General features: G+C 40.5%; 5 protein-coding genes across 6 annotated transcripts in view; 2 read left to right on the plus strand and 3 right to left on the minus strand.

The window, feature by feature from the left end:
* Positions 1-3716, minus strand: part of HLTF (helicase like transcription factor) — a 26394-nt gene extending 22678 nt beyond the window's left edge. The window contains exons 1-4 of the mRNA XM_075716118.1: positions 3697-3716; positions 2139-2349; positions 1391-1557; positions 802-935 (exon numbers count right to left, since the gene is read on the minus strand). Of these exons, the coding sequence (XP_075572233.1) occupies positions 802-935; positions 1391-1557; positions 2139-2349; positions 3697-3716 (532 nt within the window). The remainder of the gene's footprint in view (positions 1-801; positions 936-1390; positions 1558-2138; positions 2350-3696) is intronic.
* A 10118-nt stretch (positions 3717-13834) lies between these two features.
* On the plus strand, positions 13835-17412 carry LOC104026314 (tubulin alpha-3 chain). Its single transcript, XM_009490538.2, has 5 exons — positions 13835-13858; positions 14400-14622; positions 15134-15282; positions 16190-16870; positions 17107-17412. The coding sequence occupies exons 1-5, from the start codon at positions 13835-13837 to the stop codon at positions 17410-17412; spliced, it is 1383 nt and encodes a 460-aa protein (XP_009488813.1).
* Positions 17413-18820: 1408 nt separating this feature from the next.
* HPS3 (HPS3 biogenesis of lysosomal organelles complex 2 subunit 1) lies at positions 18821-38746 on the plus strand. Of its 2 annotated transcripts, XM_075716614.1 has the most exons (17): positions 18821-19043; positions 19953-20447; positions 21763-21934; positions 24174-24259; positions 25435-25627; positions 25890-25971; positions 28201-28355; positions 29785-29893; positions 30095-30276; positions 30619-30796; positions 31189-31419; positions 33143-33328; positions 34513-34701; positions 35242-35349; positions 35726-35932; positions 37266-37356; positions 38510-38746. In XM_075716614.1, exons 1-17 carry the CDS (start codon positions 18821-18823, stop codon positions 38635-38637), a joined length of 3015 nt encoding a protein of 1004 aa, XP_075572729.1. In that variant the 3' UTR covers positions 38638-38746. The 2 variants fall into 2 exon arrangements, with proteins under 2 accessions (XP_075572729.1, XP_075572731.1); XM_075716616.1 differs by lacking the exon at positions 19953-20447.
* Positions 38747-41507: 2761 nt separating this feature from the next.
* CP (ceruloplasmin) lies at positions 41508-59720 on the minus strand. Its single transcript, XM_009489914.2, is given in 20 exon segments — positions 41508-41558; positions 41560-41719; positions 41721-41929; positions 42399-42538; positions 43156-43372; positions 44151-44257; positions 44852-44980; positions 45449-45588; positions 46831-47038; positions 47410-47622; positions 49511-49661; positions 50212-50423; positions 50549-50689; positions 51283-51422; positions 52368-52533; positions 53781-54035; positions 54631-54804; positions 55320-55532; positions 56672-56916; positions 59566-59720. Coding segments are annotated over 20 exon segments (3426 nt in total).
* A 5563-nt stretch (positions 59721-65283) lies between these two features.
* The window catches only part of TM4SF18 (transmembrane 4 L six family member 18), a 6335-nt gene continuing 778 nt past the window's right edge, over positions 65284-70840 (minus strand). Inside the window, exons 2-5 of the mRNA XM_009489926.1 lie at positions 69735-69824; positions 68766-68908; positions 67047-67227; positions 65284-65394 (exon numbers count right to left, since the gene is read on the minus strand). Coding sequence (XP_009488201.1) covers positions 65284-65394; positions 67047-67227; positions 68766-68908; positions 69735-69824 — 525 coding nt within the window. The remainder of the gene's footprint in view (positions 65395-67046; positions 67228-68765; positions 68909-69734; positions 69825-70840) is intronic.

Raw genomic sequence — 70840 nt, forward strand, 5'->3', positions numbered from 1 at the left:
AAGACTCACAGGCAATGAACTATGGGTTGGGGATCCTTCGAGATGGCAATCTGTTTATTCAAAATTGTTATGTTACATGAAATTTGACTCGGTAACAGTATAATGACTGATAACGCAAAATGCTTTTTCACTTCAAACTCTTTTTCTGTTAACTATGTGCAACAGAACCTGTAAGATAAAAACTGAAATCTTGCTATATGAAAGAACAGATCTATCCCTCGCCAAGTGTTTATTTCTGCACACATCCTCACTCCTAACTACCACTGCTTCCACAAAGCCCAGTTCCCGGAGCACAGGTGCTTTTTGCGCGAGGCTGGCTCTGCAAAGCATCAGGTCTGCTAAGCTTATTTGTTCAGAGACATCTCATCACTATTTGCTCACACCTCACTAGTAGGATACACATCCTAGTACTCTGCTAAAAGCAGCGCTGTCCCTGAAACCCTCACCCTACGAAAGGGTCTAACCTGTTTCTTTAAAAAAAAAAATTTTCAAGTCTGGAGAAATGCAGGGAATCACTATGGATTTTTAAGGAACTTACGGAATTGAACATATTTCTGAGGTTGCTCAAATGCATCTTCAATTGCTGGCAAGTAACAAAAGATAGGACACAAAAGTATACTTCCTATCAAGTTTAAAATTACTAGCTGTGGGCTCTGCATTATTCCCCAACTAAGTTAAAAAATAATTTTGTGAATGACAAGACTATGACAAGGATTAAGCCCTTAAACATTTATTCCAACCACTTGCAAGTTCAATCTGAATATTTTAAAAAGGAAAACACCCCAAAACTTCAAGGCTTACCTTTGAGAGGAGGAGCCAATTTAAATCCATGCCTTTTCAGCTGATCTAGCACTGCTTCCTTGTTTTCTTCTCTTCCCCAAAAGCTCATTTGCACAGGCATGGTAAAGGCATTTTTTGCTCCATAAGGGACAACCCTGATAAAAAGCAGGAAAAAACCCCACAGCAGTAATCTTTTCATTACTTAATTTTTTATAATAAACCTTGTTATTTGTTCAGCAAGAGGTACTCCAAAGTGCTTATTTTCATCAAAACACAGAATGTTCCAGAGCAGTATTAGTACTCGTACTGTGTAAACCTTTTATACAAACCACCACATGCAGTTAATTTAGGAGTTCCACAACAATGCTTAAGTAACTTGCTCTCCCTAGCGTCTCTGCATTTTAACATATATGGGAAAAAAAGAACGGTACGCAAGTAGTTCAACAGAAGAAAGAAGAGTTTGAAAACATGAAGCTTTAATCATATGACCATGAGCTGTCACTTCTGTCAAAACAGAACACTTATAGTTTTCAGGATTTGCTAGTGTAGCAACAAAACACGTTTTCATTATTTATATTCATGGAACCAAAAGCACCATCTCCACACTTACCCTTCAATTAATGCTAGTTTGTTGTCCATAATGCCTGCCAATGCTGCTGCTAGTTCTTTTTTTATATGGCCTACCTGGTCTCCATTCACATTATTTACTTTCACTGCATTTTTATCATAAGGATTATTGGGTTCCCTCTGAAGTGCAACCATTTCATTGTTATTAACCTAACAAAGCAAACAAACAAACCCCAGAATACATTCACTTAGTTGCAAATCATTTGCAGAAATATCTAATATATATTTACATAAATATTGTGAAGCTTAAAGATTAATTTGGTATAGCATTCTGTTCAAATAACCTACTACTTATTCAAAATACCAAAAGCATTACAGACGAGCTACCTGATAGATGCCAGCAATTTCAAAAGTATTCGTGAGAGCAAGAACTACCTTTAACTGCTAACACATTTTGTAAAGGAATAAACATCCTTTTTTGTCCATGTAAACAGCTCAAAGACCTATCTAATTTCTTGTTTTCAGTCACTTTCATTTGCCTTATGTGGGTGAGCAGAGCTACCAAATAACTAAACCAGATTTGAAAGCTTGCTACCTTAATTAAACTTTAATTCAAAGTTTTAGACTAAGTACTTCCTGTGAAGAATGCTGAACACAGCAAGTCAGGAAAAAAAAAATCTATTTAAATTATACTTGGTCAAAAGTTCTAGGAATTTCTGAAATTTAGTTAAATGTATTTTTTCTGAAACTGACAACTTTTTTTTCTACTTTATAATTTGTCACGCACTTACAATCCCTGTGTAGTATCGTAATCCAACAACACTTCCTCGCAAAGTTCCATATAAGATAGCTGAGTCTGTATCCTCCTCCGTTCCAGAAGTGTCACCTACAGAGAGGAAGTCTTCCAACCTAAGACTGGAGTAAAAGTCAGAAGAGGAAAAACGGGAATAGTTTCTCTCTCCTCTGCAGATGTTATACTGAGAGCATCCTCTTGCAGAATCTCTGCAGAAAGACAAAGCGCGAAATATTTGTCAATGACTTTAATGATAACAATAATAGAATTATTTCCTTGTAATCTACTTTACTCCTTTATATAAGGCTATCTATAAACCCCAGTTTTACAACTTCATTCAGATAATATTTACCTGGAAACATTCAAAAAAAGTTTTATATTAGGAGAAAACGTTGCATTTTTTATCTCCCAATAAATTAGTTTAAGGCAATTACAATAAAGAGCCGACAACTTAACTGACTAAATGACAGTATTTGTGCATTCGGCCCTACCTTCCCTCATGGATTACCTTTGTCAACACCACTAAGAATTCTCCAGATTTAGGTACATCTCTAATTATACCTCGCACAGCAAAATCTCCACGTTATTTTCCTAATGCAAATTTTCTAATTTTAGGAAAAGGTTAAAAAAAAGCTGTTGGTAACTAACGCTGTATAACTTTTATGTCTATATCCACAAAAGTTGAAATGCTAAAACAACTGTCCTCTACTTACTTGTTAAGCTTACCTTCACATCTTGACATCTATTATTACTACTTTATAATAAACTTTAATCAACTACTCCAACCTAACCCACATAATTACATTACGTATCTCTATAAACCTCCGTCAGCCAGGTTCCCCTTTTGGTGACGACATACACCTAGCAACTCACGTTACTGCACACGAAGAGATGGAAGCATCTCTGTGCAGGCATTTAACGCACGTCTGAGTGAAGATGGACACACTAACGACTGTTTTAATCCAGTACTATGTAACAATAAAATCTCAATACAAGCTCCAACCGACACATTTTAATCATGACCTTTGGTATATCCCAAAACTACCCTACTGTGTTGCTGGATTAATTTAAGAGTACTGCCAATTAAAATAATTACTTTCCATATACTAGTTATTCAGAACTCGGCATAGTAAATTTTGGTTTCTGCTGCAAACAATATCCAAAGTAACGGTACAATCGGCATTCAATTTTCTCCGACAAAAAAAAGGAACAGTTTAAGAGGCTTTGCTCCGAGCTAAGCGCAGACGAGCCCGCGAGGGGTTAAGCAGAAGCCATTATGCCACTGCCCTGCCGAAGACCTCTCCGGGAGCCCTGCCCGAATGCAGAGGCCACATAAACGGCCTCGGCACCCAGCACCGGCAAGGACAAGACCCGGGCGGCGGAAGCTCGGAGTTTCTACGCTAGCCACCTCCGTTCGCCCCGCCGCCCGCGACGCCCCCCGCCCCGGCCGCCGCTCGCAGGACACGGCGCGAAGCGGCCGAGCACAGGCGGGACCCGCCGTCACGCCGATCAGCACAGGCGCGGCGCGGCGCCCGCCGCCCCCAGCCCCGTCTCACTTGGGCAGCCTCCACGACATGGCGGCCGCAGGCCCCCCACCACCGCTCCCCGGCCGCCAACCCGCGCCCCAGGCCCGACAACGGCAACGGCCAATCCCCGCCAGAGACCCCGAGGCGCTGGCCAATGGAGACGCTGCGCGCGGGAAGAGGACGCCTCCTTGCCCACCCCTCGCCGCCTGCGCCGCGCGCGAGCAGCCTCCCGCCGGCGGGGGGAGGGGGCAGGGGCCTGCCTCGGGCCGCGCCACGCAGCCGCCGCTCTCCGCGGCCCCGGCCCTACCAGCGCCCCACCTAAACGTTATCAGGCCAGGGTAGCGTTAGGAGGGTCTGTTTACAGTGGTAGAGAACGTGTGCGATTAACGTCAGTTACAGGCAAGAGAACGTCCAGTTTGCAAAGATGCCGAGAAAATGAAAGCGAAAGCAAAGGGCAAAGCATGAGGTGGTCAGAATGTGATGTTCTGATTTAGAAAGTAGCATCTCTAATGCACTAAAGATAAAAGCATATGGTACAACGCCTTACGCAGAAATAGTACGTTGCTGAGAATCACTGAAGTATCCGTGTGAATTCGTCAATCCTTGCCGTGATCAGTGGTAATTAAAAACATTTATATCCTTGCAGGATAGAGCCTTGTGAAAAATACTTTCATGTCGCTTAGGTGAAACCACTCTGAAGTTTCCTACAGCTTCTCCCCAAAACTAACCGAATGAGCTGTAATTTAAGTCATATAGATACTTGCTGTAACCAAGAACAGATGAGGAAAATAGAATTTTTCTTCTTTGTTGGCCTGCTGTTAAAAAAAAAAAACAAAAAAACCCCAACGAATTTTAAAAGCTTCCTTTGCTAAATACTGAATACTTTCACCCACCATTCCAGGGTTCTGTTCCATTCCATTAAATAATTGAAAATAAATACTTTCATGAAGTCACTGAGGCAGCCGCTGCTATCCATTGAAAGAAATGTTTTGTCAAAAAGCGATTTATGCAGCAGTCTTCTTGGATAAACCTGGATGCTAGATTAAAGAAAATTATATAGTTTTATCTAAAGATGCAGGTTAGTGTAAAAAAGAAAAGCACGAACAACAACAAAGCAGCCAAACCCAGCTTTTCAATCACTTACCTTTAAAACTTTGCCCACAAATTTTGTATAAGGATTATCATCAGGGCAAACTGTCCCAGCGTTAAAATCTAATGTATCTGATGTATAAATTCATTGGCTTATAATAGATTTGCCAGACTAAGTAAAAGAAAACCCAGATTGTTAGATTGGTTTTTGACAGAATTTTCTTCTATATCAATACATAATTTCTCCTCTTTAGATTTATACAGGTATTGCCAGGGTCCTAGATAGTTTTAAGACTGACTTACTCCATCTTTTAGCAGCCAATTTTAACTTCAGTCTGCAGAGATCTTTCAAACAGAAGTGTAGTTTTCTAGGCAAGACCCTGTTTTTCTTTAAATTACAGACACATTCTCACAGATTCAGTGGTTCAAGATGGTGTTTAAAATCTGTCCAGGTACCCATTTTGGTCAGTGCAAATTTGCAGGTCACAAATACCAAAATAAAACTGCTATTATAGCTTTTAGAGTTAAAGCTATATACTTACAAGGAAAACTATAAGATGACAGGATTCTAGGAAACTGTTTATTAGATTTTGTTTGGAGAAAAAAAAGGATAGAACATTCTCCCATAAGGACTAACACATTCATCAAAACCAAAAGTGACAAAGAGTTCTTTTACAGTTATTTTCCAAGAGCAGCTCTTTGCAAAGTGGACTGGTTCCCATTTGCTTCCTAACTCTTAAGCAGTGCATGTGGCAGACGGAAGGGAATCCTATTCTTGGGCAAGCCAGGAGACCTGGGAAGTAGAGTCTAACACTGAGCTTCCAACATCCACAGTTCCATGAAAACCTACAACAGAGGATGTCTTGCAGTCAGAAATAAGACTTGCACAGTTCACTGCTCTCTCCCTTTCACATATAACTTTGATATTTAAGATTGCTACACGTTTGACCAGGAACAATTTTTAAATATCAAAAGCCTTTCGGAAACAAATACGTTTCTTCATTCATTTATACTGTTATCCCCATACTGTTTCCTTATTCTCCCTTCCCCCCGTAATTTTTCTTCTTTCATACAAAGCTTGCAAAATTTTTGTTATCTTCTCTTGAATATACCAGAAACACAGACTTAGTAATCTGTAAAATAATAGCGTATTCCAGTCTGGTTATTTTGCAATCTGATATGATCAACATGGCTGAGCCCGCAAAGACCAGCACACACCATATCCTATAAAAGGTTAGGTACAGCAGCTTATGTCCTGCCTGTGTTTTCAAAAGGGATGTATTTTCTGCATCAGGAGTTCAGTATCTACAGACAAAATACCTGGCAGTGATGGAATATCAAGTCCTTCCCGATTTTTTTTAAGGGACTTTTAAAATTGTAATTTCTCTTGACAAATACATGAAAAAGGCTGAATACAGAGACCCTCTTAGAGGCTCTATACTACAGCCAATACTTTTGAGAACTTACTTTCTCAGACTCATTTCCTGAAGTGAAAGGAGTGGTCTACAATGATGCCTCCTCTTATTTCTCACTTTGTTGACGCTAAACATTTTTTCCATCTTTACCATAAGATGGCAATGCTGCATAGGCCTATCTTTTCTCTTCTGTGCCACAGTCATTCCTATATGTGTAGGATAACTGCCATTGAATAAAGATTTATGTCCATGAAGAGTCAAGGTGAAAAATCTTCCTGAGCTCACATGACCTATCAGGCTCGAACAGTTAAGGTGTACAATAAATTCTGTAACTAAGAGTATATAAAGGAGTTTGACATGTATAAAAGGAGAGTAGGAAGAGTTGAACACAGTCAAGTCAGTCAGTGATAAATGGGTAATTTTATAGTTTAAATTTAAATGCTATCATGGCATGTATCTGCACAACTCTTTCCAGCAGAGAGCAGAATTAATGGCCCCACAAAAGTTCTGCCAGTAAAACACAGAATATAGCTTTGTGCAGAATTCTAAACACCAAAGTTTATGAGAAGCAAGTTTGATCAACTTTAGTTCGGCAGCGATAAGGAATAAAAATCTGCACTGTGAGAGGCCTAAAAGAGCTTGGCTTACTTAGTGTACTAAGACAAAGACTGAGAAATAGGATATGATTAATTTTTACACACATATGAACAGAGCAAACCACTGAGAGAGAAAAAGAATTATCTAACCTAACCAAAGTTGTTTCACACAAGCACAAATGGTTGTAGCTACTCATACATACATTTAGACAAGAAATAAATAGAAAAGATACTAACATGAATAGTTGGGTTCTACATAACCCTTCCAGAAGGAATGAGACCAAAATAAATGGTTATCTTTGAGATCAGTTTCTGATAGGAATTCTGTGACATAGCTGCCTCTGTCAGCAGGGAACTGTACTAAGTCAGTCAGTATCAGTGACATACCAGTAAATGTAAGAAAATTAGTAAATCCTCATAATTTGGTAGTCTCCGCAAGCCAATGGGCTGAAGATACAGGAAGGAACATACCTGGAATCTTGAGAGAGTGAAATAGATCTATGGGTCACTATGAGAGAAAGCAGTAGGCATCTTGGGAGTACGGTAGAGCTCAAAGAGTCTAAATCATCCTGCAGAAGTGCTTTTCTCTCCTTCGCTCACTGGAGTCGAGAGCAACTGGCTCATGAAATAAGCTGCTCCAGTAAGTAGTGCAAGTTACATGGAATGGACAAGGGCTTCTGTCACTGCTGTGATTCAGACCAGCTTGAACTATTGTCACATTGGGGAGGAATTTGAGGAGTACACAGCAGATTTGTGTAGCAGTAATTTGACCCTAATATATTCATGCATCCCTAAGGAATGAAAAAAATCATCTTCTTGTGAGGGACTTAAAAGCAAACAAGTTTACAAGCTAATCTGCTTTTATGAAATTATACAGGTGGCAGTGTTCATCTTTGCATGTTTTCCATTACATTTACCTTAGAATAGCCCAAAGCACTGCAATGAGAAACACATCAGCTTCGGTTAGGCTCATGCTTAACATGAATTAAGCATCACTCCACTGGCTTCAATTAATTACATCCTAATTTTTACCAGTTCTTATTGTTAACAGCAAATTTGTCATTTGCTTTTCCTTGGGGTTTGGGGTTTTTTTTTGGTTGGTTGGTGTAGAGTTTTTGGTGGTTTTTTGAGAAAAATAAAAGGTAAACTGCTATATTGCTTTTGGTGAAAAGAACAAGATGCAACTGATGATGTTAGCAGATGCTTCGCTTCACAAATACGTGGTACATTTATTCTGGGTGGAACCTCATTTGAAATATTCTCTACACAGCCTGTTTTATTCTAAATCATGCTGTAATTTTATACAGTTTAACAAGAACAATATATGAAAAGCATCAGTTTTAGTCTAATTTCACTACTGTTTAGCTACTCTTTCTGGTAAAAATGAAAAAGGCAATCACATTGTTCATCACAAAATATACGGAGAAATGAATTGATGATCTTCATTGTAAATATCCTAAAATTATTACAGGGTGGGGTTTTTTGTTTGTCTGGGTTTTTTTGTTTGTTTGGAAGTTTGTGGGTTTTTTTTTTTTTTTACAGTTCTATACTTAACACAGGAAATACCATTAATTACTGCACAGAATACCTTCTTTTGCAGGCCAATTACAGAAGTGTAATACAAGGAAAGGTCTAGAAATTAATAAATGAATGTAAAAAATGTTAGTAATGTTAACTATTTTAATCACTGTAATTTACACTGTAAAAGGGAACATGTTTTAAAAAAAGTAAGTTAATATTGTACTCTATCATCTTGATGCAGCTGAGAATAAATGGGAGTAGCAATTTTCGTATAAAAATTTCTACAGTACAAAGGAATAGACAAGAAGTATTAGAACTTAAGGGTCATTAATTATTTATTAATATAGCCTATAATGGTAAGAAAGTCTGATGAATCAACAAGAGGTACTGATTAATGGAACTCCACAGTGCTATCAGATCTACTTGCATTTTATAGCCTAACAAGAAAGATGTATAACCTGCCCATTGCAAACCAGTGTAACCTTCAAAAATGCTTGCTTTAGTAATTGCATTTGTGGCTGCTTCTTTGCTAGATGTGCTAGTTTATAGTATGTTTAGACTGTCTTCCTGTTTGTAAATTCTCTAGATTTCTAATATTTACTAGTGAATTATAATAATTCTTGAAATCTCTCTGCCAATTAAGGCATACTCTATTTGTGAATAATTTTATTTTCTCCAAACAAGATGCTCAGCATTCCAATGATACTAAATAGTTTTGATAAGGAAGGGCCCAATCAGCATCTTGCCTAAAGTTATGTTAAAATGTATTAGACACACTGATGAAAAGTTAAGAATGATGTAAATGTTGTCACTAGTTAGGAAGTCACTGGAAATAATGATACCCCAGGAATGATGGTGTGCTAAAAATGATGTCATGGCCACTTTTGCCCTCTCCGATTTTAATCGCTATCCCATCTTGGCCTGTACACAAAGTCCCATTTTATTGCAGGAGAGTAAACAATAGGCCTTTAGTATTGGCTCCAAGTGACTGGCTGATGGTTTACACCAATACAGGATTAATTTACAGATAAAATAGTAAAATGAAAATGTATAAATAGAAGTTTTAAAAAAATGTGAAAGGACTTGCAAGTGGAAATGGAGAGGGAGTGGGCAGGGAAAAAAAGAAAAAAAATCTTAGCCAAAACATCTGAAGACCCTCAATGGGTTTAGAGACCCAATATAATAAGGGCATAAAATTTTACTCTAATATAAAGTCTGTCAGCCTTTACTACTGCATTGTATTGCAGGACTCAGACAAGCACGCATACAATTCAGACATAAATGCAAACTGAGCACGTCTCTAGCAAGTTGCACAAGAAAAGCGGGAACACTGAGGTTAAGGGCACTATCACTTTCAGAAACTTATACATATTGCCTTGGTATATTTCTATTACATTAAGACAGTGTTGTCTAAACAAAACTAAAGGTATTGTCCCTTCAAAGCTTGTTTTCTGTCCTGCATACACTGAGGGGCGGTTGAAAAAGGGACCTTTGAAGTATTATCTTATTTTAATACCTTTGAAGTATCTCTCATTTATACTGAAAACCACCATCATTCAGTTACCTCCATAACTTCTTCAGAAAAGCTACTCACAGAAAGATCTATAAGATGATAGTTGATTGTTTTCAAATAATCCAGTGCAATTTTATAAAGATGATACATTTTGATATTAATATATTAAAAGTAGAACATAAAGAAACCTTTATTTTAGTAGGTTATTCATAAAAAGAAAACCCCAAAGGTAAAAAGGACAAACTGTTCACAAGGAAATATGCGTCTCCCATCCTTTTTTGTTTTCCAAACTAAATACAGGATTGCATTCAGTTCAAGGGTTGTTTCAAGACTTGCCAGCACTGCAGGCAACGTATCATTTTCCCTGCATCCCTTCCAGAAAACGGAAAGGGATGGAGCAAGGACACAAAGCATTGGTGACAAGCCTAAGAGACTCAGGCTAGCTGTGCTGAAGGAAAGATGATTCAAAGCAAAGATGCAAAGGCTGTTGCTGCCGAGTGGTGCCATCTTTGTCTGAGAAAGGGCTTCTGACCAACATCTGATTGTTCCCAGTCTGGTTTTCTAGGCTTTGTATGACTAAAGCTAGGATTTTATGCAAGAAAGTGCCTACACTTAGAGCTGGCCCTTCTAATGCAATGTTTATGTAAAATAATTCAATCACAGATTTTTTTTTTTTCACTCTCAAGAGAAATTTTACCAACTTTTGTACTTCAAAATAGAGTTACAACTCACACAATAGAAAGCAATGATTGCGTGGATGTAAACCAGCATAAAGAACTGGACACAATAAAGTGTCTGGCACCTTTAAAAAGGAGGACAATAAATTAAAAAAAACCCAAAACCAAAAATGGGCCTATTTTCACATTACTTTGGTGTTTCTAAAACTGCATCTTTAACAGACTCCTTAGTCACATTGCTAAAGAATAGCTTCAGGATGGATGAAACACCAACACCACTGATAGAATTACATTCTATTTTATCATGGCAGTCTTCATTATAGGCCTACAACTTTCAGAATCAAGCTGTACACCTACTTCTTAAAACTGACCTGTCCTGGGCTTTAAATTAACTCTAACCGTAAGGCCAAAGTCCAATTTCGACCATAAACTCGGTCATCCTTAGTACATAATTAATTTGTCTTTGCAAGCCTTTTCTATGCAGCAGGTTTGAAAGGCTCCATAATAAAGTACTTCAGCCTTTGGTATCTCTGACTTTAAATATAACCTCACCACTAACACCATTCTAAACGTAGGTTATGATTATATGTGTGTGAGGGTTATCTTATTTGCTCTCTCCTAGTCCTCTACGTATTAAAGAATTTAGCAATAAACCAGCCTAATCCACAACCTAACCAGAGATACAGACATACATGTATTTAAATTAGGTACAAAATATCGTGTGTAAAGGAAAGCAAGTCATGCCATAGATCTCCTTCAGCTCAATATTCCATAGCAGTATTGACCCTATAAAACTAACAGAAATTTAAATTGGTAAAAATCCTATTGTTAGATTCTTGACTACAACTGGGAAGAATCTGTTTAGTAAGAATATGGCCATTATTTGCACCAGTTCCCATATATAAACTGCTTTTCTAAAAAGCTTTGCTAAAAAAAAATTCAAAACAATAGCAGGAACCAGGCATTAATCTCAGTTTTAAATTGCTCCCTCAAATGTAGCTTTAAATGCAATTGATTGTAAATTATGGAAAACCTCATATAATAGATTGCATCCAACTTGCATTGGAACAACTGAGATCTCATATAAAAATACTCTAGCTTCAATCTTAAAAAAACCCAACAACAAAACACTAGAGTTTTGTAGTTTCTTTTGAAAGGTTTTATTTTCTCCTAGAATCGCAGATACGTAGCTTGTATTTTGCAGAGAAACAGAACTTAACTACCCCCAGTAACCTGAAATCAAGCCTTGTGGGCAGATCCCTGAAACAGAGAACATGTTTTGCTCAGCACAGCATTTTTTAAATACAGAGCAACGATACAATTCATGGGAATAGAACGTGAATAGGTTGACATTTATAACACCACATGGAATTTCTTTTCCCATTTCAACTTACAGGCAGCTCTCTAAACAAAGTTTCTTCTTCAACTTTCATTCACTCTCTCACACAGATAATAATCTAGACTGAATCCTTCTATTGTACAAGGCTGTTAATAAGCTGTGCCCAAGTTAAAAAAAAAAAATAGTCGTCTTGATAGAAAAAAGGACTGTTTGATTGTAATGCCTTCCTGTGCAATCTTGACTACAAGTACATTAAAATAAATGGAGACTTTGGCTAGCTTGCTTTCTGTGAGATTTCTGTTGGCCTGTTAGGCAGAACTAACGTTACAGAAAAATAATCTTCTCTGCTGCTAGTCAAAAAATTCATAGAGCATTTGCTGCATTTCGTGGACCCATCTGATCTCCTATTCCAGCCTCAGGTACCCGCCAGGAAAAACCTCCATGCAGGAATGCTACATGGGGAGCATTACAGGGGTATGTTGACCACTAGAAAAGAAGTAAGTTTTGACAGAAAGGAAAGGGAGGGCGAGCAAAGGAAGGCAGAGGAAAGGAAGGGAGGGGGAAAAACCCCCACCCGTGGCATGGCTGCTACTCGAGAACGCAACCGAGTGTGTTCACTTAAACTCCAGACATCCAGCTTCCCCTATCCAGCTACCGGTCCTCCTCTGCGGCACGGGATTTCCAGGCTCTCAGGGGTGCCCTCCGGCCCGGAGCTGCGCGCAGGCACTCCTGCCCTTCCCCTGGCAGGCGGCAGCCTTCTCGCGGCCTCCAAAACGCCCGTGACAGACACGCGGTCCCGTCAGGCCAGCGCTTCGCAGCCGTCCCTGCCTGCAGCCGCTGGCCCCGAGCGGCCTGGAGCAGCCCCCGGCCCCCGCCCCAGCCCGCCCTGAGGCGCTTCCCGGCGCCCCCCTCGCCGCCTCGAGCTAGCGGACCCACGCGCACCCCCACGCCCCGCGCAGCCCAAGCCCCACCCCCTGGAGCCGCGCGCTTTACAGGAGAGCACGTGGCAATCATCGCCCCACGTGGGGAGAAGGGCGCCCTCGGCTAATCAGCGGTCTCCGTTCGCCTCTGAGCCGCCCAGCTAGCAGCCAATGGGGAGCCAGCACGCGAGGGCGGGGGCTCGAGGCGGTTAGCCCTCGACAGTTGGTGCTGTTCGCAGGCGGCGGCGGGCGCGGCGCGGAGCTCCTCAGCTTAGCAAGGCATCATGGTGGGGAACGGGATCCTCGCGGCTGCGGAGGGTGGTTGGGAGCGCTTCTGCTGCGGCAGTCTGGGGAGTTTATGACTGCATGTGCTGCGGCAGGACTTGTAGGCGGTCTCTGCGTGAAGTCCGTGGCGGTAGCAGTAAGCCAGAAGGGTTGGGGAGAAGGAGAGAAATTAGTCGAAGAGTTAGTGGTTCAGGAGAGGCGAGGCATAGAAACTGGCCGGCGGCTAGTAAGACGAGACGCGTAGAAAAGCAACGGAAGTCTGTTCGTAGCGGGCGCCTCCCGCGCGGAGAGGCGAGGGGCAGCCCGAAACCTGCCGCGGGCGGCGGGGAGACGGCGGGAAAGAGCGCGGCGGCCACCAGCCGGATCCTTCCGCCGCTTCGGGGTTGTCTGGGCGCGCGAGGCCGTGGCGGCTTGCGCGCAGCCAATCAGAGTAGAGGAGTGCGAACGGCAGCCAACGGCGCGGCAGCGCGTGCTCCCGAGAGCGAGGCGGGGGGGGGCGGCGGTGGTTGCCGGGCGCCTCGCGCCGGCCGTGAGGACCACGCGGCGGGGAACGGGGAGCGCTGGGGCGGCGCGAAAGCTGCGGAAACTTGGTGCCAGCCGAATGGAAATGGGCACAGAGTTAGTCTCGCTGGCAAAAGACTTCTGGTAGAGCCACGGGGGTGAGAATTCAAACGTGGAATTAAGGACACAAGTTTTGATGGAGCTGTCAAGAAAACGGGAAAGAGCAGCCCTGACACCCTCCTCCTTCTTTTCCACCTCTGCTTTTTCCTAGATATACTGTAAGAGTAAGCTAGAAAAGCAGATTAAACATACATGGCACAGTTGCTTAGAATCAAAGCAACTGCGACTCTCAGATGGTTTCACAGAGGAACTCAAACATGCGTGAATTGCCACAGGCTAGATATCTCTATGCTTATTATAAAGGAAAACATACCAAATGGTCCTGTGCAGTAAAGATTGTTGCAACAGTGACCCAGTACATGATTTGGCAACAAATCAAGGGAATTTGGGGAAATGATATAAAGAAGTCTTCTGAAACGAAAGGAAGGTGAAAAAAGAGACGAGGCAGAATATTAAAGTTACTCTGCAGCGTGGTAAGCGATGGTGAATCTGTATGCACCCTATGTGTTCACAGAGACTACGTTGTCTTTAAGGTCTTTCAGTATTCTCAGTCAGCCTAGGTCAACTAAGGTGAGTAGGGTCTTGCCGGCGACAGACAATTTGATCAGTTAAATTGTCACTCAAGAGCAACCAGGGAATAGTGCAGCAGAGAAAGAGCATGGAAGGATACAACCCAGAGATAGCTAGTTATTATGATAATATCTAGAAGACAGGAAGCTCCATATCTCATTATCATTGTTCTGTTTTTAATTTGCAGCGTGAATGCATATCCGTCCATGTTGGTCAGGCTGGTGTACAGATTGGCAATGCATGTTGGGAATTGTATTGTCTTGAACATGGGATCCAGCCTGATGGTCAAATGCCTAGCGATAAAACTATTGGAGGTGGAGATGATTCGTTTAACACTTTCTTCAGTGAGACAGGAGCTGGGAAACATGTTCCCAGAGCAGTGTTTGTGGACCTAGAGCCAACTGTAGTTGGTAGGTACCCAACGTTAAAGATCCCTTACAGATTCCCTATGGCTTTTTTTGTTTGTTCAGAACATTATAGGTTTTAAAAGATGTGTGTCTGGATGCCGTTTTGACATTTGAGGTTATTGTTATTTGAAAGAAATGAAATAATGGTCTACAGGTAACAACATTTGGAAAACAATAGAACTTTTTTACAGCCTGGATAATCTTTCTAGACTGCTGCACTGCATCCAGAGTTGTGTTTCATTGCTATCCGGAATCTTGTCTGTACCCGTAATGGTGGCTTTCTGAGTGACCTCTGTGTTTTTGGGTACAAATAGGGCTTTGTGAGTACCTGATGTTTTCCACTAAAGAAAGGGGCTGAAGTTGTGCCAACTTTTCAGGCTGGTCAGACAAGCTGCCTGTAGCCAGGGATGCCGTCTGCACTCTTTTGATGTGTGCACTTAGTGCGTAGTCACTAGGCAGCACACAGAGAACTGAACAGATCAAACTTATGTTGTAGTATTTTGTTTCTTTGTAGATGAAGTACGTACAGGTACATATAGGCAGTTATTCCATCCTGAGCAGCTGATTACTGGGAAAGAAGATGCAGCCAATAATTACGCCAGAGGCCATTATACCATTGGAAAAGAGATTGTTGATCTAGTACTAGACCGCATCCGCAAACTGGTAAGAATTCATGCTGCAAGTCAGTATTTAGAAGAATTGATACATATATCAGTTGATGATACGATGGGTTGCTATGGTTTTTTCCCTAACAATTTTGTGCATAGTTGACTATTTAAAACAAAACATTTATCTCTGCGCCCCCTGCTTAAATAAAAATTCAGTCAGTAAAACTTAAAAATTTTTTAGATTCTGAAATACCATTATTTTTAAAGTATTTTAAGGATACCTTGGAAACATATTATAAAAGCCTTAAACAAGTTAAAAATGTTGTTATACTTTTTTCTTTGGTTTTTTTTTTCAGTTTGAATCATGCCATTGTGTCACACAAAATATTTCTAGTACCCTGAACCTCGGGTTTTGGTTGAATGCTTAGCAATTTTAATTACTTCTCTTTTTTTTTTTTTTTATCTTGACATTGCATTGTGAGATACATATTGTCATAAGATGATGTGATTCAAAGTGAAATAGTGATTGTCTATTTAATAAAATTACAAAAAATAAAAAAAAAAGTTTTCAACATCTAATTGATACTTGCTGAAAGCTAGGATGGGAACATAAACAGATTCTAAAGCTGTAACCTAGCTGTAATTCATAGTAACTTGTCATAGTGGTGCACAGCTGCTCTTGCTTACAGTAGTATTAAAATGGCATCAAAGACAATAAAGTGACTTTTAAGTTTTAAAATACTCCTATTCAGAAAAAGTTATGCAGAGGCGCTGGTACTTTTGAGTAAAAGACACACAAATAAAAAGGAGGACTACCTTTCAAGAATGCTGATCTTTTTATTATAACAATCTAAAACTAAAAAACTTAAAAAATAAATGCTTTTGAATGATGATTTTAATACTGCTTTCTCCAAAATCATAGTAACTTTTTTTTCTCCCACTTTTTTTCCACCCCATTACAGGCTGATCTGTGCACAGGGTTGCAAGGTTTCCTTATCTTTCATAGTTTTGGAGGAGGCACTGGTTCAGGGTTTGCATCTCTGCTCATGGAAAGGCTCTCTGTTGACTATGGCAAAAAATCTAAACTAGAGTTTGCGATTTATCCAGCACCACAAGTTTCCACTGCTGTAGTGGAACCTTACAACTCAATTCTAACTACCCACACAACGTTAGAGCATTCAGACTGTGCCTTCATGGTAGATAATGAAGCCATTTACGATATATGTCGTCGTAACCTTGACATTGAACGTCCTACTTACACCAATTTAAACCGATTAATTGGGCAAATTGTTTCATCCATCACAGCTTCACTGCGTTTTGATGGAGCCCTCAATGTAGATCTGACAGAATTTCAAACTAACCTTGTTCCATACCCACGAATCCATTTCCCCCTGGTAACATATGCCCCTGTCATCTCTGCTGAAAAAGCGTATCATGAGCAGTTATCTGTGGCAGAAATTACCAATGCTTGTTTCGAACCAGCCAACCAGATGGTAAAATGCGACCCTCGCCATGGCAAATACATGGCCTGCTGTATGTTATATAGAGGTGATGTTGTTCCTAAAGACGTCAATGCAGCTATTGCTACTATCAAGACTAAACGTACCATTCAGTTTGTGGATTGGTGCCCAACTGGATTCAAGGTACTTACATAGCTTTATAAGGGCTTGATGTTTGAATTATTAGGAATTGTGTAGTAGTCAGAGGTAACAGTCATTCTGCAATGTTGTAATGTCCCTGTTTAAATATTTTGATGAAGTGAAAAATAACTGCAAGCTATTTTATTTGTTTGTAACCATGGTGATTTTTAATTGTTCACAGAAATAAGTCTTTTAAGCCTTAGTACTTACGAGTAAAGTTTTCATTTGTTTTCTTGAAGGTGGGCATTAACTACCAGCCTCCAACCGTGGTGCCAGGTGGTGACCTTGCAAAGGTGCAGCGGGCTGTGTGTATGCTGAGTAATACAACTGCTATTGCTGAAGCGTGGGCTCGCCTCGACCACAAATTTGATCTCATGTATGCTAAGCGTGCCTTTGTACATTGGTATGTTGGGGAAGGAATGGAGGAAGGAGAATTTTCTGAAGCCCGGGAAGATCTGGCTGCCCTTGAAAAAGATTATGAAGAAGTCGGCATAGACTCAGTAGAAGCAGAGGCTGAAGAAGGAGATGAGTATTTAGAAAACTGAAGATGGAAAAATTTATTAGGGGAAAAAAAAAAAAAAAAAGAATTGCAGAACCCTGTTCATTTGTTTGACTGTTTTCAAATAAAGTTTTAAAGGTTCTACCTTCTATTTTTTTCTCCTTTGCTATTTATGTGTATACTCACTAAGTAAGGACCATTTGAGACTGCAGGTTTCGGTAGCATCTAGTCATGTGCAAATTATAGAAGAAATTGGGAAATTCTATGGACTTCCCTGTGATCGCAACATGTTCTGAGATAGACCCTCTTTGATTTTTGGTTTCTCACAAGCAGGAAACTGCTTCTACTTCAGGTTGTTATAGTACTGTAACACTTTTTAGTCCAAAGGAAAACAAAAGAGCAGGTCTGTTACCTGCTTTAAAAGAGCATTGTCATTTTTTTACATTTCTACATTGGCCTAGTAAAAAAAAAAAATTCTCCTGTCCTTTAACAGTATGTTCAAATGAATAGAGCTTTCTAGACATTTAGGAACTGTTGAATTGTAGGGGACACAGCTCAGGTAAAAAGTGCTGACCCACCAGTGTACACTTTTTTTAGTCCTGAATCCTGAGAAAGAAAACTTTAGGGCTTTGTTTTGGGTTTTTGTAGGCTTGCTTTTGGTTTCTTCCTTCCCTAGGTGTTCTATAAAACCAGGGGGGAGAAAAAGGGCTACGTAGGCTAGAGATACCCGGAAGTGAATTATTTTCAGAAGTACTTGTAACTATTATCTGTAAAGCATGCGATGTATGCACAATTTATGGCGTTCTAAAGAAAGAACTGCTGTATTTAAAACCAAAAATGCCTTTGTTTTTGCGTCCGGGAGACCGAACGATCCCAGCAGCCCGAATTAAGGCACACGCTGCTTGCGGCAGCCGCTGCAGCTCAGCCGCGCTCCCAGCCGCCGCGGCACCCGGCCGGGGGCACCGGCACCCCCCCGCAGCGCTCAGCAGCCACTTTCCCTTCCACGCCAGCGTTCCCGGTGCCGCCTCGCACGCGTCAAAGCTCGCTTCCAGCTTCGCCCGGTGCGCGGAGCTGCCAGCCGCGGACGGCGCCAGGCGCTCCGCGACCGCAGAGGCTGCCTGCAAGCGCTCACGTAGCGATGAAGTCACGCTAACGCTACGCAGAAAGCCGTACGACGCAGCCTGCAGCGGGACGAGGCGCGTCCTGGCGGCGAAGAGAACCCCGCCGTGCGCAGGATCGCCCCCGCGCTCCGCCGCCGAGGGAGCCGCCCGGCGCGGCCCCGCCCGGCCCGGCCCCGCCGCGCACCCGCGCCCGCAGGCGGGAGGCGGCCCGGGGAGCGCCGGGCGGCCGCGCTGCGGAAGTGCAGGTCGGCGCGGCGGCCTGCGTTGTCGGCGGCAGCCCCAGGAGGCCTCGGGGTGCTCTCTCCGCTGCAGCAGTGGAGGCTTTCGGGGACGATGGTGCAGCTTTACAACTTGCACCCGTTCGGGTCGCAGCGAGTAGTGCCGTGCAGGCAGGAGCCGGCGCACTTCTGCTGCGGCCGCGATGTGCTGTTCGTGGCCAGCACGGCGGCCAGCTGCAGGGTAGAAGCGTTCGCGGTGCGCGAGCAGGGCCGCTGCGAGCCCCTGGGCTCCTTCGCCACGCTGGGCCCGGTGCTGCGCATGGCGCACAGCCAGGCAGGTCAGCGTCGTTCGCCGCGGGGTCCGGGAGCGCTCGGCTACTCCAGCGCGGGGGGAGGCCCCGGGGCTCCGCCGGGCGGGGAGGGGGCGAGCGGGGGCGCTCGTGCTCCGCCGGGGCGCGTCGCGCGCTGCCGGCGCCCCACCCGCCCCTGGCCCGGGCCGCTGCCCGCTGGGGGGGCCCGGGGGGCTCGGGCGCTGCCCGCTGGGGCGGGCCCGGGGGGCTCGGGCGCTGCCCGCTGGGGGGGCCCGGGGGGCTCGGGCGCTGCCGGCTGGGGGGGCCCGGGGGGCTCGGGCGCTGCCCGCTGGGGGGGCCCGGGGGGCTCGGGCGCTGCCGGCTGCCGCGGGCCGGCGCCTGCTGAGGCGCGGACTGGTCTGAGCCGCGCGAGGGCCGGAGGTGCTGGGGCTCGTGGGCCGTGCGCGGCCAGCACGGGGCTGTTTTTGCCGTCTTCCTCCGCCCCGGTTGGAGTCTGTGCTCCTGACCTTGCTTTTTTTTTTTTTTAATTTCAGAGCACGGGGCGGGTGGTCACTCCGGCTAATCCTACAGCTCTTCATGAGCCTGTGACTTTCCCTGATCTTTAGAGAGCAAAATATTTTCTCGTTAATGGATGCTCGGGGGGGGCGAAACACCTTGTCTGCAATCACAACTCATGAAGTGGATTCACTCAGGAGTTAGTCTGGAAGTAGATCTGCAAGTCCCTTTTTTTTTTTTAATGGTGTGTGGAGTGTGTTCCACCCGGCAAAGAAACTTGCACTTTGGATTTCATTAGAGAAAAATTGGTGAAAACTGCTTTTGCAATTTTATGTAAGGGTTGAGAATTTAACATGTTCTTCGTAATGTACTACAGCAGGTAGAGAGCTCAAAAACCGTGTCATCTATTCTTTAATATCAGTACCTCTGTCTTCTTTTAAGGAGACTATCTGGTGACGATTGAAGAAAAAAGCAAAGCAACTTTCCTAAGAGCGTATATGAACTGGAGATGCATGTCTGCAGGGAGTTCTCGTGTTTGTGTTCGGATGGTTGGTCACAAGATGGAAGAGTCGTACAGTGAAACCTTAAAAGAACAGATGTCAATTGTGGAAATGCCACTTTCAGATCCTCCGCTGTGCATTTCATGTTGTCCTGTAAATGGAGATCTTCTTGTCGGCTGCAAAAATAAACTAGTCATGTTCTGTTTGAAACATCTGGTCATAAAACAGAATTTGACTGTGTTAGACTTCGAACGCTCCTTAATTTTACACATTGATAACCTCATTCCTGCTGAAGTTGCATTTTGTGCCAGACATATAGCCATCACAACAGAGCTGGATGTTCTGATCCTGAAACTGGAACTGCTCCAGCAAAGTGCAGATGGGACAGAGCAATGTGCGCACAAAGCTAGTACACTAGAAAAGCCTGTGGATGGAGGTAAGTACAGGAATTAATTTTTTTTGTTTCCAAGATTTTGCTAACTGATTCCTGTTATTCTCAGAGTAGGCTCAAACAAGGTCCTTGCCCTTCAGAAAATATTTCCAGATCATCTTGGGACTGTCAGCTAGTACATGAAAAGTTGTACCACCTGCAGTTGGAGGTAACACTTAAAACAAATATGCCATCATTCTGCAGGCATTTTCAGGATAGCGCAACCTCTACAGATGTAGAATTAGGTCCCTGTTTTGGGGTGCCACCATGGGCCAAATCAAAGCAGTAAGTAGTTCAGTGTGCTATGTTCAGAAAAATTACTCCATCAGTGTCACTGCCCAAATAAATGTGTCTCATCTGTGGGACAAGCGGGAGGCCAAAAGGAAGAAGCGTCACATGGACCTTGAAATGGACCATGCATACTGGCTTACACATTTAAGAATGCATCTGTGGCGATGCATATGCACTTTTGTCACTCTTAGTAGGCTCAGAACCTGCATAAACAAGGTGTCAGCAAATTCTCCTTTTTCAGTCCTTTGTCTTATTTAGGGACTTGCCTTAGAATCCTAGAAATCCCAAAAATAGAGGTACTCGGTAGGTTTCATTCACATGGATTGCAAGAAATCAATCCGTAAGTAATCAGTTCCCACCTTTCCAAAAGTATCAGATGAACACCAACAGACCTTAGGAAAATCCTTCATTTATAATTGAAGAAACTTAAAACAGAAAAGAATGGTCTTTTAGAAATGGAAACTGTACCTGGAAAAAATCTAAAGGTAAATAAGACTTGTCAGATAGGGAAAATATAAACTGGAATGTTCTTCACTGAGTGAAGATGGAGATAATGGCTTCCTGCTCTTAGTTGTTTTTATTATGAAAAACTAAATAGAAAAGTTCAAATTACTTTCTGAGTGTTGTTAGGATTTGCTTTCCAGAACTTAAGTGAATTTAAGATAACGCAACTTTCTATCATAGCTGCGTTTTCCTTCTTAAAGCCTCTCCAACCAAATGACAACATTTTTTGACAGCCAGCCATTTGCAGCACAGGTTGTCTTGGATTTGCCTTATAATGAACAGTTTACCTGTTCTTTCAGAATCTTGACTGTTAGATATTCGGACTGTTGAGGCTTAAATGAAGGATTGTTCTCATCTTTCAGCATAGCTGTTTTCAAAATCTCATGGTTTGAGGAAGCCAATGCTAGCTAGAGAGCTGCAATTGGAGTATTTAATTGATAGTGTGTCATATCATTTTGTTACTGCTAAATGGAATGGTTTGAACGATTAATACAGCATTTTCATTGTTAAGGTTTAGGAGATGAAGGCCCTTCAACACATACTTTGCAGCTTGAATTAGATGAGTTCATCGTATGTCAGAAGCCAGTGGAACTGCGTGGGGAAGAAAGTAAGCTGTGTGAGATACCCATCACACTGGAATCCACAGAGTTACCTACAGAAGACACAAAGCACTTCCAAGTGCGGTATCTGCTTTTCAGGTATTACAAATGTATTTTCCCCTTTATGTGGTAACTTACTACAAGAAACTAAAATCAGCTGTGGCTTATGTCTTGTTGAAAGAAAAATCCTGGTATTTTGACTTCTGGGGTATTTATAAGGGTTTGGTTTTTTTTTCACTGAGGAAATAATGTGATACCAAAGAAAGCCCATTTTTGAATAGAGTAGAATATTTCAGTTGGAAGGGACCTGCAATGATGATCTAGTCCAACTGCCTGACCACTTCAGGGCTGACCAAAAGTTAAAGTATGTTATTAAGGGCATTGTCCAAATGCCTCTTAAACAGACAGGCACGCGGCATCGACCACCTCTCCAGGAAGCCTGTTCCAGCGTCTGACCGCCCTCTTGGTAAAGAAAAGCTTCCTAATGTCAAGTGTGAACCTCCCCTGACGGATGACGCAGCTTTGAACCATTCCCAGGCATCCCAGGATTCCAGGGAGAAGAGCTCAGCACCTCCCTCTCCACATCCCCTCCTCGGGAAGCTGCAGAGAGCGATGAGGTTGCCCCTTAGTCTCCTCCTCTCCAAACTGGACAAACCCAGAGTCCTCAGCCGCTCCTCAGAGGACATGCCTTCCAGCCCCGTCACCAGCTTTGTTGCCCTCCTCTGGATGGATTTGAGTACCTTCCCGTCCTTCTCAAACGGTGGGGCCCAGAACTGCACACGGTACTGAAGGTGAGGCCGCACCAACACTGAATACAGCAGGATAATCCCCTGTCTTGGCTGGCAGGCCATGCCGTGCTTGATGCCCCTCGAGGATGCGGTTTGCCCTCCTGGCTGCCAGGGCACACTGCTGGCTCACGCTGAGCCTGCTGCCCACCAGCACCCCCGGCTCCCTTTCTGCAGGGCTGCTCGCCAGCCACTTCTTTCCCAGTTTATACTTGTGCCTGGCATTACTGTGTCCTAGGTGCAAGAGTTGGCACTTGGACTTGTTCCATTTCATGCTGTTGATGATTGCCCAGTGCTCCAATCTATCTAGGTCCCTCTGCGAGGCATCTTGTCCCTCAAGAGAGTCAGCAGCACCTCCCAGTTTGGTATCGTCAGCGAACTTGCTAATGGTGCATTCAACTCCTGCATCCGGATCATTGATCACAATCTTGAACAGCACTAGCCCTAGGATTGAGCCCTTAGGAACACCGCTGGTGACGGGTCGCCAGCCAGATGTAGCCCCATTCACTACAACCCTTTCGGCTCTGCCGTGTAGCCAGTTCTTCACCCAGCACACCGTGAACCTGCTCGTCTCGCAGTTGGACAGCTTTTGGCCTCGCAAATCCTAAGTTTCATTTTATTTGGGGAACGTGACTGGTTGGTACAATTAAACTAGAATAGAGCTTTGGTGGTTTTGCAAATCTAGTGATGTTTAGTGTCTGCTTTCATCATACATCCTTGTATGCTGTGAAGAGCAGTCATGGCAGCTTCTCTTGTGATGTATCAGAAGGGATGGTCTTTTCTCAGCATACCAAATGACAGAATCATTTATGTTGAAAGGGATCTCCTGAGACCATCTAGTCCAATACCCCACCCCCTCCCTTCTCAAGCAGGGTCAGCTAGAACAGGTTTTCCAGGACCCTGTCTAGTCAGGTTTTGAGTATGTCCACAGATGCAGGCTCCACAAACTCTCTGGGCAACCTGTTACAGTCTCTGACCACCCACAGTTTTTATACTTTGAAGCTGAACTGGCAAAACCAAATTTTACATACCTTATTCTGAAGCAGCTTGTGCCAAATTCTGTTATTTTGTTAGTGATCAAAGCCATTAAACTTTTATCCAAACCAAGGAAGAATGGATGTCACAGTCCAGCAGTGAATTCCAAAGCAAAGCAGGAAAAAGGATGACACATAATAGGAAAGAAGAGTAGGATTGGAGATGGCACCATGTTACATATAGCTCAGTTGAATAAAAAGAGAGGGGAAAAAAAAGGTTAAAGTCAGGTTCAAATCAATTGCAGTGTGTCTTCCAGTGATCCCAGACTTTGACACGTCTTGTAGACCAGCAAAGAAAGAGGATTTTTGGTTGCAAGAACTCAAGATAATTGTCTCTATCTGTGCCACATGCTTCTTGGCATTGCCATGATAACTGAATTAGTAGTAGGAGAGTGCACATTGTTGTTGAGTATTAAAACATCAGCTATGCCTGTTACAGCTGGTGCTGTTTACTTGTCCAAAATAGCTCATAATAATTTCTCACTGAGGTCCTATGTTGTTTTGTATTTTTTTCTCTAGACGTTTTACACCCGACCAGTCGCCTTTTGGGTTTTGTGAAGAGACGAAGTTGCACTCTGTTCAACTGCTTCCTGTATACCAGACAGGTATATGGATATGCATGGATGCATTATGGCCTATGTCACAGAAAAAAGGAAAGAGCTTCTTTGTATATTCTGTTTTGTACCCTGTTTCTGAATGATTTGTTTTTAAATTAAGGTCTTTCCTCCCTTTTCAACGATTTAAACTGAGCTTCTACTAACAAGGAAGTCTTTAAGTTTCTCCGAGTTCTGCATAGACCTTGAACTAAAATACCAGTTCACTACACCAAAAGAGGAAGACTCAAATCAGCTTTTATCAGTTATCTGCTGATTAATTTTACATCACAAAACAGCCACTCTTTTTAACACTCTGTATTAATAAAATTATCCTCTGTGTTATAAGATACTGAGCTGCCTCTCATTAGTCAACAGCGGAAATCAGAGTAGTGAACCTTAATAACCATTAAGATACAGGTTACCTTTCTGCCAGGCTTTAATTAAAACCGCAAGGGATGAATGCAGATTTTGGGGGTTCACCAATACATACTAGCTCGAGCCCCAACAGACCCATGGAAAAATTTAATGCTGTATGTTATCAATCAGCTTTACTGACTGCTCACGCAGTTTGTGGTTGTCTCTCTGCGAAGTAGCAAAGCCTCATTTAAGTTGCAGTTGACTCAAGAGAATGAGTTACTTGCCATTTAACTCCAGCTATCTTACGTTCTCTTGTGATTTACAGTCTTTGACAAGAGGGTCTGTAGAATCTGAACACAGCCTTTACCTGCCAAAGTGGCTTTATAAATAAATTCTGCTATACCCAGCCTTTCTTTCCCTTAAGTGAGGACCTGTATTTTGGTGCGCTGCAGCTGCAGTTCTGGATGAGCATTCGTCCCAGTTCACAAATAGTTGTCTAAGATTGGGCTGATCATTCAGTCCATGGATGCTTAGTTGTGATGAATCTTCCAGGACTCTCAGATGCTGTTACATCTATAGAAGTTCTTCACTTGGCGGTCCATCCACATTTTTGTTAAAAATGCCTCCAAATGAGGTAACATGACATGCAAATTTTTGACCTGTGCACTGATCTTCATATAGTTCTTTTTGTCTTTGCTAGCTAGTAACAAAACCAGTCTGCAACCTGGGCAGGTTTGGTAGTATCTTTCAGACATCAGGCTTGCAAAGGAATTGCCAGGTTTTAATTTATGAGGTATATAAAATGCGTTTCTTATTGTTACATCTAGGAAGTTCTGTGACAGCCCATGAGGAAACTGAGAACAAGAGAGAACTACTGAGTCTCTTTTGCTTTTTCTCTTTACCTCATGTTGGATATCTCTACTCTGTTGGGAAGTTAGTAGAACTGATTTCTACTTACCAATATTCAGAGAAGTCAGAGCAGGCAGTTCTCACTCCACAGTTCCTGCACGTCATTACAAGGTACTATGTTTATGATTTTGCTGATAGTATTACTACATTTCTCTATGCTGCTGCCTCCTGCCCCACCACCCCCCCATGTCCTTCATAGCCTCCTGGAACTCTCTGGGTAGGCTCATGTGATAGTGCAGCATGCCCTTCTGCTTAGGCTTCAAGGCCAGTTTCTATGAAGGAAAAAGACCTGATTCTCTGTAGTCTTGGCTACTTGATTTTTGCAAGTCTTCATTTTTTTCCTTCATCGTTGTGGTTTCTTCTTTCCCTCTAGTGAGAACCTGCAGTGTTTCACAGTGCGGTGCAGTGCAGCAGCAGCTCGTGATGAGGATCCATATATTGATACAACCATGAAGGTGCACCTCTCGTTATCTTGCTAAAAGAATGGGGGTAGTAGTATGGCACTTAGTTTCCTTTTGAAATCCTGTGAGATTATACTGGCTGGACCGGTAAAATGGCATTCAAAATGAGTATTTTACTTCAGTCTATAGCATATTGTATTTTAATGGTCTACAACTACCTCAATGAAACAATCTATTATTGCCATTCAAGATTCTAGACCATTAGTAAAATGTTTTCAAAAACATCAAAAGCTATAAAATCACTTACATTTTAAACTGAATTCCATGCTTTCCTGTATAAATCTGAATGAAGGGTGCAGAGTTTTCCCTTATTGCAGCTGATGATGTTTCTCTCTCTCAGGTGTCCTTGAAAAACCAGTTTTTGTAAGAGGATTGTAGGCACTTGAACAAGTCTGCTACCAGATGCTTAGTGCATGTTTTTTCAGGAGGAGGGCTTTTTATCCTTGGAGGTCTAGACTTCTCCCCTTCCTTAAATTGCTTATCAATAAAAATACATTGAATTGCACAGATTGGGATATACGTTAATAAAAATAGCAGGAAAGGTAGACTGAAGTGTATTTTAAGTTAGCATTTAAGGACTTCTTCTGCACATGTAGACAGCAGACATAAAGACACCATAGGACAGTAGAGGTAGTATAAAACTTTCAAGAGCCAAACATGTATTCTCTGCTCTCCATAGAGGCACTGAGATAAAGAATACAAACATGTGACACAATCTATCCTGTCCCTTCTCTAGTCTCAGCTTTCTGTGTTTTTGCTGTGGGTTACGTTCAGTCCATCGCAGTTCCTCCAGTCAGGCAACAGGCTGCCTTCTGCCTCAGCGGGAGGTTTGAGGAGGTGTGCATTTAATGGTGGTCTGCAGGCTGCAGTCCCTTATGGATGTCCATACTGCAGCTTGCCCTCCACGGGCAGCAGACCTGCTCTGGCATGGGTCCTCCCATAGGCCGCGGTCCCTCGGGGGCATCCCTGCCCTGGTGTGAGTTCTCCATGGGCCACATTCCCTCAGGGGTGTCCCTGCCCTGGTACGGGTCATCCATGGGCCGCATTCCCTCAGGGGTGGCCCTGCCCTGGTACGGGTCATCCGTGGGCCGCAGTCCCTCTGGGGTGGCCCTGCCCTGGTACGGGTCATCCATGGGCCGCAGTCCCTCTGGGGTGGCCCTGCCCTGGTACGGGTCATCCATGGGCCGCAGTTCCTCTGGGGTGGCCCTGCTCTGGTACGGGTCATCCATGGGCTGCAGTCCCTCTGGGGTGGCCCTGCCCTGGTACGGGTCATCCATGGGCCGCAGTTCCTCTGGGGTGGCCCTGCTCTGGTACGGGTCATCCATGGGCTGCAGTCCCTCAGGGGTGCCCCTGCTCTGGTGTGGGCTGCCCACAGGCTACATTCCCTCAGGGGCGTTCCTGCCCCAGTGCGGCATTTGAAGTGTGGTGATGATGATGGTTATTATTATTATTTATATATTATTGTTATTATTTTTCCTGCTGGTTTTTCACATCACTTCCGAGCTGGCTGGTTCTCGTTCTGACTAGCCCAGGGCAGTTCAGAGCCTCCTGGTCACCGCTGCAGCCCTCTGCCTCTTTACAAGAAATTTTGAGGTTTCTTCAAAAAGTAGGGTACATGTATGATGCTGTGTTGTCTTGCTTCACTGTGTATGTTAATTTGTAAATATGGTATTTTATCTTCTTAAAGCTGTAAATTTAGAATATTTCTGGGCAAATGAGGTTGCATTTTTCCATTTTTAGTCCAGTATAGACGATATGGTAAGTTTTACCTGAAAGGTGCATATTGAACAAATCAGGGAGGTACTACTGGGTATGTAATGTAACAATAGGCAAGCAAATATAATACTTCTATCTAAAAATGCTTTTTGTAAGCAACTGAAATCAAACTGTTTTAACCATGTCAAGCAATCTTTTACAACTTGGCCAAATTCAAACTAAGTGGGGTTAAGTTTTCCACGTTAGGCATCTCACTCAGGCTCAGTTGTTTTGAGACACACAGCTAAAACTGTGTAGTTGCTTTACCCATTTTTAAATTATTTATGTCACAGTTTTATGAGTATTTTTATTCTTGCTTAAGTGAAGCACTCAAAGTTAGGAAAGCCAGTTGAATGTTTTTAGTGTCAGATCATTGGACAGAGGTTAAATTTTTTCTTTTTTTTTTTTTATTTAGAGATTCAAAGTACACACTAACTGAAATTACAGAACAATCATTTTCCTTTGTAGGCTTGTCCACCTGTCGCACTGGATGTCTGCACATTAAGAATGCAGCTTTTTATAGGACCAAGGGCTATCTGTCATTTCAAAAACCATATAATTCTTTTGACTAAGGCGGACACGGAAGACATTACTGAAAGAAGGAAGCCTACAAGAAGGATGCTGTAAGGATTTGTGTCTTTTAGGAAGATGGTATTTATAGCTCTGTGTACAGTGCTGAATTTGTGGGTGTTGGAGTTGAAGAGAGGTTCCTCTGTGGAAAAACTGTCGAATTAATTCCTTAGTGCATGAGAACAGAAATCAAGCATTTTTTTTTTCAATTCTACTGTATTAACTGACATAGCATATGTGAGGGTAGGGTCACAAATGCTTAAAATCAACAAAATAAGTTACTTAAGATTGTAAAAAACTTAACTTCCGTAAGTAATGTTAAAATAACATTACTAAGAACCTATGTGCTACTGAGAAGAAAAAATGTTTATCCTGAGAAACAAAAATATGTAGGAGTACCGAAACTACAGGCTAACAAAATGTGTTGTAGGACAAAATGAAAATGTCTTACATTTGGTTAAGAGTTCTTTCCAAGAAAAGTTATGAACATCACTATAGTAATCCATGACAAAAGAAGGATCGGACTTTGGCCCAAGATGCTCTTGTAGCGTGTAGGTAGCCAGAGGCATTTGTGACTTTTTACCTATTTCTGCGAGAACTGCTGTTCCCATTCTTTTTCGAGGGCTTTTCATAAAACAGCTAAACAGCTATTCTAAAACAGCTATTCAGAAAGCACATTTATTGAAGTCAGTTCAAGTTCATTAACAAAAGTGGTACAGCTATAGTTAGTTGAAGAGTTACTTGAACCAGTATTTCTTAAAGCCTAGAACAGACATTATTCAGAAGATGAGGATAAGCCCATCAAGGAGAATGGTAATTCAAAATACTGTAGTTTTCTCTGTATAAAGCACAGTTTCTTCTGCCAGTTATGTTGTTTCAAAGATTATAGTTGGCGTTTGAGGAAGATACTCTTTACCTTCTGTTAAGAACGTAAGTTGAACAAATACTAGTCTACTTAAGGCCATCATTTGAAAATAAAGATGTAAATATCCCAGAACAGTTGAAACAAAAAACCAGAAAAAACAACAAAAAGAGTCTGTGTTTTCCTACAGTGTTTTAACCTTAGGGCATTACAGACCTAGCCAATGTGTAAGAGTAAAAGCATTCAAATACTTTTTAATGCTGTGTCTTGGCAAACACTTTAATAGAGCTGCATGGGCAAACATGCGGTAAGTCCTTACAGAAAGTAAGTAAACATCTTAGCTAATTTAAATTACTTAACTTGATGTAAGTATCTGATACTACCTGGTCTTAAGCCTGGGAGAAGATGTAGTAGATAGTTCTGATGATGTTCTTGGTGTATGAACATGCCTATCCCCATTCTGTTATTAGCCACTATGACTTAAATTCACAACTTAAATCTCAAGCATTTACTGGCCTGCAAGCATACTTATTTATGCATTTAAATTATCGAGTGCGGTTTTTTTGGCTGTGTAGTGTTTATTTGGACACTGACAACTCAACTCTTTTCCTTCTCTCTAGTTCCAGAAAGGCTGACAGCATCAAATCCAGAACAAATTCTGAGTCAGAGCCTGGTTGGAATTTATATATTATAAACACTGTTTCAACCATTCAACTTTACAGAGAAATGGTATTACCCAACTCCTGCTTTTGTTGTTTGGTGACTAAAAATAAGTACTGTTAATTAATCTCTGATGCACGTCATTGATGAATATAGTGTAATATATTTCTCATGAATAGCCCATAATGCTAACTCAAATGGCTGCTGCCCTCATTAGAATTGTTCCTCTATTTTTGCCAGCAGCCTAAGTATATTGTGTGTCTGTTCTAGGTAGATTATAGTAGAACTTACGAAAATATAAGAACTGAGAGTTGCATCCATCTTCTAAGTGAGGCTCACTTACTGGTCCGAGCAGCCATGATGGACCCTAGTTTCCTTAAATCAGATGAGAAAGAAGAACTTCTAAAAGCATTCAGAGAAAGTTGTGCCTTCTTAGGAGACTGCTACAGCAGGTATGTTTTAGATGTCAAAGTGATGTAGGCGAGCTTTAGTTTCCAATAATGTAACCTTAAAATGAAAATCCATCATTCTTTGCTGTTTTATGTTGGTATTGCATATATAATATAAATCTTTGCATTCTATGAAAACAGCTTAATCTAGTCATCTCTTCAGTATCTGATTGTCTTTATTGTCATTGAACACAGAATACAGCATTACGTTGAATATGAGCTATGTATTTGCAGATGCAAAAATACTTTGCTGGATGTATTATTTTGGTTCTTACAAACAGTGATGGCAGAAGTGTTGCCCTTAGTTGTTTTGTTCTTTTTTCTCTTCCTCTCTCTTGCCTCTAGGTTTGACACAAGGGATTACCACCTTGCTTTGCCATACTACAGAATGTCAGGTTTATCCATGACTGAAGTTTTAAAGAGACTAGTTTCAGAACGTGATGAAATACAGGCATATGAAAGAGGATTTATATTTTACTTAACTCACTCTCTTAATGAAGACGTAAATGAAGAATTAAGTAAGGTAGAAACAATTTTTTAAGAAAGCTTTGTCTCAATTTTCTTTCATCTCCCATTTCTACAACAAAACAAACTGTTTCTTTGAACATTGCCAAATTGTACAGGTTGGTGAAACTAATTCACTGTGGCAGTGGATATTCTTCTAGCACCCCAGAATATGGGTTGAATCACTGCTGGTTAGAGATCCTTCACTTTTACCAGTAGGGAGGAAAGATGCAGGAAAGGCACTATGATTTAATAGTTAAGCTGTACTTGTCTGTTTTATAAAAAAAAAAACAAACAAACAAAAAAAACCCAACAAACCAAAACCCACAAAAACCCACAATACTGTCATATGCAATAGAAGACTGTATATCTGGAAAGGTCTAAACTGTCAAATGGCTTTTATTTTAATAGGAATCAGCAAATAAAGTTCTCCAAATATTCTGTCTTGCTGACCCTGTGCAGCTGCCTCATATCCTCTGCAGCCCTTGCATGAGAAATGTATGTCCTTTGACAGCTGTGAAGTATCTTCAGAAAGTAGAAAAGATTATGCCATCAGTGGTCCTGACACTTACTAAGGCTTTCATGGCTCTGAAAATGGGAGACCTGACAATGTATGAACGTGAGATGGACTCCTATACGGAGGTAAAGTATGCTGAAAGCATGAGCTATCCACGCTTTGCAAAGCCCAAGTCGGTAGGTTTGGCTTGTAGTTGTGTTTTACAGTAAAGGAAACTTCCAGTCACTCCTCTTCCTCCTGATATGCTGTATAGGCTACGCTGAGTGTCTGCAATAACAGTAGAGTCGCGGGCTGGCATCACTTTACCCTGTAGTCGTATCTTGGCAAAGCCTTACCAAATAAGCAAAAGCTTTGAAGCTGTTCATTCTTGATAAATTAAATGCCGTTTACTGGGGTGTAATAAGTTCTGCAGAGCCAGTGCTCTTCAGCAGTATGGCAGGGTTGTATAGGAGCATTTTTACACCCCTCCACCTGTCATTAACATGTTATATGCCCATGAAAACACCACCTGTATGCAAACAGCCCTTACTGAATTGCTCTTGAAGCAGAATGTCCCTGGTGCACACAAACTAAAGTTTCTGTATATAATTTCCCATCTTTCTTATGTGGAATCAAAGCACTTAACCCTTATTAAGATCAGATCAGAATGTATTTCTGCCAAAGTAAGAATTCCACATCAGTGGGGGAAAAATGTTAGTGAAGCAGTCTCTAGATGTTCACATGTGGTTTTAGACTGAGACCAGTCTGTAAATTACTTCTTAAGGTTGATCAAGACTGTTGAATATTCAAAGGTACAGAGCTTGAAATACAGACTCTTTCTGAAAGCGAGATATTGGAGGTCTAAAAACTTTTAAAATAAACCGATAGCTGTTCCAAAGTTAGATATCGTACTTTGGTAGGAGAAGTCCTGGAGAGCTTTCAAAGTTAGCAGTTTTTGAATTGCAAGGTGGGAACTGTGGAGAGCTTTCAACAATGATATTCAGCCCCACCTGCTTTAACCATTTGCAGCATTATCAAGTGAAATTGCCGTGTTTTGAGCAAACATACACATTCCACTGCATGGATGTTATTTAGAGAATAAGGTGGGTGGGATTTGGGTGTTGGGGTTTTGGGTTTTTTTTTTCTTTTTTATCTGACCTATTAAAAAATGTTCTATTGCACCTCACCTTTAAAAAGCATTTTGTTGCAAAGTAGAAAAAATAACACTTTCAGAAAGATATAGTTTGTATGCATAGTGGGGTGAAATCTGAATTTTCCTCCTAGGTCTGCCTTATATTTCCTGTGTAATTAATTTAATCTGCTTAGGCATCATTTCCCCACTGTCTTTGAAGTGGAAATAGTATTTTGTCATGCTTACCTTCAAAAGCACTCAGATATCCAGAAACAACTTACCGTTGCACGTAGTGCAGCACATTTTGATCGTTGTTTCAGGGGTATTTTCAAAATAAAAATCATACTTTAGCAAAGCAGTCTACTGAAATTTAGCAAAGTAGTCTATTGAAATTTCAGCCAGTGTTTTTTTAAAACACCATGTGTGTTGAATGTCGTGGACTTCATAGTGAAATCTATCTTTCTGACATGCACAGTAACTCCAGATTACAACAGCATGTTACTTTCAGTGTTAAGGCAAATGGCCTGTTGCTCAGGAGTCACTGCTCTGGCACATGGTTTGGAGCTTGGTCTCTGGAGAGCTGTTCTATAAAGAGTAGAAAGGATTTATTTCCTTCCCCTGACTTTCCTTCATTTCATCTGTCTAAACTTCACTGCCTGAGGAAATACTGAGTTTGCTGAGTTGAATCATATGTGGATTGAATTCTTCACCTGATTTATATCTGACTGTGTTTGTAGACAATACTGGCTTGTGGCTTCATTGGACAACCAAAACTCTTGAGACAGCATAAGGAAGGAATTGTTATTCCAACTGAGTTTGCTGTTCACCTGAAGGAGATGCAGCCTGGTTTACTGGTGGCTGCCACTGTGGCCTTACATGAGAACAGTAAGATTGAACTGGAAGAAGCAGATATCTTTTTCAAGGTTGGTCTGTGATCATTTTTTGCGTCTGTTTTTCTCATAGTGATGTTGTTACAGGTAAGCAAAGCAGCCTTGGTTGCTCCTTCACTCACATTTCAGCATTTCTTCAGAAAGAGGGAAATGAGGGTTGGATATATTCCAGTCATGATAGATGACTACAGAGTCAGAAACTGGACCTTCTGGAAAGAAATACTGATAAATCAATAAAAAACCAAATTCCATTAACTTCTTTGGTTTGACCCTGTCATTTGAATGGAGAATACCCTGATCTCAGAGATCTTTCAGTGGCTTCCTAGTAATTTGGCTTTCTAAGGCTACTGAAATTTAACAGAATTTAGATAAATCACTTCCATAAGCTCCTTTTGAAGCAATCATTAGGATTGAAACATACTTCTAAAAAATCAGACTTAAGTATGAAGGTATATAATGTTCTGATACTCTGTATAAATTTCTGAAAGAAGAACGGGTCTCTGCAGTTTATGAGAAGAAAGATAAATATAATTTTTCTGGTGTCACTGAAGTTTTCTTTATTTAGATTGGGAATAGACAAACCTTTTTTCTTTTCTCTACAATGAATAGCATTGTTTGGATTAAACCCATGTATTCTTCAATGTAGGTATGTTGCAGTCTTTTATCTGTTACTGTGAAAGACCCGTATCAGAAATACAAAGTCACGAAACTCAAATTAGAACAAGCGGTGGTGTTTAAAGCCAGTTGGAAACCAAGTAAAAGTCCTTTTTGCTGACACACCACACCTTAAAGTATCTCCCTTGTGGGTCCTACCGTTATACCCAGCTGAGCTACACAGCATCTCTTATCATGGCCTTTATATTCTTTCAAAGACACCTGCTTGGCTATTGGTATATATATATAAAATCCTCCAAATTAGCAGTCTGTAAACACTTGCTGACAGTGTGCTGATATTTCTGGCAGTGGAGTAAATCTTGAAGAAGAAACAATCTATCGTTTAGAATTGACTACCTTAAAATCATTCCATGAACTTTTTACTTTGCATAGCACTGTATTATGTAGAATGGCATCCATTAGAAAAACATCAAGACAAAAAAGGAACCGAAATTCTGCTTCTGGTAGAAGTGAAAAACTTCCTTCTGTCTCTTCTAACTTCTGCCACTATTAAGTACCACAGTCTGTGCTAACTTGCTGTCTTCTGACGGTTTTGTTCTTAGATGTTGTGTGGTAGCAGTGAAAACACTATTCCTCAGCTCTTGGTGGATTTCTGGGAAGCTCTTCTTGTAGTGTGCTCTCAGGAAGAAATACTTCAAGATCTTTTATTGAGGGTTACTTCTCAGTATGTTTGGAGAATAGCAAAGAAGCAACTTCCTGAGACTAAGCCATTGAAAACAACAGAGGATCTGGTAAGTATACCACTCGGAGGAAGGTTTATGACTGCATTGTGCCTCCAAAAGCTATCCAAATACTGTCCTTAGTATTTTAATTCTGGACAGTTTATCTCTGAAAAGGAGCAAGACTGAAAGCAAATAAGGTAGTGTGCAGTTACGAAAGAGGTATTGCTGGCTCTGGGGAGCCTGCTCTTTGGGGACCTTTGCGAATCTGTTTCCAACAGGAATCTCAGCTCGGGACAGAAATAAAGGCTAAAATGAAGCAATGAGAGTTTGTCAGGTGGAGTGTTCACAATTTTACAAAGCTAACTAAATGAGAAAAATGTGTTAGTGATGAATTTTAAAGGATTCTCAATGGGAAATCTGAAATACAGAATTAAATAGAAGTTTCCAGTTTATTTGTTACTAAATTGTATGAACTAGAAGGAAAAAGTAGCTGCTATTCTAAATTACACTATTTCAGAGTAAAATTTTCTTCACTTGTGGTGTGTTTCACATGGAACTGTCATTAACAGAAACATTTCTTTTATTGTAACTTGATTCTTTCTTGTATAGATAAACTCCTGTAATCATTTTGGGTTGATTTTCCCTTGGGTAACTACCATAATGTCAGTGGGATCTCCATCTGATAAAGATTACCATGAAGATATCTCAAAACTACAGGTATGAAACCCTTAAATCTTACTGTTTACAGCTTAGATGCATTCTGCAAATCTTCGTGTATGTATGAACAACTTTCTCTGGCAGACTCACACACACACACCCCCCCCCCCCCCCGCCCAGTTATCCAAGTTGAACTAAAAGGCCCATTGAAATGATGGGGAAAAAAAATACTGAAGAGATATGTCGATAACAATGATATTTACATTTGCAGTCTACTCTATAAACTTGCTTCCTCAGGTTTTAGTAACATTTATTAAAGGAAATACTATTTCAAAATTATTCCGATAAGTAAGGGCTTCTGTTCTAAGGTTATGGTTAGCATTTTTTTGGAAAGTTTGTCTTAAATCCAAACAATACTTTTTCTTCTTGTCTTCAGTCTCTTTTCTGTAGTCAGTCAATCAATATAGTTTCAGCTCTGCCTGTCTTGGAGCCTCTGACAGAGGCTGGCAACGTTGGCCTCGCCATGCACGTTCTCTGCAATACCCGTCTAGGCAAGTACGAGGAAGCCATTGACGAGCTTCTTGAAAGGTGTCCTGGTGCAGCTGTATTATATGCTCAGCACGAGCTGAAAGATGACAATCGGGTGAGCTACTTTTGTTAAAGTTGTTCAGTTTTTTTTGTTTTGGTTTTTTCCTAACTAAAATGCTATTTTGTACAGATGGACTCTGGATGGATCAAATAGCCTAGCTTTCAGACCAAGTAAATTGGTTAGCTTGCTTTGAACCTCTTGCTTGGCATTTAAATTCCAGAACTCAGTCCCCACTAATTTTAATGGAATATTTTTTTCCCAGTTTCTTCTGTGACTTCTTGTATTCATTCTAGTAAATTTAAGGCATAGTCTTTTCAGATGGCAGAGTGCCTCAGAAAAGGGAGAGTATGTTCTTTTTCCACTGTAAATGAAAAACTAGCTAGTTTCTCACTAATCAGTGTTCTGAATTGTTTGGCAGTGTTGCATAACGTGAAATTTTAGTGGTAAGCTAACTGTTAAAGAGATCATGGTCCTTCAAATAAAATCACACTTAAATATGTTCTTCCTGTGTTCTAGTAACATGTTATGGCTTTACAACATCAGAATGGTACTGGTGCACTAGTGGAAAGATTATGTTCTTTATGTCCCATTTTTCCCCTTAGGCCTCTGTACAGTGTTAATTCTGGAACTGATTTTATTCCAGTGTTCCAGGAGTACAGGAGTTTACTTCCATTGCCCATCACAGCTACTCAATTTATTGTACACAGTTTTGCTGGCCAGAGTCAGCAACGGTGATCCTCTACCAGATGGATATACTAGAACTCTGTTCAAAACCAGATTTGTGTTTTTTATTCAGATCTGAAAATAGTTTCTTTGATTGTTTCCACGTTAGTTATAGGGCTCAATGTGAGGCTGCAGTACTGAATCTGAACACAGGTGGAAGAAAAGAGTTACCACGTTTAAAAAAGAAGGAAAGAAATCCCTTCCCCTCTCTCCATTCTTATCAACAAAATTATATACAAAACATAACTCACTACTACAGCTGTTGGAAGTAGATGGATTAGGTCAGGAGACAGAGCAGTGTTGTTATAGTAATGCTGCTCACCACTTTGCGTGGAGCTGTTTGGAGGGAAAACCCGCAATTTTCCGACTGCATCAGTCTTGCTAATATGTAACTTTTCTCTTATAAACTTTTATCCAGAGAGGCACTAGGGGGCACTGTGTAAAAAGTTTCAAGTCTAAAAAGATCACACTGAAAACTGAAAATACAACATATACAAAATCACTGCATTTCAAAGCATTATATAAATTAATTACTGAGTTCATCATAACCTACCTGTATTTGTACACATCTGAGCTAAGTTCAGTGTATTTCTAGCAGGTCTTTCATACTCTTAACTGCAATCCTTGTTAATTTACACATTTGCTGTGGGTTTTTGTGGATTAGGCTGTATGGTGGAACAAGCTGCTTCCTGAACTTTGCAAGAGAACCAGAGTTACTGGCAATGACTGCCCTGTTCTTATTTCATCACTGAAAGGTAAATCAATTGATTGCAACTCAACTCCAGAAGCCTTTGTATGTCATCTGACATTCTAAATACCTTACCTCAGGGTAAGGACTACTGATGTGATAATTTACCAAAAAAAGGGGACCTTTTTCTATGGTTAAAGCTAATACAGCTCAGCAGGCTTTTTAGTCATTAGCACAGGATTCTGCAACATATAAAAATCATGGCATTCATTTTTGTATCGAAAACAGTTAAATTGCGGGAACCGTATTGTTTCTATATAGGTCAAGAATAGACACCATTAAACAAACTTACTAAATAGAACTAATAGATAGTTATTGGGTTTTTTTTCTAGGCTAAGTGACTTTATGGTTCTCAGCAATGACAGCTAATAGGCTACTGTTGAGATAACCCAGTGGGCATTTAAGTGTGTATTGATAATTAGGTCGTAGACTAAAAAACCACAATGTGTTACTACTAGAAGTAGAGAAACCAACCCTGGTAGTTGATGTAGTCCTATTGTTACATGTTTGGAGGAAGTCAGTAACATTAGGTATAGGTGAAGGGCCAGTGTATTTGTTTTGACAGAATAAGATTGAATAAAGCACATGTAGCTAAAAAATGGTGCCAGTGTAATGTCTGAGGGCAGAAAAACAGCATCATGGCGTTGCATTGTGCAGCACAGGTTGCCGTGCTCTATCATAAAGTTCTAGTTTCTAGTGCTAGCGGTTCTTCTTTTGAAAAACTGTTTTCATGCAGGAACTGCTGTAATAGCTTAAGAACATAATGTTAAACAGCTTGGTCTGAGAAGCTGCTTGCAAAACATCACATTTTATAGATAGTGCTGAGTTAGGGTACTAGTATAGATCTCTAGGGCTTCCTTTGCATTTGCTACAAAAGATGTGAAGTACTAGAGCAGACTTCCATAAGCATTAGTGCCACATGTAGACCTGGTGAGTCAAGATAGAGGTATGGTTTTAATCTAAGACATAATTTCAGTTTACTTTTGAGATTTCCTATAGTTGTATCTGCTCCCAAATGGGTGTGTCTCAAATTTCATTCCAGTTGCAATATTTAGATAATTTGATGACTTCAATTAGTAATTACATTGTTAATGTTTTTTTTATTTCTTTGTTCTAAAACCAAAATACCTAAACAAGATTTTCTCCCCTGCTCTGAGCAGAAACGTTATCAGTTGTTGCAATGGAACTGGAATTAAGGGATTTCCTCAGTCTTGTACCAGAGGATGGAACTGCAGCATTTTTCCTGCCACATCTTCTTCACTGCAGCCAGAGGAAGCTGCTGACCTAAAACAGTGAAAGTCTACTATGCTCTCAAATATGAAGAATGTGCTGGAATAAAAAAAGTAAATGAAGCAAACAGTATAACTACATATAGAGTACCGTGGGACTCCCCTCACATAAATCACGTCATTTCTCAGTTGATACCTTCTGACAGCTATCAAATGACAGCTATTGTCTGAGGCAAACCATCTGTTTTGAAGCTAATACTATTACACTCTGACAAAGGTCAGCAAACCAGAATTTCTGCCAGGTAGAACTGAATGGTGGTTGGACTGGTAAAAACATAGCTATTCAGCTGTTAGGCAGGATCACTCATTTTCTCAATGAGGGTGATCTTATGGCCAAAGCGGCTAGAAAATACAGACTGTACAGTACAATTGAGTGTACAATATTGACTGAAAGTAAAGCAGGGAGTCAGTCTTAATGGTATGTTTGTTAGTTGGATCACTGACCTAGGGAGGAGTTTAAGCTCAGGCATTTGTCTAACTGTATGAGTAAAAGTAAGTGCCTTACTCTTCCCAGTGGAAGTAGCCAGTAAACAAGTATTTGAAGTATTGCTAGGTCACATATCCAGCTGAAAACTCATATTTCTTCTAGGTTTTTTTGGTGTCTCAGGTACTTGTGCATGTATGTACTGATGTTTGTCTCTTGGGCAGAAAACATCCTTCTGTTCCTTCAGCTGGAATTCAGTCCTAATAAACTGTCACAATGTTTATGGCCTTCTTATGAATGCAGTTTGGTTTTTTGAGAATCTACCACAAATAAAACAATGACTCCATGAGCCCATAACCATCTAAAGGCCTAATTAGCTGACACTGACTCTTACCAAATCCATTTTCACCGAAGCTGTAATGTTACTTAAACCTGTAAAAGTCAGTCAGAAGAGATCATCTACACTGCAAATAAAATATCTTTAAAAAAAAAAAAGAAAGAAAAAAATAGTTAACTCCCCTATGTAGCATTCCTGCTACACCCAAAATCAATGATCTAATTTACTAGTAGGGGTTATCTGCTTTCAGTAGAATCTTTCTACCTTAAAAAAGGCCAAAGCGATTTAGACTTGTTATAGAGAAGCAACTTCCTTTCTTCTGGTAGCTGTAAAGCCCAAATGTTTTGCTTTGCCTGCCTGTCCCATACATCCTTCCCTTCTGTTTGACACAGCTCTAACATACATGGCGTTGGGCTATTAAAATACAACTGGATGGCATGATGATACCTGCTCTTACTGCTTTCATTTCTGACCAGCATCAGTCATGCACTAATACTGCTGCTTCCATCTGTCAAGAAATGCTTAATTTGCCTGGGTCTGCACTACATAAATAACAGCAAAATGATCCCACTGCCTGAGTTGTTTAAAAGTCATCAGAACAAAGCTCTTAAGTGTAGTAGTCACCAAATTTTGTCCTTCACTGTCTGAATTTCATCAGGTTTATTTCAGCATAACTTTGTCTTGTAATTATTTTCATAACAGAAGACCGAAAACATCTTGTGCAACCATGATCCCTCAGCTATTGCATCTTTTAAATTCACTATCTTGAAAGATGTTACTGGATAAAATGGTAAAATAATTCAACAGAAATAATAGAACTATTGTGTTAGCTGTTAAAATATATATACTCTCATATAATTGAAGTGTTAACCGATGGATAAAGTGATAGCCAAATTCCTGTTTTCCAAGCAATAACTACTAACATATCTGACCAGTAAAATGTGCCAGCAGATACCTAAAACAAAATTTGCTGTTACATAGCGTTATTTACAAACTTTAAAAAAAAAAAAGGGAAAGCACATTTCATTTGGCTCCTCCATGTTCCTCAGCAGTTAAATAACATGCATTAGGCATCACCTAGAATATGTTTTGCTTACAAGATACTATTTTTATTTAGAGAAAAAGTTATTGATAAGCTGTTATATCCATTCAGCTGTCATAGTCTATGGCCTTTTCATTAGCCGTGGGCCACCAAACAAAGTCTTCAAAACACACGTGGAGATGAATTGTCCAGGAGATGATAGTATTTCTTAGGAAATGCTTCACTGAAGGTAGACCTTGGTGAATCACTGTGGTAAAGTGTTTTCATCGTTCTAGTGTGCCTGCTTACACTTGCACTAGTGTTTACACTTGTACTGATTGAATAATCTTGAGAACAAAGACTGTTTGTCTGTAAGGGGGAAAACAGCTTTTGTTACATGCATTTCATCAAAAGAATAGTCTATGCATATGGACAGAGTCCAAAATGAGAGCAATGGATCCCAGTACCTTCTAGACATTGTGAGTTAGATTTAAAAACAGCTTTAAAATGCACTGAAGGATACATTTTAATGCACTTTAAATGGCTGATTATGAAAAAATCCAACATACTACTTCTACAAGTTAAAGTCTGTTTCTGCATCTCTTTCTGTGTACTCTTAAGTCAACTTTTTTATTTTCTGTGCAAGTTTGGCGCAATGTATTCTGTAAATCTGTGTTTTTAGTATAGATACACATGTACATTATATAGTTGTATGTCTACATATACATACACACATTCTTAACTCTTCCTACTGTTCTCTGTCAATTAACTATAATGCACACCTATTATGCTCTGTCTTCTGAGTACAGGAAAGCATTGCTTTTAAAATTGTATTAACTTTGTAAAAACAAGAACTTTAAAAATTCATCAAGATTCAAGTTTTTTCTCAAGTAATATTTCTAAAGCAAGCTAATAGTGCCTGTAAAGCTAAAACATCTCCTTTAGAAAGGAAGCACTATTTTAATTTTTCAGTACTCTGTTAGGGATGATGACTTCAGCTTTATTTAACAGCTGTTCTTTTTGTTTTAAATGAAGATTGAGAGCACTTCTTGGGTACAGAAATACTCTGTCTTATGAAGAATTCTTTTTAAATAAAAATCTGTCATTTTAATTTCATTGATGGGAAGCTGAAGCAATACTCAGTTAACAGCCAATCCTTTAGCTACTTGTTTTCTGATCAGCAGTGCTGAGGCAAGTATGATCAGGTGGCTTGCAACATTCTGCCTTCCAGACATCAGTGTTAAGCCATGAAATATTGCTGGATGCCTGAACTGTTCCGAGTACGCTGGCCTGTCTGTGAGCCCCATTCTGTATCTTGAACATTACTGAAATAGATAAGCTCCTACCTTCCTTTGGGAGCACGGTGTAGGTTGCTTCCATGCCTCCGTGGATGTGGTCAGTAACGTGACAGTGTAGTAGCCAGGTTCCAGGGTTCTGCGGGGTCATTTCCACAGTTTGAAATGTCCCAGGGAACAGATCAAAGACATCTGCCCGGTAAACCGCGGTTTGCTTCAGGACAAAAAGAGACCATGGTTAAGCAGTGTGGCATGACCAGATGGCAGTAATTTAAGCTAACTTTTATGCATATTCCCACCAAACTTCTTCATCACAGTTGAGTGATGTATGTCATCTCTACAGAAGCATCACTTTGTACATTCACTTCATGCTTAAAAGAACAATAAACAAGCAAGTGGAAATGAAGGAAAACTACAGCTGTTGTCTTACCACAGCCATGAAAGTTCACAACTACCATGTCAAAGCAACTTGCGAGGTTACCAGTCAGCAAATGCTACTGGCAGATACTCTCCCTCTCCTATATGTTGATCAAATACAGGTTTGGGGCATAAAAACTTTACGGTCAAATTACAAGTCCTGCTTAATATTGTAATGTGACTTTCCGCCAGAGATTACAGCCCTTGGTATTTGATCTACCTCTCATTCTTAACACAGCAAGAAATGAGTGGCAAGGACCTGTTACCTTGTAATCAAAGCTGTGGCCGTGGAAGTGTGCTGTGTGAATGTCTATTTCATTGCCCATTCCCATCAAATACCAGCTTACTTTATCTCCAACATGCATAGTCAGACCGTGTAAATTTCCAAACACCTTTCCATTAATGGCTAAAAATAGGGAAAGAGCAAGACAGAGAAAACAAGTAAGATTTTGTGTATTGTTATTCTCTAAACTTTAATAGAATACAAGATTGGAAAGCCAATGCTGGGCAAAAGTGACGGCTTTGAATGGTATATAAAACCAAAACAATTGGACAGCATATTTTGAATGCATCTGATTATATTCCATATTTAACTAGAAAGTAAGACATAGTTAAAAGTTCTTTACTGTACACCATTGCTAATATTGTAGTTCTTAAAGATCTGCGTTTCCTGCAGCTCTTTCTAAAGGGTAAGCTTTACCAGGACATGCTTTCAGGATGCACATTGTCTTTCCAATTTAGCCAGAACAGTTGGTTGCTGACATCAAATAAAAATCTCAAATTTAATTTTTACTCCTTCTCTCCTCAAAAGTTCAGCGTGGGACCATTTTTTCATAGGTTTGAAAAAGAAAAAAAGTAATTCAGTGGCATTAACAGTGTTTTCAAATAGTTTGAGTGATATTTGTCAGGCCTTCCACCCTGGAACTGGAAATTCACAGGGGATGAGCAAGTCAAATTTATATGCAGTACTTTCAAATATGTAATTTTATAGTTTCCAGAGTTACATTAAATTGGGAAACTTACCATGCATTTTATTGCTTTCAAGGAATTCCTCATCCTCTTTGTCAACAAGGTGCGGGTTGGCAGAATAGGTTTCAATGTTTTCATCCAAGTACCATGATTCATTTTCATCAAAAACCATAAAAAGAAGAGCAAATTGAACTTTCTTTTCGGTATGAAATGATGGCAGATAATGATTGTGACACACAACAAGTGTGCCTATTAATCCACTGTAAGTGTCCTGAAATTACAAATGAAAAAAATCATCTAATTACAAGATGTGACTAGGCAGAAGCACTTGTAATGCCAGACATGAATCCTCTTACTATTTTTACAGCTGTCAGTATCTGGGAATAAAGGTAGCCAGTATCAGACAAACAAGGTTGTTTCTTCACTGTTATATGCTACTCATGGATCAAGTTCAATGGATTATGAAGAGCGAGTAACTGCCTCTTTTTCAGCTCTTGCTAGAAATAAACATTTGTTTAATTTTAATTGCTTTCTCTTTTTTTTTTTTTTCCCCCAAAATTCTTTTTAGGTTTTAGGATTTTGAGCGTGGTTTCCATTCAAAATATATTTCTTGATGCTTTGTGTTTGCCGAGACATGAATGAAAGAATACATTAATTTCCATTAAAAATTACTAGTCATGTTAAGTTAATGTGTGCTTGTACAAAAATGACAGATTTTATGTGCCACAGTTGCACATTAGTTTTCCCACACATGACTGAATAGATACTGAGCAAGCTATAAAGTGTTAGCTTTAAGAATGAAAGCTGAGTGAGGTGATCTATAGCAATAGCAGAAGAACCAGGAAGCAAGAACATGAAGGGCTGTGACTCAAATTCTGCCCCGACTTTCTTGCATTATTCAAGAGACATTTAAATTCAAAGGTATGATAATAGGGGGAATGACTTGACAGAGAAAGCAGGAAGAATTTCATACTCATCTCCCTTTTGCTATAAGTATATCTGTGTTGAAGTCATGAACAAAACCCTTTAGATTGATACTGATAATATACCTTAATGATGTCCACCGTTGAATGGTATGCCCATGCAATACAATGTGGATCTCCTCTCTCAGAACTAGATCTCTCTGGGATTTTCCAGACATACATTTTTGTTTCACCTGAATTAAATAAATATTGATGAATTTTAGAAGTTTTCTGTGTGCTGACCTGTAAGAGGTCATCCTGAAATAGATGTTATCTCCATTTACAGCTTGTATTTGTCTTGAACTTCCTCTTCCCAATTACTGCGCTGGCTAGCTTACTGTTATTTCCCTTCTGCAGGTCCCTGGCTCTTCTTGCCAACATTTGTGTGTGTGCGTGTGTGTGTGTGTGTGGCTGCACTGTCTAGTTTACCATACTTAATAAAAACAATTGTGTCTTTTGTAAAGATCACATAGGAACTTCTGAAATAATAGCTAGCATAAGCTATGCTCTCCCTGTGTAGCCAAATCTGTTTGCTTTCATGAAAGGTGCAGCCACACTGCATCAAAAAATTACTGATCTGTCAAGGGCTAGGATACATAGCAATAGTTAGCAGGGCCTTCTTAATTGTAGAAATATTTGTCATAGTCAGCATCAAAAATTTAAGAACCTGAGGTAAAAGCAAACAAACAAAAATGAAGTCTTTCCTGCTATCTTAAAATGAAAGCTTGCTAAACCTTACTAGAAAGCTTGATGTTACTTGCTAGAAATAAACAAGGATGTTTTGGTACCTGGGTTAGTTACAGCAACAACAGAACTGTCTGTTTTCACTCCATGGGCATGTATAGAATAAGGTCTTGATGCCAGGTTCTTAAAAACTATTATAATTTTATCTCCAGTATTTGACATAAGCAGTGGCCCTGTTGGGTTGAAAAGAAAGATTAACTTGGTTTTACAGACAGTTTGTTGTGTTCAAATACACAACAACACTGGCTTATAATTCAACTAAAAACTATACATGGATAATGTAATTCACTAGGATATGCCAACTTGAGTAGCTGAAGTTAGGCATCTGAGTAGAGGCCTAGGTTTCAAAAGCTCTGAGCACCTACTGTGTATTTGAAGTCAGTTTGGATGTTGTTGCTCAGTGTTACGCTGACTTTGAAAATACTGACCTGTAATCAGGCAGCAAACCAGGGGGGGTTTTTTCTTGGAAAGCAAGCAATGTAATCTTGCAAGGAAAGCACCATAACAAAAGTAGCAATTCCATGCAGGTTTAGGCACTTTGTGTGGGTAGAACTATGCTCAGTATTATTCAAATAGTATCTTCTTGTTTTGTTTCACTGCATTTTTCCCAGTTTCAAAACTGAACTTCATGATGACTATACCTTGAATTCCCAGGTGCTGCTGCTCCGCTGCTCTGTTTTTGGGAGTACTGAATGTATGATCAGTGTACTCGCGATATACTACCTTTCTGTATTTTGAGCCAATGAATTTGTCATCTTTATTTAAAAATGGACTGCCAGGGCTGGGGAAAAAAAAAAAAAAAAAAAGAAAATAGAGATAAGAACATGTTGTACATTTCTTCATGTATTTTAAAACACCTTTTGCAGGTATGTCAATTAACCATCAAACAAAAATCCAGCTCAGTGAAACAGTAATCTCACAGACCACTGGTGTCTTCAACATGAAAAGATTCTTGTTAAGCTAGGAGGTTTCTCTTAACCTGGAAGGTTAAAAAAAGAAAAAAAAAAGACCAAGTCTATATAGTATTTGAGAGAAGGCTGAGTGCTCAGCCTGGCAGGTATTTCAAATTGCAAGAAGTTATCCAGCAACTTGCATACCAAAAAATAGAGCCCCGAGTGACTTCTGCAGATCTGAAATGAAGCCTAAAACTTGTAAAGCTTAAGTGTCTTGCTGAAATGAAATGTGAGGGACTGATTCTCTGCTGAGATCATGGGGGCCGGAGACAGTGGGGAAAAAAAGTCTGATAACAGCATAGTCCATATTACTTGTGCTTAGAACTACGACAGAGTCCACTGTGGTATGCAGGGCAAGGAAATGTGCTATCAAGCTGAGGAAAAAGAAGAAAATATAATGAAGTCAATTAAAAAATATAGGCAGTTACAATCTACTACTTTAACCTCAAATGAAGTTATACAGGTGGAACACAGAAATTACTTCATTGTTTAGCCTCTTATGCTAATTGGCATGAATTATTTGATCCAATCAGTTCCCTCTCATTGAGATTCAAATACTGTGAATAAAACACCAAGGTGACAAGCTTCATAGTGAACTAATTCGGTCATGGACTTACCTTGTGTAAGCTAATGAAATTGAGAGGAGTAAAAATGAACCTTACTCAGAGTACAGATAAACATGAGACAAAGACATGTTACATATTGTAAGTAATCAAATATCGGGACAAAGTAGTCATCATATCTACAACTTAATGAACATTTTAAGCATTCCCCATCAAGGACTGTACCAACGTCAGTAAATAATAAATGCACATGCACTATCCAGGATTCATGAAAATCTGCAGCTGCCCCACAGAACATTTATGCTGGACTATTTCATGAACATCATGCTGTCTGGCTCACAATTACATAGCAACATTAGTGGAGAAGGACCACAAATTCAAGTCATCCCTAAAAATACATATGCAAAGAAAGTGTGTCTAGAAATGCCTGGAGGAGGAAAAGGTTCAGAGAAGTGGGTTGCTCCTTTGCTTTTTTGCATTTTTGCCCTTGTGTATATTTCGAAGTACCTTTCCTCATGGTATTGATGCCGCTCAAATTCCCATGTCCTGTTAGGAGAATAGTCCCATTCAACTTCCACTGCAGCAATATAGTAAGTCTTTTCATGCAAATACATGGATAGATCCACATTCCACCAATGGCATTGTTTCACTTTGTAATTCTGTTTCATGCCCCCTGTATAGTGATCTGTTGTCAGGCAGGACACTTCAAAAACTCCTAGAGGTCGTACAAGAAACAAAGACTTGAGGACAAGAATCTGTTACTAGTAGATCTTGAGATTGTATTACCCATGTTGATTTAGTGTTTAGAGACTGAGGCACAGGCTATTGCTCATATAAGATCCAAATTCTTTGTGTAGTATGGCTACTTGTAGCTAGCATACATAGAAGCTAGACAAAATCAAGGCTTTAGCATTAAGAGCTAACATCTTATGAACACAAGCTTGCTGCCCTTCAAACACAGCTGTACACAGTTTTAGCACCCAAAGGATCAAACTATCAGCTATTTAAAGTTTGTCTCTAAGTGTAAAACGTTCATAGGTAAACAGTTTCTAAACTAGTAACAGGATTTTTAAAAAAGACATTTACCTTCAGAATCAGGGTTCATAATAGCTGTAAGAAATGTATGTGGAAACAGATTTGCTGTATCCCTTCTTGTTCCTTTAGTTATGAATGTGTTTTCTGCAAAGTATATCCCATGGACATCGGCTTCTGACCCCAAGCCCATCAAGTGCCAGGAGACCACACTTCCTTTACACATTTCAAGACCAGGTTGATTTCCATACATATAACCATTAATGGCTGTAGAAGATTTGAGGAAGCAAAACCCACTTTGATTAACACATTACTTAATTCTGCAATACAGATTAATACACACTTTGGATGTAATGTGATGCCTTAGACTGACAGAAATATCAATAATAAAATACTTCATCACATCAGCGAAACAAGAGAATGATTTCAAGCAAAACAACTTTTAAAACCCGGTGTTTAAAAACAATTTCTAACTGTTCTCCTTCTCAATGTCTAAAGCACAGGTAGCTGACTTGGCCAGCTGGAAATTCCACTGCTTTATACCCATCAAGTACGCAGGATGCATAAAGCATACTTCTTTATACCCTGCAACACCCCCCAGCCACACAGTGGAGACAATCTGAAGTGTTTTTTAGTTTGTGTTACTAATCCTTTCTAGCTACTCCTGTTCAAAACTTTCAAAGCCTGATCCTCACAGGTACAACTGAATGCTCAGTATCAAGGTTCTGTAAATAGTAGGAATGCCCCCCCGAGGGCAAAATCTAAGAATGAGCACAAGCAAATATGTTTAAAGATTAGGACTTACTACAGGACTAGGTACTGAAGATAAAAATGTTCTTTCACATGAAACTTGAAAGACGTTTCTACAGTACCAGAGTACAATCAGTGAAACTTGGCTCTGCCCTAAATAAAGAAGCAAAGATTTTCATTCTAAGGGGGCCACAGTGCCGTCCACAGCCTGAATCAGACTCAGCCATGGACACAAAATGAGCCAGCAATGTGCCCTTGCCACAAAAAAAGGCTAATGGTATCTTGGGCTGCGTTAGGATGAGCGTTGCCAGCAGGTCAGATTATGAAGGTCACATTGCAGCTGCTATTGTAGAAATGCTTCAGACAAGTTGAGCTGGAAAGCAGAAAAGGACCTGAGGGTCCTGGTAGACACCGAGTTGAACATGAGCCAACAATGTGCCCTTGCTGCAAAGAAGGCGAATGGTACCCTGGGCTGCGTTAGGCAAAGCATTGCCAGCAGGTCGAGGGAGGAGATCCTTCCCTCTGCTCAGCACTGGTGAGGCCACACCTGGAGGACTGTGTCCAGTGCTGGGCTCCCCAGTACAGAGAGACACGGACATGCTGGAGAGCGTCCAACAAAGGGCCACAAGGATGAAGAAGGGACAAGAAAGCATCTCTGCTATGAGGAAAGGCTGAGAGAGCTGGCACTGCTCAGCCTGCGGATCACAAGGCTCAGGGGGATCTTATCAATGTACCTGCAGGGAGGGCATAAAGAAGATGGAGCCAGGCTCTTCCCAGCGGTGCCCAGGGACAGGACCAGAGGCAATGGGCACAAGCTGACACACAGGAGGCTCCCTCTGAACACCAGGAAACACTTTGCCACTGTGAGGGTGACCGAGCACTGGCACAGGCTGCCCAGGGAGGTGGTGGAGTCTCCATCCTTGGAGATATCCAAAAGCCATCTGGGCACGGTCCGGAGCAACCGGCTCTGGGTGACCTGGCTTGAGCAGGGGGCTGGAGACGATGACCTCCAGAGGGCCCTTCCAGCCTCAACCAGTCTGTGATTCTGTGAAAATCCTCCTTTCAGCTACATCATCTGTAGGGCACAGGTCGGTTTTCTCTATCTGCCTGGTTGCATTCATAGGGGTTGCACATAGACTACAGACCTAATTCCTCCTTCTGTCTGCTCAAAGTGGTACATAACTTCTAAATGTGCAACTGCTGTGCAAGACACTGAACAGCTGGCATTGTATTTTGAACTGCCACATTTAGCTGAAATTGAGTTGCATTCAAGCATGGTTTTCTTTCCAATGGAAAGGAATTAAATCTCTGGCACTATACAGTTTTCCCAGTCTCCAACAAGAGATCACAAAAGTAAAAACCTTATTGTAGAAACGAATATTTGGCTAGCTGATAATTTTCTTACAGTGCATTTTGTTAGACTCTTGGAAGTCCTCATCATCTTTGTCAATTTTATCAGGATTTAGTGTAAACATCAAAATATTGTCATCCAAGTACCAGCTCAGATTCTCATCAAATACTGTGGCAAGTAGAAAAAATTCCCTGTTCACCTTTTTCTGTTGAGAAGAAACAGCACAAAGGAAAACAGAAATGAGTGAACAGAAAATGTCAGGGAAAAAATTCGATGTGCGTAATAATTTATGAGTATAATTCACAAAGTAGGATAGATGCATACATTGACACTTCATTCTGATAATCTCAAAGCTCTCTAATTGCTGTATCTGGTGACTAGATATCTGCTGCTAATGCTCTTTCTACCAGCAGGAACCACCTCTGGAAATGAATGTGTGTTTTGGTCTTTTTTAAAGTGTCTACATTTTTCTAGTCACTCTCATCCTAGCTGATACCTGAATGCCAGTGGTTGCTCGCTGTGATGGTGGTTTCACAATACAGTCTCTGAGCCAGACAGATTTTGCTTTTTTTTTAAAAAAAAACAACCAGCAAACACACTTTCTTCATTTTATGTATTCCCCACAGCGCATGGGTGAGACTGATGTGGAGAGGAGGTGGTGCTGAGTGCGGCAGGCCCTGGGGGCACAATTCAGGACGAGAAAGCAGATTCAGCTACAATGATGCAAATTCCTCCATTTTCATTCTTTGACTGACCTGTTTCCCAGAAGGAAGCAGAGCTCCTTTCCTGCACACCAAGAGAGGACCCACAAGGCCAGAACTGGTGTCTCTGACTGCATCCACAGCTGAGTAATAAAGCCAGGTTAAACAGTCCGGATCTTGGTCTGTGGGGCCCACATCTTCTGGCACATTCCACTCATATGTAAATGTAGCACCAGGACTCACAAGAGAGGCTGGAGATTCAGTACCTATTACAGAAATCAACATTAGGAATTATGCTTAATGAGCATTGTTTATTTTGTTACCTTTTATACGTCACTATGTACGACGGCCTGTTCTCTGGTGCTCGCAGGATCCCCGTCTGGAGACGCACCTCTGGAGGCGGCGCCATACAGTGCCCCCTCGTCGCTCTTGTGGTAACTCACGCCGTGGGGCTGAATGCTAAACGAGCGGCTGGCATTGTTTCGGAAGGTCACCCTGATGGTCTCACCCACTTCAGCCTTGATAACAGGTCCTAGAGAAGACCACATGGTCTAATTACAAGGTGTTTCTATCAAGTGATGTACAGATCACCACGAGCTTATAGCAGTCAATTCCATGGCTGGCTGCTTTTCCCGTTGCATGGGGAACTGCCCCTGGGCCTGTGTGGCCACAGACCAGGTCCGTGGCACACAACCTGAATCACATGGCAGCCCAGCAGCAGCTGGACTGCTCCATTCCCAATTCCTTATGGAGGCCCAGTGACATGCAGGACAGTTCCTCCCTTTGAAAAGGGACCCACAGACATTAGCGCCAACCTCAAACTCAGTCCAGAGCCATGCCAGAAGCAGCCAAGTTACAAATAGGGCTAGACCTGCCCAGCCTGGCCTTGTAATTCAGAGCCTGACCTTTGGAGACCGTGGCATATTCCCACAGGCAAGTTGCTCGCCACTGCCTTCAAGAGCTTTCTTACAGCCTGGGGTGTCTCTTGGAGGCACCGGCATCTGCAGGAGGCAGGGAGAGCTAAGGGCCCCTCCCTTGGAGGCGGAGGGGCACTGTTGGCCAGCTAGTGGAAGCGATAGTTTACTCTTATAAATCTTTGACATGAAATAATTTTAGATATCTTACCTAAGAGTCCAAGATGTGCTTCCTCTGTGAGCCTTTTTTTATGTTCAGTGAAAGAACCATCTGTGTATTCTTTGTAAATGGCTTTTTTATAAGACCCACCAATTCTTGTCTCGCTTTGTTCAAAAAATATGCGAGATTCACTGTGTAAAAGAAATAGCAATAGATACAAACAGTTCAAGTAATAATGCTCAGCTTTACAAAGGCAGTCAGGACCTCAACCCTATTTTCTGAGGTACGACATGCTGAGTTTGTCTTTTGGGTCTCCTTTCAGTGATCTGGCCACACACTTGTGTGCAGTCCCATATAAGGATGTGCAGGAATCCATTATCCTCCACTAGCTTCTCTTTAAGAAAAAGACACTGTGCTGTGTTGCCGTTATAAAGCCAGCATGCTTAGAAACTCATCAGCAATGATTTCTAGTCAACATTTCATAATCTGAAGTTTACTCTTCTTTTTATTAAAAGTTACAAAGAGTTCAACAACAGTAGATACAAACACCAAGAATATGTAACATCTAAATAGAAAGTGAGAAGATTTAGTCTACGCTTTTACTCTTCAAAAAAGGACCTTTCAGTGTCTTACAAGCACTGTTCAGACAATGAACTGTGCCTCATCCCTTGTGGAGCAGATAAGTATTCTTTAACTCACAGATGAAAAATCTGAGGAATCAATGTATTCAGTGAATTGATCCAGGTCTTAAATTTGTAAACACAGAGCAAAGGGCAAAGCTACCTCGTGCAAGTTGTTTGCTAGCTGAGATGCCGTTAGCCTGATTTTTGTCAGCTAAGGAGATGATCATGAATTCCTAGCTTTGAATCATCAGAGGTCACTGCCTACATATGACATTACAATTCATCTTCATCCCAGTGAAATTACTGATGTACAGCAAAATCTATAGTAAGATTGCAAGGAAGACAATAGACCTAATTTGGTCTGATGTTTATCCTGGCATTAATAATTAAGCAGAGGTGAGGACAATGAGAAATTCTGCTTAAAAGTCAGCTCTACTGTATGCCTTACCTTATTTAGCGTATTTATATCAATTCTGCTTGGAAAGTAAAACTTCTTTAATTAGAAACATTTACCTGTCAGTGATTAATTCTTGTCCTGTAAAATGGTTCATTGCAGATGGGCCGTAATTCCAGATGATCTCTTCAGCAGCAATGAAGTACTGTCTTATCTTTGTACTCTCATTGTGAGCTGTTGTAGATTTCCTACAATCTTTTACTTTAAAAAGAGCCTGCATACCACCTGGAAAAAAAAAAAAATGAGGAGGTAGACAAAATTAGGGAGAAGGAACCGCACTTTGTTTTCTCTTTCCCTGCTTCCAATAGCTCTTCTCTTCCCTGGAGAATTCCTGTACCATTGATTGATATGCAAATCACAAATGAAAAGGAAGATGAAAGATACAAAAGAATGCACACCAGCTGAGCTAGGATGTAGAAACACAACCATGGTATTTACAGCAGGCGGCCAGGCATGGTAAAGTGCGTTCTGCTTGTAAAGCTGCAGCTGACGTGGTAGTTACAGAGAAGATTAGGGTGGAGTGGAAACGGCACGGTCAGTTAGCACTTCAGCCAAGGCCAGGTGCTACCAGACTGACCGTCTTCCCTCTAAATCTAATCAACAGCTTACTTGTGAAACTCCTAGGTCTCTGCACCCTAGAGGAAAGGTCTGTTAGCAAATCTGCTTGCTGGAGATACCAATAATATAATAGAGTCCTTTTACAGCTGTGGATTAGGCTAGTTTGGAGGATCCAGGTCTTGCCCAGGATGCTTCAACCACATCAGGATGCTGCTTGACGTGATAGCTATTTCAAAACTTACAACCTCTGTGTAGTCAAATCTGTAGGTTAAACATACTCCTTTTCATATCAGAATTTTCAAACCTTGGAGAATGATTTTGAGTTCTGTGTTCCTTCCCACTTTTGTTACTTCTCTAACTCACTTATAGGGATATAGATAATGCAAAAGTGTGGAATTAGCTTCTAAATATTTCATATGGTTAACAAACGCTGGAAATACAGGAAGATACAGGGAGGAGAAATGCAGATCATCTTTGCTTATTAGCCAATGCACTTTCCAGAACCTGTCTTTGTCAGCAGGCAAGTTAGCCTGCCTGTCCCGTGCCGCTTGCCCAAACATGGAACGAGCCCGAACTTTTTTGTTGGCAAACAGCAAATTGTGATTAATTACCTTCAGTAAGAGGCAAACATCATGCTATTGTTTGCCTAACATTGAGGCTTGCAAAAGTGCATCTGTGCCAATTGCTGCCAACTGATACTAATTTCCATTACAGACAAGAAGTTCCTTGATTTCTGTGGCTACATGCTCAAGCCCATCTAATACACTTCTAGGCATTTCAATTACTCTGAGAGTTTTGTTACCTAGAGGAGAATGTTGTCTGGCATATAACCAGGTCAGGAGTACTGCTAAAGTGACTCAGAAAGCTGTTAGCTCTAGCTAAAAAAAATTCTGGTCACTGGAGCTTATCTGTACCTTCGATATGGTCATTCACTTGGCAGCTGAGCAGCCATTCCCCAGCTCTCCTTGGTATCATGACAGCATCAATAAATGTGGCTGGGAAGAGGTTGATGGTGTCCACTCGATGATGCCTTTCTATTAAGGTCTGTCCATGAAAGTAGGCTGAATGGATATCAGCTTCATTACCCATGCCAAAAAGATGCCATTTTACCTTATCTTCCACACACATCGTGAGGTTTGGGAGGTATCCATACATGTATCCATTGATTGCTAAAAGAAATGTTATTTGTTACAGTTACCTTCACAGATCTTAGAATTTTTAATTCGAAAGAAGGTGTCATACAACCATTGCTCTGTTCTTCAAAGAGAGAAAGAAGCTCAAAACAAAACTCTATGCCTTTGAAAGTGAGCAAATACCAGACACTGACTTCATCTGCACACTATCTCCACGACCAGCAGTTCCTGCTATGATTCTGGAATCCATCAGAGCCAAAGGTATTTTCTTTGTTGACATAACATTAAAACCTCTTTTTCTAAACTGCGATATTATAGTACAGAGTTCAGGACTAAGAAACAGAACAAAGTAACACAAGTCTGTTAAGAGTGCCTGGGAAATTATACTGGCAAAGAGGTTCTTGGCCCCTAGGAATTTCATATCACAACTCCAAAGGTTTGATCCATACTTGCCATCACTTTTTAGTTTTGGTTTTTTTTTTTAAATTTAAAAGGATCTTTCTTAATCCTCCAAGAAAAAACCCTGCTTAAAAAAAAGAAATTATCTACGTTCATCTTTAAAAGAGACAACACATAAAAACATTACTTCACCATTTCAATGACAAGCAATGTTAATATAACATTTTCTTACAGTGCATTTTATTGCTTTCCTGGAAGTCCTCATTGTCTTTGTCAACTTCAGAAGGCTCCGAACAGTATGTCCGGATATTATCCTCTAGATACCAACTGAGATTTTCATCCATCACAGAAAACATAAGGATAAATTCATCATCAAAGTGTTTATCACTGCTCTTATTCATTGTATCTGAAAAAGAAAGCAGTATATTCAAAGTCTTTGGCAACTGACATATTTTCACCAGTTTTAAGTGTATTATCAGTAGGGCTGGCCACTGCTTACTTTGTATTTTGCCACTTTTCTTGAGTGTGAGTGTACACATAAACTTACAGGCAAAACAAAAATCTTTTTGATAGATACCATAAAATAACCTTACTAAGAATAAATATTGCATGTGATAGGATTACAGTAAATCTGTTTCTCATATCAGTATTTACACATCCTTTTGCATTGCTAGTATGAACACATCTCACATATATGGATTTGTGGACAAAGTACTCTGCAAATTATATTCGCTGTCACACACAAAATCAAAGAACTTCCTATACCATTGAAAGATAGCTAATTGAGAAGACAAAAAGCTGCTATTTCAAAATTAACTGTAATCTTCTCCTCTTCCAGTAAATTATTTCACTGATATTTATCAATAACCATTATCAATCACGTTGCATATGTATTTATTTACTTATTTATTTATGGTTTACCTTTCCTGCAAATTATTAAAGGCCCAACAAGCCCTGAGGCAACATCTCTTGGAGCATCTACGTGGGAGTGGTAAACCCTGGTTATGCAGTCTGCATCGCCCTTAGCTGGACCTTGATCTTCTGTCATGTCCCATGTATAAGTGTACTGGCCTCCAGGCTCCACAGCATCGTCTCTCTTTTGAAAATCTTTGGTGTTATCAGGATAAAAAGCACCTGAAGAATGCCACACAGCCGCCATTAACACAGCACGTTCACAAGATGGTGTCAGGTTAGCGCCTGCCATGCTTTAAAGTTGACTGCATGATGCAGTAACGTGGACTGAACATCTGAATACAGGTTAAAAAAAAAAAATCTCTAAAATCAGGTGAGTAGATCTTTTCCTTCTCTTTAGGAGTCTCTTCATTTGTCTTTGAATTTTATGGGAGTGCTTCAATTAATGGCACATTAAATTTAGTCCTTAATTTATTAGGCGGGCACCATGTACTTCTGCTAAAAAGATAACAATTCAAATATTTGTAAAACATTTGTTAACTATTAATCTTGGAAATGGTTCTAAAATATTGCATATGTCCTCAAGGAATAAAGTGTTGCTGGAATGAGAGCAACAGAAAAAAATTTAAACATTGTTTCAAAAAGTGCATGTACTGCTACACAACACGCTCTTATGCTCCCACAGAATGCGACTGCATCAAGCCACATACTAGTTGTAATGAAAAACATCACTATTTTTAAGGCCCACTAATAAAACTTTCAACAGCCATATTCTGGTGCCGTCTGGTGCAGAAAATCCCCCATCGCCTGAGTGTGGCAAGACCAGCTATTGCAAGGGCAAATCATCACTAATCCCAATAGCACCCCTACAATATATCTTAAAGTGTGTCAGACTTTCATCTCATTAACTGATTACTAAGCAGTAGCTATTTCTCCATTTTAAGAAATTCTTGTGTATCTTATATACAATATATACAAATTCAGTGTTAAGAATTTGGAACTGTAAGTTATCAGTGTTAACAATATCTTCTTCACAACAGCATCAATTTTTCCTTTAGATATCCTCAATATCTGTATCTCTTATATACCTTTATACCCTGATTTCAGGTGAAATATAAATATTCTTATTTCAGGTGAAATGTTGACCTAAAATCACCTTCTTTATGAATTCCACTTTTGTCTTTGTATTTTGCTCTTGAAAAAGTCACCAAACTTCTTGGCTGCTATTTTAAATTTATAATGTCCTGTTTAAAAATCTTTATTTACTTGACCAGTCTTCTTTTTGATGAGGGAATATCACTTACAGTCAGAGGAATGATTGACTTTTGATAAATTCTGGCCCAGAACAGACTCAAGCTTACCTTCATTTTCCTTTGTGTATCTTACACCATGTGGATGCAACGTGTAGTTTCTGGAAGCAAAGTTTTTCAAGTGAATGATAATGGAATCTCCAACTTCTCCCTTAATGATAGGGCCTAAAAAGCCCAGCCAGGAAGGTTTGTCAACTATCACATCATATAAATGATTGGTGTACTGAGTGTAGACAGCCTTCTTGTAAGTGCTTCCTATCCTATGTGGTCCTCTTTTGAGAAAGACTCCAGCCTGCCTGTAACGAAAATGCACAAACACATCTGTAGTGTCAGATACTAATTTTCTATTTCAATGGTGTTAATTAGTAGGGTGTCAAATAAAGACCAGCCTCCGTAGCATTGTGCACAACTGTATCTGTGTTTAGGAGCAAATATGTCTCTCATCATAAAGAGTTAGGCACCCATATAGAGATAAAGTATTACGCACCAACCTGAATTTTTTTTTATACTTATTTGGAAGACTGAAAACAAGGGTATTTGATACAATTTTGGGCAAATTTGAGACCATGTGGATGAGGTAAATAATAGTTCTTACTGCTGGAAACTTTTGTACTTGCATGCTTAAATTGCTGTATAATTTTCCATGGCCTGTTAAAAATAGTAATTTCCATCATCATGCTATTATGTTGACTGCATAGTCCTTGCTCCATTGCAATGAGGAGCAGACTTTTCAGCTGTAAAATACATTTAAGATGTTTGGACATATGTGTTGTGTGTGTGTGGAGGGGCATGCATTGTGCTGAAATCAGTGAGACAAGCCCTCAGCTTGCTCACCAGTCATAGATGAAGAAGAATCGCAGCCCCAGAGCTTGATATGGATTTATGCTAATAAAGTCTCATCCTTTTCACAGATTCAGCCCAAGAATATACAAACAGGTTACATGAGAGCAGGGAATTAGCAATGACCCCTTCAATCACCAAGTGCCTTAACTACTGGACCATTGCTCCTCTCAGTTAATGAAACACTTACATTAAAAATGAGAGCTCGGTTAGCAAGAAAACAGCCTAACCCATGAGCTAAAATGAGACTGATGAAGATGGTATTTCCTACACGTGGTGTCAATACCTCTGAACTGTGTAGCTGTTCAAACCAGTAGTGCTACTGCTGGCTGATGCTGTTAGCCCAGACTCTAGAGTCTCTTTAACAACAAATCCTCCTGCACATTTCCCTGCCCATTTCAGGACTAGCTGTGGAAGTAAACCTACTCCAGGAGGAGGCAATCCCGGGAGACAGGGCAACGTTGCCTGAAGTTCAGCAGCCTCCTGATTTCTCATCTTATCATGATGAGAAACCAAGCCAAATTTGTTTCATATTCCCAGCAAGCCATATTGTGAAGCAAGTTAAAGCTGCCCAAAAATGCAAAGTATTTCTCACAAGGTTGAGCATTGTTTGAGCATGTGGGGAAGGAATTGTTTGTACTTTGGTAAGCACAGATCTGAAGTGTAATTAAAACGCCAATTCAGAGCTCCATGAAACTTGGAGAGTGTAAACCTAGTTGCAAAGGCTCAGTTACTGGAAGTCTAAGTGCATGAAGCTTTTTAGCCACAAATTAAATCAAATAAACATGTTCTTTTTGATGTTTAAACAGCTACCATTTAATTGTAGAGTATTCCTTCTAGCAAGTAGACTGCGCTCTTCCCTTCCCCTGCTTCTATAAATATCAATCTCCATACAAGCACAGCTTCATAGCTGAAGGGTTCAGGAGGAGGCGAAGAATTGGAGGTGGTGAAAATGAAAAGTGTGGTAAAAGGGACCAGCTCCATTACAGGCATACAACCACTGAAAAACTGGAATTAATTTTGCATGCTGCAGGTTGTCACAGAACAGAGAAAAGCAGTGAAAGTGCTTTGTGAAAGTGAAGGTGGTGGCTTGTTGTATTACAACACTGCTCTGCAATTTTCAGACTAAGATGCCCTGCTTCCACCATTTGTCAGAATTACTAGCCTGCTGAATCACTGGCAGTGTCTTACACGTCACTCAGTTTATGGTTAAAAATAAAAAAGTTGACTGCTTCATCTCATGCCTGATGAAATGGCAGATTATGGCTGAGATATTGTTGGCTCTCACTAGAGAAAACAAACCACAGGAAATCTTGTAATCCCTCACCCACAGACTAAATGAGAACTGTTTTTGAGATTCTTCTAACTTCTGGCTTCTTTCCTCATTGGTTTTATTTTAGTACAGTCCTACTTTGTTTTAAAGGCACTGTAAAAAACAGAAGGAAGGAATATTTTTTGTCTTTCAAATATTTCTCTGATGCCTTTTATATCTGAGTTTTCTTTATTGATTATTTATATCTTCAGGGTGCTCCCCTCCTCCTCACCATACTTATCCTCAGCCTACTTATTGCTCTCACTCTGCACAGGACCCTCCTTGCCTTCTCACAAGCCACCCAGCTCCGCCACTGCGGATGGAAGGACCCAGCTGTGCTGCTGCACCAGTGAAAGCGAGCACTGCCAACAATGAATATCTAAAAAGGAAACCTGTGCCCAGTAGGAAAGTTTTACATTTGTCACACTTCTGTGTTTAAAAACATAACAGCAAAAGTCTTCTCTTCAGCACTGGCACCACTGGCACCTTAGCCATTCAAAATTAAATGTCATTAGACATTCAGGGGCTTTTTCTACTGCTTAGTAAACATTTCATTGCAACAAATTCACAACAAACCTACATATTCCAATGCTTTTAATTAGCAGAGCTTTGGAATGCAATTCTCAAGCAAGCCAGGAAAAAAACCAAAATTCCCTTATATGTCTGACAGAAAAATCCACTGACACCAACATGATTCATTTCACTGCCTTCACCAAGTTTTCAGCCTGGGCCCAGTGTCTAAAGCAGACAACACTGTAAAATCAAACTCGACCAGCATAAACCATTTACTTACTCTTCTTCTGCAAAAAGCTGTCCCGATACGATATTGGTATTGCCAGGTGCGTAGTTCCACACGGTCTCTGTAATGCCAATGTAGTACTCCCTGTTCACTGCCCCAGCTTGGCAACAGCAAGAAAACAGCAAGCAGCTTAGGAAGAATAGCTTCATTTTGCATTCATGAACCTTGTGGAAAATGTGAAATAAAAACACAGGACGGGCACATGCAATTTCCCTTTATATGTTCTTGTCTCTCCCACCCCCTGCCCTCCTTACCTCCCCCCATCCCCACTCCTGTTTGCTTTGGTGAACACAATAAAATGTTGCACAATGTGTCTGTGTGTCAAGAGTAAACAAAACATTCTGGTAACCTCGTCAGTTCAGATAATCTTCAAAGAAATTTTTTCAATTTCTGCCAACCTACTATCACGCAAATTACCATTTAGCCTGTTATCGGATTGTAAATCTTGTAGCTGAATTGAAAGTACTGTAGATTTAAATGGATTTACAGACTTAATTACATTCTTCACTATCTTTATCACTCTATAGCTTGTATACAACTGAGAGAATCATTTCTGTGATGTGCGGCAGAAGAATACAACTTCTTAAGTGCACTGTGGAAAGCTCTAAATGACAGCCGCTTTCTCTGGGGTATCTGCTTCTGTGCTGACGGAACTGAACGCAAGGCAGGCCCTGTAGGTGCAGCCTTTCTGCTCCCTATTTCCCTTGCTCGTTCCCAATCTACAGATCGCTGCTTCCTCCCCTCTGCATAGCAATCACTAAACTCATGTGACACAGGTAAGGGAGGGCTGAGGTCGCTGGCATCAGAGCAGAGCTTACACACTGATGTATACGTGGATAAGCTCTGCTAACCTACTGCAGTTCCCCTGGAAATGTAATTTTAGCACAACGTGGGGCATACGTAGCTAGAGACGAAAAGGACCGGCTGTTCACAGGTGGAGGGGGGAGGAGATGTTTGCATCTCATTTCCAAGCAGTTTCAGTATTGCCCAAATGGAAATGAGGCTCAGAAATTCCTCAAAATGAACTCCCTATGTTGTCTTCCTCCTAGTCTATCACCAGACAGGATAAGCCACATTCTTCAATGATTAAAAGCATAATAGATGTATAAAGCTCCAGATAATCTTAACTGTTACCATTATCTAAATGTACTACCAGGTGCAGAAGGCTACACTTTTGCTTTATTCAAGTTCTGTAAACGCTTTGTATCTGTTAGTCTCATTGAAAAATAAGAACAAAATAGGATCTTAAACATGGGACTTTAAAAAAATGCCTAACTAAAGTTTGCAATTGCGGTTTTTTTTCCAAGCATATATCCATTACACCATGGTTGTGTCTGAAGCTTTAGGCATACAAAGCCACCTGTAAACTTGCAAATTGTAAAGACTTCTATTAAAAATTATATATCTTCGGTCACTTAGGAATTCTTAAAAAAAAATCTCTTCTGCACTGTGAGCACTGACACAGTCACACTCATTCTAAATGACATTTTTCATTGTACGGCAACTTAAAAATATCTGTAATAACCACAATCTTCTTTGAAGCTATTTTCTTAATGGTCAGAAAAATTAGTATTATTTTGGATAGAAGACTAAGATTCAGAACGTAAATAAAGTACAACAGGTTTCCTTTAATGACATACAAATCTAAACCTTATTTACCAGGGCTGTGGTATACAGGTGAATTACCAGTTTTAATCACTATTCACACAAAAAAATTCAGGCAGTATCAGAATACTGAAGTTCATAATGTTACCTTTTAGAACCTCCTACACACCTACATTAAATGGAGTATTCTACTTCTGTCTGAATGACTGTGGCTGAAGCCAAGTTTTCGAAATCTGACTGAATCTATGATGAAATTCTGGAGTTTCCCAGATTGGTGTCACATGCTCAGAATGATTCCTGTAGGGATTTTTTTTCTTTGCCACGGATGAAGGTCAGTGGTTCAGTGGAAAGATCAGCTTGTACAAGTTGCATATGCCCCATTCTGTAAATTAACTGAGGTAAAAATGAGAAAATATTTACCTCCTCTTATACTACTTAAATTCAAAGTCATTCCTTACTACTCAGCTAACAGAGTTGTTCATATATATGTGGACTATTTGGTTTATTTTTCTTCATATTTCCATTGGACTGAGGAAGAGAAAAAAAACACACAAGCAGCATCCTTGAAATCTCCATATTTATTTGAGGGTAAACCCACGAGCATTTCTTTGCCTTAGTCCCTTGACACCTCTAAATTACTCTTTCTTCATTTGCAAAAGAGCTGCATGTTGTTTTTATTTAAAGATAAAACAAAAACCTCTGACAGGCAAGATTTTTCCATTACTGCTTTTAATTGCATCTCCCCCAAACTTTAAGATATTCGGGTGCCTGAGCACACTCCTATTATCTTTCTCTTAAGGAACTCAAAAAACCTGACAGAGGTGACTGAGCTTCCCGAGCCTGTATTATTATCTTCAGAGGGTGTTTGAAGAGCAGGAACCTCTCTCCTCTGGTGGACAGTGCCTAAAAAGACTGAGCACCTAATTTATTTGGTTAAATTATGAGCCTGCAGTTTGGTCATGAATATCCCCTTATTGTTTTAAACCACAATACCTCATTTCTCATACTGAGGATGCTGAAATGCTATGACTGTTCTGAAAGTCCTCAAAACTGCATTGAAAATATGAAGCTGATCTTTTAGTCCAAAAATCTTCCGTGAGGGGAAAAAAAAAAAACAAAAACAAACCCGAACCAAAAATGGAACATTCTGACAAAAAAGTCTCAACAAAAGCTCCTAGTGAGACTGGATCGAAACACAATTTCGTAATTACCTAATTGGAATCATGTGTTTATAGTCTGCTGCTGATGCTGCTGTTCTGACCTCCTGCAAACCTTTGCAGGTAAACACCCTTTAAAGTTCTGGGGAGCTTCATTTATCCTCTGCTGCCCTATTCCTTTTCAAAGTGGGGGAAAAAACCTCCATCCAACGTGTGAAGAATTAGCAATCAGGAAACCATGCTTCAGTGAGACTCATTTTTACCTACATGAGGAATAATATGCCCCAAAATGCAAAGGTGGATGGGGCTCCACAGTATTTTACTGCAAATCTCTGCCCACAATTATTTGTGGTCAAAACCGAGTCTCTACAGCTATTTCTAGTCGCAGTGTTTTAAATGAATGACATTTCTGTTCCAGACACAGTGTCATAATCCTCTGGCAAAATGCATTGGCTGTGAGGAACAAATAAAGCTGGAACTCTTATTTCCAGACTTCAGCATTAACTCTTCACTTACAGAAGTTTATAAACTCAGAGCTGCAGCTTTCTTCCGGGTGTGCCTGGGGTATTTTATGTACAGATTTCAACAGGCAGCGCACGCACTTCAGGTTCAGTAACACTTCTTCAAAAAAAAGGTTTCTCGTATGCCAGCATGGCGTGAACTTTGTCCTGGCTCTGTGGCCCACTTCTCTCTGCTGTTGTTGGGGTGAGGTCTGTGTTCTGCAGCTGGAGAGCCAGGTGGTCACACTGCCTCAAACACCACCAGCCGAGGCACCGCTTATGTTTAGATTTCAAGTCAGTTAATATTCCTTACAGGAATCTTGGGTTTGCTGCCAGGCACAGTTCACAGCACTTCTTGTTAGAGACACCATATTTAGGATTGAATCAGGACTTAAATTGATTAGATCAAGTTTAACTTAGCTTTACATCCAAAAGCCCTGTGTGAAACAAATTGTTAAATTTGTAAATGCAACTCACTGTTAGCCTTTAGTATTCTTGCCACCAATTTCAAATTAATAAACGGCCTATTTAAAAGCTGAGCCGACAAGTCACAGTTGAGTCTGGCTGTGGCAATGGAGATGCCAATATCTGGATTACGGATAAAGAGGGTTGCAGAGTCTAAATGTCCAACAAGAACTAAATTACACTAAATGTCTGTCTTTGATTTAAGCCACTAAAATAGGAGATACCAGCCTGTGGTAGAGCAGAAGTGTAAATTCACAAGACACAATCACCAAAAAAAAGGATTAATTAAAGACAGCCAAGCTTTGCCAGTGGTTAGGTACAGCCACTAATAATACTACTATGGAAAAATTTGTCAAACTAGATACTATTCTTTGTGTCTCCTGTCTGCCAAGCTCAAGAATTTCCATGATCAGGGACAGAAGTTATTGAAAAGTGGAAAGGACACATACAGGAGCAAGATAAAGGGTTAAGAGTTTCCAGGTGTAACTTTAAGGCATTTCATTGCTCTTATCCAGCATAGCAAAATCTATCTCAATAGACCCTGTTTGCCTAAGGATAAGCCTGTATTTTCCCCATGGCTGAGCTGGAGTCTGAATAGAATATCCTGTTTGTTTGCTTTCCTCAGTGAAATGGCACCATTCACTTTAGGAATATTTAGCAGTTCTAGGAGTCTTTCTGCTTTGAAAGTCTACCCCACACATACTATTTTTCATCCAAATAACCAAAACCTTTTTTCAAATATTTCTAACATTTTCAGAATAAACAGTTCCATGGTTTGCAGGCATGAAATCAGCAAGATTCTCCAAGAAGTTTGGTAGGACTATGGTTGATTGTTAAGTTTTCTTTCTTTTCCTTCTGTCTGCAGACAATATCCATAAATCCATAAGAATGTGGGATTATCATTTAAGTAGATATACAATATGATGTATATTTAAGCCTAGGGAAAAACAAGTGTGCAGTTGCAAACTTGTCCCCATTTTGCAATCATGCCTTTTTATCATTCATCTCTGAACATCCATGCCACCTTGAACCATCTTCCAGAAGACTAGCCCCGTTCTTAAACATCATTAATTTCTTTATTACTTCTTGCAACTTAATAGAAACTAGACAATTAAAACTTTAGATGCATTCTTCAAATCCTACAGGAAGAAATCAGCTTTTCAAAACAATCTGATAAAGGAATATCAAGGCAAAAATCTCAATGTTGTATTGAAACAGAATTAAATGACTGATACACTCTATTTTTTCTAAATATCTTACCCACAGCAGCCACTTATTGTATGGTTTGCGGTTCTAACAATATTTAATATTAGGTGTTGATACAGCTGAATCCCACTAGTTCTGATGTAATAGGGATAGATGTGTTACTGCAAGTCTGAAGTACGTATTTTGCTTTCCTCTGGGTGTTCATGCTCTCAAAAGCAGAGTGCTGAATACAGCCAAATGTTGCCCATGCAGCTGCAAATGAGCCATATGTCCGCTTTATTGTAAATCCCTGAATTTCCACTGGGAATGAAATAATAATTCTTTGATAAATTAAAAAGACTTTTTAGCTGCTAATTTAAAACAAATTATTCTTTTTTGTCTGATTATTATTGTCAAGAATGTTAGCCTTCCATTGCAGCAAGGTCAGGGAATTTAGAAGAGCATTAATAAGCTCGCACTGGGTGCTCACAAGGTTACCTGATATATTCCCTCAAGTCACATAATACTTGACCAAAAAACCCAGTAGTTTGCCTCTGAGTATAAAATAAAAAGAAACCCAGTGTAGCTATTAATGTGCACTAATTAGCATGGCTGCCTTCAGAGCTGTGTGTCTAATCTTTCAATCAGGCCTGGATGCCTTTCTAAAGGCCTTACCACAGGAAGACTTGATAGACTTTTTTCAGCAATTGTTTTGTGCAGTTAAGAACGTCCAAGATGGAATGAGCAGGATAGGCTGCTGTCTTTCGTGCCACCATGGTCTGTCTGTAACTAAAGTTTATTCATTTAGAAATCATGGCTTCATCCAGTGAGCTAATTCTCAAGGGAACAACACCTCCTGACATATGGAGCTTTGAATCAGGCCCTTTTGGAACAATAAATATTCCTATGTTCTAAAGAAAGAGAGGGGACTATAAAAGCAGTTCTATAGCAGTTTTAGAGCAGTTTATTCAGAAAAGGTGATTTCAATACAAAAGCAGTTCCATGGTATTCAGACCTCTCTATTGTCAGAACAAGCTGGACGGTAAAAAACCGAAGAGTCACTGCCAAGTACAGCTGGACATGTTAGAAAACAGCTAGAAAAATGTAGGTGTCAAACAGTTCAAATGACTTCATCCAAAACAGAGAGGCTAGAGAGACCAAGATTTAAGACAAGGGTTTCATTTGCCTTTACAGCACTTATATCTACCGTCGTAAATGTTGGAGAAGCCATTTCTCTCTTTTTCTGGGGGGTGGGGGAGAAGCAGTGAAGATTTCCTTGCCATTTTCAGAGAATCCTGGCCTGCAAATAAAAAAGGAAGGAAGTAATTGTCCTCTTCTTTTCAACTCAAGTTATATGGAAGTTGTTCGACTATTCAACAACCACATCCAATCTAAACCCAACGGGCGCTCAGGGCTCCAGAGGTGACCCTGCTCTGTGCCCAGCGACAAGCTGACTATCGCTTTTAACTTCACGGGAAGATGGGCTGGGTCCCAGGCTGATGAGGCTCTTTCACTGGCAAGTGGAATGTTTTGAGAGAAATTGCCGCAGGCCTTGGCCTTATCGTAGGTTGCTGTTACAGTAAATTCCTACAAGAAGCGCTTCCTTGCCTGCTTGCCCAAGGCGCTCTGTGGCACCTGCAGCTCCCCTGCCCTGGCTGACCAGCACTGCTCAGGACACTTCATGCTGCAGAGGCACTGCCATCCCACCTGCGCTGCCCTCCCAGCGTTTCCCGCTTACGTGACAGAACTAACCTTACTCTGGCTCTGCGTGTGTGTGCACGTGTACATATACATATGTGCGCGTGGGTGCGCATGCATGCTTTTGGGGGTTGCTGTTTTTCCGAATTAGAAATCTTTCTCGAACGTGCTGTCACCTCCGAGATTGTTGGCTACATAAAAAGCCGGAGGGCTCCTTGATCCCCACTCAGATGGACAGGGAGGGGTAAGCATGTCTAATTTCACCCTACCTCCAAAGCTGGGGAAACTGAATGCCACACTAAACCACAAGACTTCACACCAGCATGCAGGTGAGCAGCATCAGTCACTTGAGCTCTGGGGTTCCAACTAATTCTGCTGCCCAAAGCAGAGCTCTCTCAGTTACTGATTCAATAACCTACTGAAAAAGCATTTCAGTAGTATAGTCATAGTAAAAACTGATGCCTAAATATTGACTGACTAAATATTACCTCTTGCATCTTCTTCTGTTTGCTGTGAAACTCACACATTGATAAGAATGACTTTAAATTGAATGCTAGACGAAAGGTGCTCAGAAACCTCTGCTGGTAATGGACTCAGCATCGGTGCTGAATTCCCAGCCACATTTTTTTGTTCACAATCCTAGCCTTAAAGGTCAGAGTGAGAAGTGACCAATCCCTGTATGCAACAAGGAATTAGTGGATGAATCAAACACGATAGTTTTATTATCAGCACATATCCTCTGGTAATAAAAATGCAGTAGCATAGAGAATGCATAAACCAAAAGGGTAGGTCCTCAACTGAGAGAAATTGCTGAAGCTAAACTGACTTGGAGCTGCTGAAGAAATTATCTCAGATATTTTGTTACCTGGACAAAAACAGAATAGGTCCCACAGAGCGTCCGTTTCAACTCAGCAGCCACTTTGAGAAAACAGATGATCACCTGCAGTCCACTAAGAGCTATCAGAATAGAGAGTAAAATGATGTTCCACTCCACTATGTTAGCAGGTTCAGTGCACCGAGACCAAGCAGGGTAATCTGTGAGGTACCTATCAGAGAAACAGCAATGTGAAGTAAATTAAATGTGGTGGGTGCAATTCAATTTAAATACACATTATGTTACCTATAATATATAGAAAAAACATATTGGGCTTTATATGCTTCAAGTTTAGGAGCCAGACTCTAGTCTTGCATTACACCAGCATAACTCCTGCATAGCTTTGTCAAACTTAGCTGAGTGAAAAGGCTTATCTTCCTCAAATACGTCTGCTTCATTGGTTTCCCTCTTAGATACCCAAGTGTTAGAAAGACACTGCCATTTTTTCAAATTGCAGAAGCCAAGTTTAAAATGGGAATTTTCCTTTTATTGATTCAATTTCAGCTTTAGGTTAAGTCCAGCTGACATCCGTACCGTGCAGAGAGCAGGAACACCCCCATGCCATCATTCTAACCAGTGCATGCAGCCTCAATGGCAGAACTGAGGTAGGTGTCACCGCTTGCAATTTCCAGTTGTCCTAGAGCCGTGCTTTGCATCCTTGAGGATCATAATGTGCACAACCGACACGTGCCAGCTGTGCCCTTTTAACTGTGAGACATGCTATAGCCTGGCGGTTAATTGCAAGAACCTTTGTTAGACTCCCTTGCTTAGTGTCAGTTGCTTTTTTTCTAAACATTCATAACTGAAATGCTTTGAGCCACATCTGGAGTGCCTTATTCAGCATCTGGCCCTTTACGTTGAACTCAGACTCTCATTTCTGTATTTCCAAATGGGATGGTAATGCTGGTGATAGGAAGCAGAGATTGCAGGATACACTTCAGCGTTTTAAAATAAAGCTGACTTAAAGTCACTGTTAAAGTCACTGTTCAGGAAGTATTCCTGCTGGATGCTGAATAAACTTGTTTGTGATCTTCTGACAAATGTAATCCTCAGTGCAGTCAAATGCAGCTGGAAGAGCATTATATGACTTGAAATAAGTGTTATACAACTTTGATCTTTTAAAGGGAGAATGTGAAATCTTGTGAAAGCAGCCTCAGGTTACCGATCTGAATAAAACCTTTCACGCCTCTAGGAGGCTGGACAACACTTTGTCTATCTCCCTTCAGTGTTTTATGAGATACAGCAGCTGTATGCAAAAACTACCAGTGATCAAACCACAGACTTCACTGAGCTTTAGGAGTTAAAGAGAAACCCATGGAGTTATTAAATATAAAAAATAAATATAAAAATGCCATCTAACTTGAGGAATTTGAGAGGATATTCTGAGAAAGTATCCATCTACATTCACTCTAAATTTATATTCTTTACTACACATATGATTGCAACCACCACCAGATGAAGGACACTTAGCTAGATGGACCACCGGGTCTGATCAGTACAAAGATTCTTACATTTAATCTTTCCTTACAAGGAGGCAACTACCTTTCTTTGAGGATTCTGGTGCTCATTCAAGAAGTTGAAAAACCTCACTCGCCAATACAGGTCTTGTGTTCAAGAGACTGTGCCATTTTGTGTAAAACTGAGAGAATTTGTCTGACTATTGTTGTGATGAACAGTTTCTTCCAGAAGAGTTACACTGGTCTTTCTTACCCTCCAGCAGTGGCCTTGAAGATATAATCCCATCCACCTGATGAATTGCAGAAGGGGCCTTGGATCAACCACAAGGTAAAAATGATGCAACTGTACCCAGAGAAAGCAACTCCAAGCAGGGCTAGCACAATTGAAATGAAACTCTGAAGTAAAGAGAGAAAAATATTACTGTGTGGGGAGAGTGTCCACAGCACATACAGTCATTCAGCCTGCCTAGCTACGTCCTTGGGTTCGAATTTCACATTTGATTGTCCCAATTTTCAATATTCAGAAAGAAATATACCAGGTAAAGAATAGCAAGCATACACATACAAAATAAAGATTAAGACAGAGTTCAACACAGTTTCACAACTCTCAGTTAAATATCATTTGGGGATTTTTCTTTTAAGAACTGCATTTTTGCAAAATTGTTTCCCAAAATGCCAGAGGAACACAACCATGCATTAAACATGTTTGCGTCTCAGATAGTGTATATTGAGTCATTACTGGGAAAAATAACTTCCAAATAATACAAGCAAGGGGATGAAGCCATTTAGTTGGGGCACTTCATTGAAACGGGTAGATGTGGCACTTCGGGATATGGTTTAGTCTAGTATGCCCTTGATTGGTTTAGGTGGGCTTGGTAGTGTAGGTTAATGGTTGGACTGGATGATCTTAAAGGTCTTCTCCAACCTAGACGATTCTATGATTCTAAACTCTCAGGCCTTCTATGTTCTTATTTTATTTTTACAAGGATTTTTTTGTGAGGTTTTTTTGTTTGTTTGTTTACTTTTCTTTCATCCTGCTTATGCTTCAGAAGGAAGGAGCTACACTTTCTGTGACCTCTCAAGCCAACTTAGAATCCTTCTCTGTGAAAGGAAGCAGAAACACAGCAGCGGAGAGGGCAGAAGGATGTGCTGGAAATTTGGGAGCAGGAAGGCGCTCAGAACAAATGCTACAGAGATGCACAAAAATAGAACACAGACTCACCCTGTAGGTTTTGTTACAGCTCTCACTCTGGCAGCACCGATAGAACGTGTTACACTCCAGTGTTATTAGAATTACTGCCAGCAGAAGGATCTATAAGGGGACATTATAAGGTCAGTGAAATGACTGCAGATTGTAAGCCAAAGTCTTCGCCTCTGGAAGGCAGGGACTGCATCTGTTATGCTCTGTTGAGATTTTTTAAAGCTGCTCAGTAGGCAAGCACAATTGCCCAAGGTGCACCATGGAACTGGACTGTTTTTATTAGGCTGTCACCGTACTTGTTTCTTGTACTCGAACAACAAGAGTACAGTGTCTCCTATCACAGCAAAGTGTTACTAGCATGGACACAGCTCTACCAGTGAAGCTGAAAGAATAAAACCAAGCTCACACATAAAAGATTAATACCAATGAAAGGAAGGATATTTTATTGATACAACCACATCAGTTCAACAGCTTCTTGCTGACACGGTTGCACAGATCATGGTATCACCTTCCTTACCAACACAGTTATGCTAGAAAAAGTCAGTGGTATGAGCTTTTCATGAAATTCACCTGGACTTTCATTTGCTTTCTCTGTCAAGCATTCGTACTGTTTTTCTCAGAATATTGGCTTATTTAAACCTGATACTAGGATCATTTCAATAAATAAGATTTGGACTCCAGAACCACAAACTGCCACTCAGAGAGGCATTGATTTGAAAGGGGAAATATGCAAAGGGAATGTTTCTGAATCACAGCACTATCTTCTCATGTGCTGCTGCCCTTTTTGTAACAGGATAATATACACAGTTTTAGTAAATTGGTAATGATCCTAAGGCTAAAAATGCTTCAAAATATGAATGTCACTGTTGCAGTTCACTTTCTCCCAAATTTTCAGCTATGCTTTTCTGTTCAAATTCTCTGCCTGAAAGTTTTTTCCTCCATTAGAAAACATTAGGTTTTTCTTCTGCTTTAGGGAGAATACACAATTTCAAAAGAATATCTTATGTTTTAATAACTCTCCCAGTTCAGCACCTTCATAAACACACCTTAATTATGCAGATGAGACCTTTTTAAATACTGATTGTGTGCATGCACTTTTATTACATAAGTGCTTTCTGTCCCTGAGA

Source organism: Pelecanus crispus, chromosome 9, assembly GCF_030463565.1.
Source record: "Pelecanus crispus isolate bPelCri1 chromosome 9, bPelCri1.pri, whole genome shotgun sequence".
Lineage (NCBI taxonomy): Eukaryota > Metazoa > Chordata > Aves > Pelecaniformes > Pelecanidae > Pelecanus > Pelecanus crispus.

Bases quoted from the DNA above. Each gene is read 5' to 3' on its own strand.
- HPS3 (XM_075716614.1), top strand. From the start codon at position 18,821: ATGGTGCAGCTTTACAACTTGCACCCGTTCGGGTCGCAGCGAGTAGTG. The intron at 25,628-25,889 runs GTACTATGTTTA...CTTTCCCTCTAG, and splicing joins TTCCTGCACGTCATTACAAG to TGAGAACCTGCAGTGTTTCA. The intron at 28,356-29,784 runs GTAAGGATTTGT...CCTTCTCTCTAG, and splicing joins AAGCCTACAAGAAGGATGCT to TTCCAGAAAGGCTGACAGCA.
- LOC104026314 (XM_009490538.2), top strand. From the start codon at position 13,835: ATGGCACAGTTGCTTAGAATCAAA. The intron at 14,623-15,133 runs GTAGGTACCCAA...GTTTCTTTGTAG, and splicing joins CCTAGAGCCAACTGTAGTTG to ATGAAGTACGTACAGGTACA. The intron at 16,871-17,106 runs GTACTTACATAG...GTTTTCTTGAAG, and splicing joins GGTGCCCAACTGGATTCAAG to GTGGGCATTAACTACCAGCC.